Source organism: Lampris incognitus, chromosome 11, assembly GCF_029633865.1.
Source record: "Lampris incognitus isolate fLamInc1 chromosome 11, fLamInc1.hap2, whole genome shotgun sequence".
Taxonomy (NCBI): Eukaryota; Metazoa; Chordata; class Actinopteri; order Lampriformes; family Lampridae; genus Lampris; species Lampris incognitus.
In genome coordinates, this window is record NC_079221.1 from 7,673,394 (window position 1) to 7,734,341 (window position 60,948).

The 60,948-nt window shown below is 44.9% G+C and overlaps 5 protein-coding genes across 6 annotated transcripts; 3 read left to right on the top strand and 2 right to left on the bottom strand.

The window, feature by feature from the left end:
* The first annotated feature begins 12,511 nt into the window (after nt 1-12,511).
* egfl6 (EGF-like-domain, multiple 6) lies at nt 12,512-29,408 on the top strand. The gene is made up of 13 exons (XM_056290090.1): nt 12,512-12,585; nt 14,296-14,402; nt 14,801-14,893; nt 15,105-15,224; nt 15,328-15,447; nt 16,086-16,220; nt 16,308-16,430; nt 16,962-17,024; nt 18,214-18,486; nt 26,403-26,477; nt 26,571-26,666; nt 27,282-27,544; nt 28,663-29,408. The coding sequence occupies exons 1-13, from the start codon at nt 12,512-12,514 to the stop codon at nt 28,768-28,770; spliced, it is 1,650 nt and encodes a 549-aa protein (XP_056146065.1). The 3' UTR covers nt 28,771-29,408.
* A 7,838-nt stretch (nt 29,409-37,246) lies between these two features.
* LOC130120644 (uncharacterized) lies at nt 37,247-39,237 on the bottom strand. The gene is made up of 3 exons (XM_056289301.1): nt 39,127-39,237; nt 37,906-38,456; nt 37,247-37,804 (listed from the first exon to the last, which is right to left on the bottom strand). Exons 1-3 carry the CDS (start codon nt 39,127-39,129, stop codon nt 37,447-37,449), a joined length of 912 nt encoding a protein of 303 aa, XP_056145276.1. The 5' UTR covers nt 39,130-39,237; the 3' UTR covers nt 37,247-37,446.
* Nucleotides 39,238-39,876: 639 nt separating this feature from the next.
* rab9a (RAB9A, member RAS oncogene family) lies at nt 39,877-42,364 on the top strand. Its single transcript, XM_056289302.1, has one exon. It carries the CDS (start codon nt 40,531-40,533, stop codon nt 41,137-41,139), a length of 609 nt encoding a protein of 202 aa, XP_056145277.1. The 5' UTR covers nt 39,877-40,530; the 3' UTR covers nt 41,140-42,364.
* A 185-nt stretch (nt 42,365-42,549) lies between these two features.
* trappc2 (trafficking protein particle complex subunit 2) lies at nt 42,550-44,927 on the bottom strand. Of its 2 annotated transcripts, none has more exons than XM_056289304.1 (5): nt 44,921-44,927; nt 44,327-44,448; nt 43,911-44,059; nt 43,029-43,110; nt 42,550-42,925 (listed from the first exon to the last, which is right to left on the bottom strand). In XM_056289304.1, the coding sequence occupies exons 2-5, from the start codon at nt 44,417-44,419 to the stop codon at nt 42,827-42,829; spliced, it is 423 nt and encodes a 140-aa protein (XP_056145279.1). In that variant the 5' UTR covers nt 44,420-44,448; nt 44,921-44,927; the 3' UTR covers nt 42,550-42,826. The 2 variants fall into 2 exon arrangements, with proteins under 2 accessions (XP_056145279.1, XP_056145278.1); XM_056289303.1 differs by lacking the exon at nt 44,921-44,927 and adding an exon at nt 44,704-44,875 and having other exon boundaries at nt 42,559-42,925.
* Nucleotides 44,928-45,669: 742 nt separating this feature from the next.
* ofd1 (OFD1 centriole and centriolar satellite protein) lies at nt 45,670-60,483 on the top strand. Its single transcript, XM_056289854.1, has 21 exons — nt 45,670-45,765; nt 46,596-46,799; nt 46,909-46,981; nt 47,169-47,300; nt 47,400-47,536; nt 48,368-48,541; nt 48,793-48,899; nt 49,010-49,129; nt 51,445-51,518; nt 52,347-52,438; nt 52,679-52,868; nt 53,861-53,991; nt 54,225-54,336; nt 54,752-55,486; nt 55,638-55,794; nt 55,905-55,996; nt 57,695-57,832; nt 59,000-59,148; nt 59,269-59,457; nt 59,595-59,665; nt 60,341-60,483. The coding sequence occupies exons 1-21, from the start codon at nt 45,670-45,672 to the stop codon at nt 60,384-60,386; spliced, it is 3,219 nt and encodes a 1,072-aa protein (XP_056145829.1). The 3' UTR covers nt 60,387-60,483.
* Nucleotides 60,484-60,948: the final 465 nt, after the last annotated feature.

Consider the following 60,948-nt stretch of genomic DNA (forward strand, 5'->3'; position numbering starts at 1 on the left):
GACCGGTGGGGTCTTGCCAAGACATCAAGAGGACAAATGGTAATCTGAGCATCGTGACTCCAGGCAGCACGGCAAAATACATATCAGTGCTACTGTATAAATACATATATCACTACGACAAAAGGCTTGTTTCTACTCGTTGCTTCTCCCTGTCAATGTAAAATGTCTGCGATATGTTATGAACGGCCATCGTTGGTAATGGTAGGTTATAACTACACAACACCTTCTCATGAGAATTACCATGTGAAAGATTCATTCATTCATTAATTCATTCAGTATTCATAATCAGGAACATTTATTTGTCATTTAATTTCATGCCCTTGTGTACAAAAACACATCCAAACTACAAAAAAACCTGCAACAACACACATTCCCTGTCCAAGACAGCGAACGCCAGGATGACTGTCGGAACTGCTGGTCTGCATGGGCTAGCAGTTAGCTTGGCCTGCCCCCCTTTCACGTCCTGTCAGACTGCCCTCAGTGTTTCCTCCTCGGCGCAGCTCCAGGCAGGGCCGTGGTCCCTGGGCCCACCGGATGCAGCGGACCAGGCTCCCCCAGCCAATCCAACACCAGCTCTCCCAGCCAGACACCTTCGACGCACCTCCCTGCACTCCACACAATGACACCAAAAACACAGTCAACGCTAGGCGAGGCCGCTGCTAGACCGCCCTTGGCATTATCGGAACGGCCAGTCTGCATGGGCTAGCAGTTAGCTTAGCCTGCCCCCCTTTCACGTCCTGTCAGACTGCCCTCAGTGTTTCCTCCTCGGCGCAGCTCCAGGCAGGGCCGTGGTCCCACGGCCCACCGGATGCAGCGGACCAGGCTCCCCCAGCCAATCCAACACCAGCTCTCCCAGCCAGACACCTTCGACGCACCTCCCTGCACTCCACACAATGACACCAAAAACACAGTCAACGCTAGGCGAGGCCGCTGCTAGACCGCCCTCGGCGTTATCGGAACAGCCAGTCTGTATGGGCTAGCAGTTAGCTTAGCCTGCCCCGCTTCCGTGTCCTGTCAGACCGCCCTCGGTGTTTCCTCTTCGGGCGCAGCTCCAAGCAGGGCCATGGTCCCTGGGCCCACAGGACGCAGCAGATCATGCTCCCCCAAGCGATCCAGTGCCAGCTTTCCCAGCCATCAAACGAAGACACAAACTTAGACACAGATGAGGACAAAGACACTGCATGGATGGTACTGGGTGAGGCTGCTGCAAATGTGAATTCGCACCGCCATTTTCCCAGATTCCGAGAGTTATATAGTAATACGTCACATGTCACTATGATGTATCTAGAATGTGTGTCAGCTGCATCTCAAAGCTAACAGCTGAACAGATCACAAGATTAGCTAAAAATATGTCTTTCATCACAGTACTGCATTTGATACACACCGATGTTTTGACAAGAAAGGGAAGTTGCTGTGCAAGAGCCAGAGGTTAGATATAGTATCATGTGGCAAGAAAAGCAGAAGGGAAGTCTCTCACTAACTGACACAAAATTGGAGGGGTGGGGGGTTCATTTCTAAAGCGCTCGGTAAATTCCTCAAAACAGTCGAATGGTTGATAACCGTACGGCTCCAGTGGTATTGCTGGAATGTGACACTGAAATAAATGATGTGCTTTGGTGGTGTGGGGTTTCTGGTAGGAAAATGCATTCACTATGGAATCTTAACTGAAGATGAATCACGAGCAGAATGTAGTGATTCACCATCCGGACTGATTGCAAAGTTGCAAAGCTACTGCAGCAGAGAAAGGGCTTATCTTCCCCATTAATAATGCAACAGGCTTGTTAGCGGGGAAACCCAGACTCCTGATCCAAAGATACAGAAACATCAATAAGAAGGTATCAAATGTCATTGCAGATACAGACAAAGACATCTTCTCTTACTTCGAAGGAGTGCAGACGGCACATATGAGAATGAGAATGCTTTTAAACATTGCGGTTTACGCAACGACATCTTGTCAAAGCAATTCCAAAGTCAAGATTCATGTAAATGAAATACCCCAACCTTTCTGGAGACTTTTCAGAAATAGTATCCTGCTAAAAAGTCCTCACAAAAATAATATTATCTTAATATCAATGTTCATGAAATAGCACTATCTTTCTGCTTCCTTGCAAGAGCCAACAGGCCCCAACAGTCTCTGACAAGCCAAGTACATGCATAAGTAATGGCCAGCTACACATCAACCCTCCGGAGAGACCTGGACCCTTCTTCATCAAGCCATCCTCCAAACATGGCACAACTGTGTATGCTGCTACATTATTAATGGCGATGGAGGGGGTGGCAGGTGTCCAGCTGAGTCGACAGCCTGTGTTTACCCCGTCACACCAGTCATGTGGAGGAGTGAAAGTGGGTGTGTGATCTCCCAGACAGGCAAATCCCCCCTGGGGTCTGGCTCTCTGGTTGAGTGGGCTTCATCCCCTCTTACCATCGGCCAGTCATTATATAATCTGCTGGCAGCAGATGTTTTTGCAATAGCACCTGGAATTACAAGTCCTGCTGTGCTGGAGGTTCAGGGCATTCTCAACTTGTTAAAGTCAGAAGGAAATCAGTGATAAGATTTAACTTTTCATGTCTACAAACTTCGAACAAGGCATAATAAAACATGCAGCTATTATTTTTTGGTTTGTAAAATTAATATTAATATTATTATTGTGTGTTTTTTATACCTTTAGCTATTATCGCTGTTGTCTTAAGCAGTGTGAGGGAGTGGCCAAGTCATCACTGATATTCATGAGTTGACCTTTGAGTGACAGGTATAAGCAAGGGTTGGTGGGAAGGGCGGGTGGGGTTTCATAATTTGATGGCTGGATCTCATTGGCTGTGTGTTGGTGGGAAGGGTGGGCAGGGTTTCATAACTTGATAGCTTGATCTCATTGGCTGTGTGTTGTGGGGAAGGGTGGGCGGGGTTTCATAATTTGATAGCTTGATCTCATTGGCTGTGTGTTGGTGGAGAAGGGTGGGCAGGGTTTCATGATGTCTTGATCTCATTGGCTGTGTGTTGGTGGGGAAGGGTGGGCGGGGTTTCATAATTTGATGACTTGATCTCATTGGCTGTGTGTAAATAAGCGCTGCTGATGACATCATGAGTATGGGGGGGCTGAATTAGAAGAAAAATCGCAAAACTTGAGTTCTGCCTTTTATACTTATAAGTACTTTTTTCCAGTAGGAGATAGAATAAAATACCTGATGATTATCCAAGTGTTTTTATGCTAATTTTGCTGTTTTAAACCAAAGAAAAAGGCTTGATGGGGATGGCATATAGCAAATAAAATGCGCCAAATTGGCACAAAAGCATTTACACTCACTTGAGCTGCCTAAATATTTCATCTGACTAAATGAAATGTTATAAACTGCAATAGAAACACAACTGCCAGAGGAAAAATGAAGACTCACTTGACCAATGGCGGATGGTAACATACAACACAGGACACGTAGGCCTGCGTTCAGGGTTATGTTCACTTAAACAGATCTGACGGAAACCTTCATTTACATTATTTATTTTTTTGTAACATTTAATAACTCAGGTTTGGGCGGCACGGTGGCGCAGTGGTTAGTGCTGTCGCCTCACAGCAAGAAGGTCCTGGGTTCGAGCTCTGGGGTTGTCGAACCTTGGGGGTCATCCCAGGTCATACTCTGTGTGGAGTTTGCACGTTCTCCCCATGTCTGCGTGGGTTTCCTCCGGGTGCTGCGGTTTCCTCCCACGGTCCAGTAGGTCAGGTGAATCACACTTACTAAAATTGTCCCTAGGTGTGAATGAGTGTCGGCCTTGAGATGGACTCGCAACCTGTCCGGAGTGTCTCCCAGCCTTCCGCATCATGACTGCTGGGATAGGCTCCAGCATCCCACAACCCTAATTAGGATAAGCGGCTTGGAAAGTTGATGGATGGGTGGATTAGATGTTTGTTGAAGTTGTCTCAGCATCAGGCCCCTGGCCTCATTTTATTTGAAGAAGGATGTGACGGAGTGCAGTCTACCAATTCCACTTGTGTACTGGGAATTGCTCACTAACTAAGTGAGTAGTTAGGTGACACGGTGGCCCAGTGGTTAGCGCTGTCGCCTCACAGCAAGAAGGCCCTGGGTTCAAACCCGGGGTTGTCCAACCTTTGGGGTCATCCCGGGTCGTCCTCTGTGTGGAGTTTGCATGTTCTCCCCGTGTCTGCGGTGGGTTTTCTCCGGGTGCTCCGGTTTCCCCCACCATCAGAAAGACATGCATGTTGGGGTTAACACTCCTGTCTGTGCCCCTGACCGAGGCCTGGCAAGACGACCTGGAGTTTCCCCTGGGCTAGGAGCAGCTGCCCACTGCTCCAAGCTACACAGCTGGGATGGGTTAAATGCAGAGTGTAATTTCCCCACAGGGATTAATAAAGTATCTCAAAATCAAAATTTTAAAAAAAATATCAAAATAATTCGCTTGATGTTTACTTGAAAGTTGACCGGAAACACGACTACCCAGTGACATAAAACCACAAACAGACAAAAAGGAGAAGCAAGATCCAAAATATGAACATGAGAAGAATTCATGGCTTGATTTGGAGGTTTTTGCTGCATGTAGAAAAAAAATATCGATGAAATACATTAAAAAGTTGCCCCATCTACACTTTCTTTTTTTTTTTTTGAATTCACAAAGCACCTTGAGGTATCACCTCACACCGGGGCTATTTTCTGTTTTAGCCTTTAAGCTTGACATGCATGATGGAAACATTCACCTGAAGTGTTAAAGGATAAAGCAACCTTCAGGGTTCACAAACAGTCAAATGCACGTAGCACTAGACTCTTAAACCCAATGGAAAATGCGGGGAACGTTTCAAACGCTCGGCCAAAACCTTTTGCGGATGTTCTCAAGTTCGCTTCTATTATTTCAGAAGTCGAGCGCGGCTTACCTTCCTGCTGCACTGCTGGCCTCGACTAACTTTCCCTTTCCTAGGACACCATGAATAAATGCACATTAAAAAGCCATTAAGGTTAGCTTCCTGTATGACTGATCGGCTCTGGCGTTTCAGAATGCACACACAGGGATCCAATATAAAAGTTCGTTAGACTGCCATTTCTTGCAGGAAGTCTCTGATGCTAACTGATAAAATGCAGTCTTGAGTGCCATAAAGGGTCAGGCTGAGACAATAACTGTCATATTAACAAGGATGATCTTCACCTTTTCACCCTGAATAACCTCGCATGGGCCTTTGGTGGGAGCCGGGGCAATAGCCAATGTTTCATACACTACGCTTGACCCCCCGACACCCCAGCCATAATGGTCCAACATGAAACGGCCTGTTTGACGGCTGATTTTAAGAGCAGTCACGGCGTTTCGGTGCAGTGCAAACACTGCTCGTGTCTCGTTGTATTCAGGGCAGGATGTGGTTGTGTACACGCATCACTTTCAGAATAACTCCTTAACAGCCTCGTCTCTCCTTTTATAGTCAAAGCTCTGCACAGCCTCTCCAGGGCCTTGTAAAGGTGCTCTGAATGGATGAATCAATTGGCTTGCCCACACATAAAGACAGACTTTGCTAAAAAGGGTGCCGGCGTACTTGGGAGGGGGAGGGGGAGGGGGAGGTGTTGCAGGCTGAAGTTTAGAACAATGTTAGCTTGTGTCGCCTTGTCAAACCATACCAGTGACCATTGACTTTGCAAGACAAGAGTTAATATGAGAAAGAGAACTGCACAAAATAGAAGTGAATTCCAGGAAGTGGGCAGACTCACTTCCTGAGAGAAGTTGGCGGTGAGTCAACTTTCAAAGTACTTGCAGCACTTTACTGCAGCGTTTCTCACAATTCTTACACTGAAATGTGACGACTTGAAAAACAAAGCGCAGGGAAAAAATAGGTTCGTATTAGGTTTAAAAAATATATGTACACGTACGTAATGCATGCCCATCGCAGGTTATCAGTGTCTGTTTAAAACTCCATGTCGTTTCCCCGCACAACATGAAGCAGCAAACTGGGCAAATATGAACCAACTACACCGCTTTTTTTGTTTTGTTTTGTTTTTGTTTTTGTTTTTTTGGTAATGAGTCAATCTGCATTCTACTCGACTTGACTTGACTTGACTTGAAAATATGCAGCTTTCCTCCCAAAACACCTGCAGAGAGAGCCCTCCGCTGGCGGGAGAACAAATTACAGAATTATAATTCACGTCTCCTGGTAAAATTCCACTCACCAAAAAAACAAAAAACAAAAAAAAAGTGAATCATCTCAGATCTAAGCAGCCAACCACTACACCCGAGACAATGTAAAAACATACATTAAAAGGTCTATTAACCGATTTAATGCAGCACTTGATATAAAATCGATACGCCTCCTCCCTTTCTAGAGTTAAAACAAATCGATCCGAGGCGGTAGTCGGCATGTGAACTGGGAGTAGGCTTGTCTTGGCTTCATACAGCAACACAAAGCCCTTTTTGTCTTGTGCTGCTGTCTCTGCAGTGCTTCTTGATGATGTCTCCCTCGTGTGGAACGAAACACAAACTGGACTCAGCAACACTGTTCTCAGAAGAACCGGCCTGCGCTCATGTCCAGTCCTGGAGCAGCCGCAGCAACATTTGCTTTCCTACACAATGCACCGCGGCGTGCTTACTGTCGTGATAACTTTATACAAACACTGACGCAACCACAAATAGTTAGCATTCTAAATGCCACCCTTAAGCCCAGAGAGCAAAACTGCTGTGGCCCGGACCCGTCCCACACCGACACTTTCATCCGGCCCACATACCGCATGGAATGATGGCACTTGGGCGGTCCGCTCCTGTTTGCCATATCTGGGCCAGAACCAAGCCATAGCGATGCCGCATGTGCCACATATTTGCCAAAGGTGGCCCATATTTGTTTTGTGATATTTGGGCCATATTCACCATTTACCACACGGGGCCACTTCAGGGTCACATCCAGATTATGTGTTGCCGAGAGCGCCGCATCTTTGCCAAAAAAAGGCCCACATGTGATTTGGCATATTTGGGCCATATTTGCTATTATACATGTGGACCCCTTCAGGCTCACATCCATTTTTTCAGGGCCAGAAGAAGGCCATCAGTGCCGCCTCATTGCCTGAAGTGGCCCACATCCGGATGCTGTCTGGGAGACATCCGGGTAACGTAGCGGTCTATTCTGTTACCTACCAACACGGGGATCACCAGTTCGAATCCCCGTGTTACCTCCGGCTTGGTCGGGCGTCCTTACAGACACAATTGGCCGTGTCTGCAGGTGGGAAGCCAGAGGTAGGTATATGTCCTGGTCGCTGCGCTAGCGCCTCCTTTGATCGGTCGGGGCGCCTGTTTGGGGGGAGGGGGAAGTGGGGGGAATAGCGTGATCCTCCCACGTGCTACATCCCCCCGGCGAAACTCCTCACAGTCAGGTGAAAAGAAGCGGCTGGTGACTCCACATGTATCGGAGGAGGCATGTGGTGGTCTGCAGCCCTCCCTGGATCAGCAGAGGGGGTGGAGCAGCGACCGGGACGGCTCGGAAGAATGGGGTAATTGGCCGGATACAACTGGGGAGAAAAAATAAAAATAAAATAGAAGCCACCCTTGTGGCATTTGGTGTTTAAGGTCCAAAGGACGATTTTTGTTTCGGCCTCTTTGTGTAGACTCGCTAGCCCTTGGCTAAAGGGTCGGACCCTTTAGCCAAGGGCTAGCGAGTCTACACATCCGTGGTCGTTACACTGTTACGTTTGCAAACGACAGCCACTTTTCACATGGAGGTGCCTTATTTCACTTATATATCACCACATAGACTCGATATTGGGGGAGGGTGAAGGCTGATATAAGACACCTTAAGAATGTTTTTACCAAGGTGCTTGTAGAAGTTCACGCTGGTCCGTAGAGGTCTATGCCATCTGTCCAGAGGGTCTAAAGCCACTCGGGCCTCTCTGGATCCAAGTCATGGTCAGGTATGCACTGGGGGGGGGTCTGCCATTGAAAGCCAGTGCTGTCTGTCAGACAGATGGGGGTGCTGTCATGATGAGAGTCAATTTAAGGCCTCATCAGGGTCAGCTGGTGGCCATGCCGGCTCCATCACCCGTCATCTCCCCCGGGACCGCGTCCACGTAGCTAGCTTAAGAGAGCCCAGGACACAGGGCTACTGTATCTGCCATGTAGTGTTGTCACACTTCAGTGGACTGTAAGCGGAGCCCAGTGGGAAATGCATGTCTGACTCTGTGTGTGTGTGTGTGTGTGTGTGTGTGTGTGTGTGTGTGTGTGTGTGTGTGAGTGTGTGTGTGTGTGTGTGTGGTCTTGTACTTCTATCTTTTTGTGGGCCAATTTCAGTTTTTAATCTTCAGAGTGAGGACATTTTCTGCAAAGTGAAGACATTTTGGCCGACCCTCGCTTCTTTAAGGGTCTATTTTAGGGTTAGGATTTGGGTTTAGGATTAAGGTTAGAATAAAGATTAGGTTAAGGTTAGAATAAGGGTTAAGGCATGTAGTTCTGATTGCTAGGTTAGGGTTAACAGCTAGGGAATGAATGTGTGTGTGCCCATGTGTGTGTGTGTGTGGGTGTGTGTCTGAGCTATTCTAAAGAACATGATCTTTAGGCCAAGTGATTTTTTTTCGCCCTTTTTCTCCCCCATGGTACTTGGCCAACCCCCCCGATGGTACTTGGCCAACCCCCCCACACACACACACACTCTTCCGAGCTGTCCCGGTCTCTGCTCCACCCCCTCTGCTGATCCGGGGAGGGCTGCAGACTACCAACTGCCTCCTCCCATACATGTGGAGTCGCCAGCCGCTTCTTTTCACCCGACAGTGAGGAGTTTCGCCAGGGGGATGTAGCGTGTGGGAGGATCACGCCATTCCCCCCAGTTCCCCCTCCCCCCTGGAACAGGCGCCCTGATCGACCAGAGGAGGCGCTAGTGCAGCGACCAGGACACGTACCCACACCCGGCTTCCCACCCGCAGACAAGGCCAATTGTGTCTGTAGGGATGCCCGACCAAGCCGGAGGCAACATGGGGATTCGAACCAGCGACCCCCGTGTTGGTAGGCGACGGAATAGACCGCCATGCCACCCGGATGTCGAGGCCAAGTGATTTGGCAGAGGTGGCTGAGAGATCCAACATGACATCCATGAAATAAAAGAGAAAATTCCAAATTACAGTCCTTATAATCTCGAATCACCCTGTGGTAAATGACAGTGGGAGACTTGCCCACATATACTATAAATATAAAATGGTGACGCATCGAAAAAGCAGGCCGTCCTGAGCTTGTTTGACTTTCTTGTTTTAATGCTGAAAAGAAAAAAAAACAACAGGTTGAGTCTGGTGCATTTTGCCAACGAAAGCACTGCAAGACATTTTGGTGAGGAGATTTACGAAAGGATCGAGCACTCATTTCATCTCCCGGGATTATCATTACATTATATTCCATATCATGTGTCCCAGAGCTATGGCGAGAGACTAGCGATGGAAAAACACCCGGGTCCAAAAAGGCACCACCTGATGAAAGGTGGCATATTTGCAATCATATTTTCATCAGCGAGCACCTCGGGGATGATAAGAATGTGGGAGCACGTCAGGAAAAAATGTGAAAACTAATCCCAAATTTTCAAATATGAGGCTATAAACATGGCTTCAAGTTTGACAGGAGTATTAGAAGCTTAGACCGCCGCATGGCGGCTTTGCTGCTGGAATGTAGTCGACATTTTTATCCATTTATTCATCACTTTTTATTTGCATGTTCTTTTGCATTATCCGTACAATACTTATAACACAGATGATCGCTACAGGAACATGGACTGGATACCGGAGCACCTACAATAGTTCTCTATCCGACACGGTTTTCATGAATATGTATTTGTACTTTTCCATCATATGGACGTGGTTTAACCACTTTCCTTTCTCGCCACCTTTGTGCAGCACTGCTGCAAGAATAGCCCTGGAGCAAAATATGTCAGTGGAATCAGGAACACTTCATTTGTCATTTCATTTCATGTACTTCCGTAGTGCACGAAATGAAGCGAAGTACCGTTTCCCCTGGCCCACAGCAGTGCAACACAAAAACACATCCAAAAACTGCAAGAACTGCAAGAACACACATAATAACTAACACATATATCTAAACTACGCAAAAAAATCACTGCCCAAGGGAACGAACGCCAGCCAGGATGGCTGTCCGAACTGCTGGGCTGCATGGGCTAGCAGTTAGCTTAGCCTGCCCCACTTCTGCGTCCCGTCAGACCGCCGTCGGTGCTTCCTTCTCGGGCGCAGCTCCAGGCAGGGCCGTGGTCCTTCGGCCCGCCACAGGCAGCAGACCAGGCTCCCTCAGCCGATCCAACACCAGCTCTCCCAGCCAGACACCCTCCACACACCTCCTTGCACTCCACACGACAACATCAAAAACACCACAGTCGACGCCAGGCGAGGCCGCCGCCAGACCACCCTCGGTGTTATCGGAACTGCTGGTCTGTATGGGCTAGCAGTTAGCTTAGCCTGCCCCACTTCCGCATCCTGTCAGACCGCCCTGGTGTTACCTCTTCGGGTGCAGCTCCACGCAGGGCCGTGGTCCTTCGGCCCGCCACAGGCAGCAGACCAGGCTCCCTCAGCCGATCCAACACCAGCTCTCCCAGCCAGACACCCTCCACACACCTCCTCGCACTCCACACAACAACATCAAAAACACCACAGTCGATGCCAGGCGAGGCCGCCGCCAGACCACCCTCGGTGTTATCGGAACTGCTGGTCTGTATGGGCTAGCAGTTAGCTTAGCCTGCCCCGCTTCCGCGTCCTGTCAGACCGCCCTGGTGTTACCTCTTCGGGCGCAGCTCCAGGCAGGGCCGTGGTCCCTGGGCCCACAGGATGCAGCAGACCAAGCTCTCCCAGCTGATCCAGCGCCAGCTCCCCCGGCCATCAAACGAAGACACAAACTTAAACGCAGATGTGGGCAAAGACACTGCATGGACGGCACCAGGTGAGGCTGCTGCAAACGGGAATTCGCGCCGCCATCTTCCCACACCGGAAGCGGAAAATGATTCTTAAAAGTACATATCCATGTGGATGCAGATGTGCACTGCACTACGACTGCATTTAACCGACACTACGCACCTGACAGGCCTGACCAGGGGCCACAGCTATTACAGTTCTGCTGTTTCTTCCTTGTGAAAACAAAAGGAAGAAAGCGGTTCCCAATGTTGCGGTTTAGTGGGTCGTTAACTCTTCCATTCCTACTCACTGATGTGTGTGTGTGTGTGTGTGTGTGTGTGTGTGTGTGTGTGTGTGTGTGTGTGGTGCATTCGAGGGCAATTCTCTGTATCTGGTTAAGTAATCACGGGACTTCACAGGCTCTCTTTATCCTCTGAGGGGCGCCTTTCATTGCAGCGGTCATGTTGGCGCTTCGAGGGTGCCAAACTCTTTTGGACGCGCAGTTCCAGACTTGAGCCCTGGTAGATTTTTATAAATCGCTCGTTTTGAGAGAGCGAGGAGTCCCGGTTTGTAAGGGACACCACACCGGGGCTCCTGTTCAGTCGGCGACAGGACAAGGGACCAAGCGAGGTCACCGGTTCGACGGTGCAGCCACGGCGCAAAGTAAAAGTCTCCATTAACCCAGCAAGTCAAGAAGCGTCTTCCCGTTCAACATCTTAACCAGTCCCCGGTGTTCCCACAGCAACATCACCTGTCCTGTTCCGAGGACACAAAGCTGGACCAGATGTTGAAGCTCACTTTGAAAGTTTGAAGGGAAAAAAAAACCCCATTAAACTCTTTTTATGGCTGAACTTAGGCATTAACATGTGTGAGAGAGCAGGGCTTTATGTGCCTCTGCTGAGCAACACATCAAAGCGCGGAGCAGCTGCTAATGACAGGCCTGCGCAAGTCTGACTTCCACAATTAGCTGATCCAGCTAATTATCCCAAAAAAGGGACGTTTTGAGAGCCGTGCAGAGGGAAGGAACTGCGGAACAACAAATCTGCGACCGTCTCGTGTGACAAACAGCAGCGCTGTCCCGTGCGGGACATCTGCACGCTCAGCGGCACCAGAGCGCCTGTGGTTGGTGGTCTGCAGGACTTCATGCGGCGTCGAGCCTGTGTAGAGTTTCAGCATGAGGATGTGTGGAGCCCCCTTCAACACAGTCCCCACCCCCCTCGCAGAGCCATCCCCACCTCCACCGGTCAAAGCTTAACCCCAGTCACACTCCAGTGTCATTTCACAGGGTTGACAAGCAGCCTCTGGAATTTCAGAGAGAAAGAGGAGGAAGCAAAATCAGGGGACACAAGATACACAGGACAGTGAGAGAGAGAGGGAGCGAGAGAGAGAGAGAGAGCGAGAGAGAGAGACAGAGAGAGAGGGAGCGAGAGAGAATCTTCCCCTGAAGGGGAGTGTGAGTCTGTGTGTGTGTGTGTGTGTGTGTGGGTGTGGGTGTGGGTGGGGGGGAGCACATGAACTCTGGCTTGCCTTGTGTGAAGACTCAATTGAAAGTTGCTCCCGGGATCGCGTTCATTCATGAGCGGAAGCCCTCGGGAGGGATAGTCAGAATTAAACAGCCGCCAACGCTGACCTCCTGAGAAACAAGGCGCTCCGGCTGCACACACTTTGCAACATGCAGCCATTCACCCTGGTCAGCGCTTTTTTTCTCCTCTTCTACATCTCCTCCGGTAGTGCAGATGTCCACAGGTAAGTCACCCATCCAAACCCTCTGTTGCCAGTGTTAACTAGACCTGCAGGATATTTCACTGTACAGCCCATGCTGCATGATGGTGCATTGTCCTACATCATAATCTGCAACGAATGGAAAATGGTGCATTTCATTGTTAGATCATTTGCAAACTCGAGAGTCTAATATATCCTCCGGTGCCATGTCCAGTGCAATATATTACAGTCAGCATCAACAAAATGAAGTTCCCGCATGGTATTACTACTAGCATTAAGCATCAAGTAAAGTTCCTGCATGGTATTACTACTAGCATTAAGCATCAAGTAAAGTTCCTGCATGGTATTACTACTAGCATTAAGCATCAAGTAAAGTTCCCGCATGGTATTACTACTAGCATTAAGCATCAAGTAAAGGTTCAGCATGGTATGATAATTACATACCGCTATGAAAATGAATTCCTATAGTTTTGAACTACCTCTTCCTGACTTTTGCCCACATATTTCTCTTAAGTGCATCCTCGAGTAGCACAAGCCCCATAGTTTGCAGTGAAATATATGTTTTAAGTTTTACAAGGGGACACCCTTGTTTTGACATCACGCAGAAGCCATCCCTCTGCCTCTGCCAGGGAGCGGACTAGACTATGCAAGGTATGGACGGCGCTGTGCGTAGGCCAAATGTGGCGCAGAGATCGTTAATAACCGCGAGACACCTGTCACACTTAGAAGCCCCACTCCTGTGGGCTATTCTGGTGGATTTCTATCAAGTCTCAGATTCCTCCAGTCCCGCTGGAGCCAGGGCTGCTTTTAGGAAGCCGTCCCTGCAAGAGAGCAGAATGCTAAACATCTGGGATATTAGTGTTGGCACCGGGCTGCAGGTTGGGGTGGGAGCGGGGGGACGGGTTCACCCCGAGAGCTGAGATTAGCTGTAGGCTGGCAATCCGATGTCCAGCCCTGCGAAGGATCCCCCAGATATTCACTTTCACAGAGCTACCGTTCCTGCAGCCCTCGAAGGTCCCCGAGGGCCGAGTCGAGGGGAAGTGGCGCATTAATGTTATAATCTAATTTGCACGCTAAAAATACAACCCTGCAATGGAACCACTCTGTGGGTTATTTTGAATGTGCTGCCGACATGCCATCGGCGACTGAGAATAACTTTAAAGTATGGCCGGTAACGGCAGTCAGATGGGGATCGAGGTAAATAAAAAAGGGTGTAGGGTGCAGCTTGAGGTATCACTGTTTAACACAAGAAGTCTTCTCTGATTAGTGTGGTCTTTCCATCTGTTGCCTACATCCTGCCTGCCAGGATCTGTGCCATGGGGAGCCCCACTTTTCTCCTGGAGGGGGGGGGGCAATAAGAGGAAACTTCATTCTAGCTGTTTGTTTTCTAAGCCACTGCCTCTTGAGCCACAGTTGGATAGGTATGCCAGAAGGCCTTGCATTTGGGAGAGCAAATATGAAAATATACAAACGTCGGGATCAATTGTCATCTCCAAACATGACAAACGGGGTGCACTTTGCAACCTAACTTTACTCAAATTCATCTTAATTCAAAGCTACAAGGCCCCATTTGTCTGTGATTCGTCACGGTCAATAACAACATCTGATGTTTGAAATACTTTTGAGACTTTATGGTCTCATGTTTCATGCACTGATTTGTCAAGTGATGAAAGTAAGTCAGTGAGACAGTGGAAAAAGAGGCAGTTCCTTTTATTCCCCCGTTCTTTTGCAAAGGCACCACCGACAAGTCCCTACTGGAAACCAACCAGGTGTGTGCCGCTACGGCAGGAGGCTGGAGTGCTGCTATGGGTGGAAGAAGAATAGTAAAGGACAGTGTGAGGGTAAGAACAGCCACAATACCAAGAGATCGCATGGCTCCACAATGAAATTCACTTTTTCCAAAGACTGCATTATCTTCTTTTTTATTTATTTATTTGCTTATTTTGGTGAACTGAGAATGAAAGGCATTCTTTGTTACACTACACAACCGATGATTATCACAAATGTCAAGCCAAAGAAGTTGTCCACCTCAGCAAAATGTGTCCCTCAAACTTATTTCTCCTTTGGTTCTTTTTTTTGGAATGATAGTTTCCTATTCCATAATATGTGGAAGAAATTATATATTTCAGACAGGAAGACCTGGACTGTATAACAAAAATGTGTGGTTTGACTGTATCCCATTTTTGTCCAACCACCAACGCTGCTGATGGTATTTTCTCCCTGTTAACTACTTTACCAGCTCAGTGTGAGCACGGCTGCAAGCACGGCGAGTGTGTAGGCCCCAACAAATGCAAGTGCTTTCCAGGGTACACCGGAAAGACGTGCAATCAAGGTCAGTAATTGGGGCCAATGAACAGGAACTGGAAAATGTGGGTCAACATGGTGCGATGAGAACCAAAATTCCCTTTTATTACTTAAATACGTGCTTTACTGTCAAGCAAACCCACATTCGCCGTGCATCGTCTTGACCTTTTAAATCATCTGCTCACATATTCGGCATAATTGTTGGTGGACATGAACTTGACGGTGGGTCTCGTTTTCAGATCTGAACGAGTGCGGCCTGAAGCCTCGTCCCTGTGAGCACCGATGCATGAACACCCATGGCAGCTACATGTGTTACTGTCTTAATGGATATACACTGATGCCCGACGGGTCTTGTGCCAGTGAGTCCCTTCCAACAATTATGCATAACTTGACAGGAAACTTTAAAAAGGTATGGTCTTACTTTGTGTGTGTGTGTGTGTGTGTGTGTGTGTGTGCCTACAGACTCCAGGACATGCTCTCTTGCCCACTGTCAGTATGGCTGTGAGGAGGTGGAGGGGGAGATCCGTTGCGTCTGCCCATCTGCAGGTCTACAACTGGGGCCAGATGAGAGGACCTGTGTCGGTGAGTATGCCTGTTGATAATTATAACAATCATGACTGCGTTCAGTCCTCAGTATGGATGTGTTGACTGTCTGGCTGCTATAGCAACAGTGATAAAATGACATACTGCCATGTGAGTGGAACATATTCGAAGACAATAGCAGATTCCTCACAGGCTTGACGCAGACGTAGGATGTGTGCAGAAGAAGACATGGCACGAAAGCCCTACGTGTGTATGTAGAAAATGGAGAGAAACCAGCATTGTAAATTTTCGTTTTCGAGAACCTTCTGTATTTCCTATCATCGTATCCTTCTGTCTCGTAGATTAGCACTTACTCTACTACCAAAACTAGAAGGTCAAGAAGCTTTCATGATGTGATTTTTTTTTTCTTCATTCCTGGTTGGGAAGTGGCTTCAAGATTTTCATGTAAGAGCGCATTCGCCCGCAGTCAAATAGTCTACCATCATATCTCTTACCACAAAACTGCTTGAGCTCAGATGGGGCACAGTTTCCCCACTCGGTGTCACAGGGAAAGTAAAGCATCTGTGATAGTGCGGTAAGGGACAGGACTGCAGCGCGTCCAGCAAGTTAATCCTGTGCTAGCAGAGTGCGAAACCATAGACGGTCACTATTTTGTGTTTGTGTTTGCTTTCCCTCAGATATCGACGAATGCGTAACTGGAAAGAACCTTTGCCCATACAACCGGCAGTGTGTCAACACCTTCGGGAGCTACTACTGCAAGTGTCAGAATGGCTACGATCTCAAATACGTTGGCGGCAAATACGACTGTGTAGGTAAGGTATGCCGTCGGTTTCTTTGACTGAAAAGCGTGTCGTTAATCCTGATCGGAGCGGTACCAAATACGCTTCTTCCAATTCCAGATGTGGATGAGTGTGTGATTGGCACCCAGAAGTGCAGCCACCACGCCGTCTGCCTGAACACTCTGGGATCCTACAAGTGCAGGTGCAAGGCCGGCTTCAGAGGAAACGGCTTCGAATGCTCTGGTGAGACCTGAGATTTAATTCAAGGAAATATCAAAACTGTTTTTTTTTCCAAGAATCCTTTTGATGTGCACTAAACCCATCTAAGTGAGCCCTGTGTTTGCTTGTTTGTCTGTTTTTTTTCAAGCGAATGATAGATTCCAAGGGCTCATAATGCCTGAAACAGTTCATAACCATCTGACATAAGAGCAGAGCGTCTGATATTAGTTGACTGATGGTCACGTACTTCATTTTGGGTTCAACATCGGCTGACAACGATCCTGCCAAAGCCAGTTTCCTGTTTTCAGACCCCTCTGCTCTTTACAGATGTTAGCAGGGAGACAGCCGCAGATGGAAAGCACACCTGTGTAAATATCTGTCATTGTACTCTAGTCAGCCATCTGACGGACAGCAAGAAGACAGGTCTTCAGTGTACTCACTGAACCAGACCTCGGACGTTATAACGGCGATAACCTTGCTGAAGTGACGCGATGATGGTGCGCGTAGGGCCGGGGCCGGTTCGCTGTAAATGAAGACTGCCTTTATGTTTTGTAGTCAAGCCGTTTTATCAAAGCTCGTGGGACGGAGACAAGGGCAGTGCGGACGATTTCCTCAACGGTGAGACTGTGTGGAATGCAAGAATCCCCTCCGCTGTTTGCGCCTTATCCCCGCCGTGCAACCCCCCCCCTGCAACTCCCCTGCCCCCCCATTATGAACCCCTGCCCCTATTCTCTCCCTTGCTCAAGGCTGCCACTGCTTCACGAGAGAAAATGAACTCTCAGCATGAAATAACTGCAGACCCTTTACGTATGTCGTATAAATGCTTGCACACTTGAGGCACCAACACAGAGATTCTTCACAGAATCTCCGATTGCATGGAGTATAACTGGGCTGAACAATATTGGAAAAAAAGTGATACCGGGGTTATATATGTATATTTTTTGCAATATTAACGGATAAGAGCTATATAATTGCACCAGATTTATGCAGCTTTTGACTTCAATAGCTCCATTTGCAAACAACAGATTACTCTAAAAATCCTTTGGGCGACATTTTAGAGGAGGAAATGAGGCTGATGTTCAATACTCTGGTGGACTCGACATGACACCCCGGTACTCAGTGTTCAGAATCTATTATGAACACTGCTTATGCTCCCCCTTAAAGAAGGGGCTCGTCGTCTGCGAATGGGTCAAATATGAGGCTTCGTATCACCGTCTTCCGGTTTACATCATCACATTACACTTAAAGCTGCAAAATCACATATGGGAATTACCACGACTAAACAGATAATTCAACATTTTCCTGCAAGATTACAAACCCCCTTAATTACGAATTTCTTTTAAATGACCAAAATTAGAGAAAGAAAACAACTTCGATGCATCTGTTTGCTGGGTGGTTAAATAAAAAGAACCACAAACCTCTTTTAGATGACCTCCCTGTCATTTCCTATCAAGCTGTGAAAGAGTTTTAGTGTAGCGTGACTTAAGTTTGCCTGACACTGCATCCTCTGCAATGGGACTACTGTGCATGTGTACATTGCCATTTCGATGACGAAATGATATATTGTTCAGCCCTGGAGTATTATATATTCCTCTGTGTCCTCCTGCCCTCTCTGTTTATTTGTAAATCACTGCTCCTGTGGAAGAATGATTTATTTAATCCACAGTCCGGTGAGTAACTACAAGGAAATCCCTTCCCATAAATGATGTCTCGGGAAGCGTTTGCACAGGTCGAAATCCTCGCCACGTGGTTCCGACTTGTGATCGCACTTCCAGAGAGCTGACCTGACTGCTCTTCCTGCCCGCAGCCATCCCAGACTCCCCGGCGAGGCCCAGGCTCCTGGGCGGAAGGACGGACAGCGAGCACATCAAAAATGTCATCCCCGAACCGGAAGTGACGCCCCATCCCCGGCCCCGCCAGCAGCCTTTCGACTATGACGGAGAGGTCTACATCGGTGACCCCACCCAGGAGGTGCAGGTAGAGTTCCCCGAGGAAGACGAGTTTCCGGAGGAAGAGGACGGAGAAGAAGAGGAGGCGGGAGAGACAGACAACCGGCTGAATCAGAGAGGAGATGTTTTCAGTAAGTCTCCTTCCTCTTCGCTCGCAAACTGACATCTTGGGTGGTCCACTGCACACACAAAAAAGGGACAAGTTTATCAAGGTGCTTTATCTTGTTTTAAGTCTCATATGCCTATTTCAAGGTAATGTTGGTAAATTTTCCAGACTGCACGTGCAGATAATATTGCTTGTTTCAAGAAACCACACTTGTTTCGTGATAACAGGACTGGTTTAAAGACATCGTCTGTTAAAAAAAAGAAAAATCAAGTTCTGGCTTTTAGCTGTCTCCCTGTGTAGTGAAAATTCCTTGCAGCAAACCTCATAATCACGAAACAAGTACACTTTTTTGAAAAAAAAGCAATAATACTTGCAGTAGAGAACGAAAAGTGTAATAGCGATATGTTGATACAGACGTGTGAGACTTAAAACGAGATAAAACCTTGATAAGCTTGTCTTTGTTGCTGTGTCTCAGTTTATTTAAACAAACATTTTTGTTTAGATTGTGGAGTTAGGAAACAACGAGTGCGAGTAGACGTAGTCGAGGTAGTTTACTAGCTCCAACTTAGCATGTCATACGTTCGACAACGACGCTGAGCTGTGAACCGGAAGCGGAAGTGCATTATCTGACCCCTCGCCTCTTCCTTTAAAGGTACACCGTCCTCTTAGGTGAACGTCTCCCGTTATATAGATAAACATTAATGCTTCATCTGGCCTGTTTGTATGCAGGATATAAGTTTAAACATTTCTCTATCTATAGATGCATTTTGGAGGTAATGCTTTGAATAACTTTTTATTATACATTTACTTTTTCCAAGTATGTGACGGAAAAACCGAAGCCTGTGCAGACACATACGCCGAGCAAGGTTAGGCGTCTAGATGGAGTCTGTTCACATACTGACCTCATGACCCAGCCGTCATCTGTTTACTCTCTCTCCCCTGGCCTCTTCGCCTTTGTAACGAAGTCACATCCTCTCCGGCGACCTCTCGCAGATGTCTCAAGTCAAAGAGAATTTATGGCAGCCGAGCCCGTCTCTAATTACAGTCACAAAAGCCGCACATTTCTCAAGCCGCCGCTTTCATGGCCACGCTGAAAGGGGGACCAGTCCAAATGTCTCCCGTGCAAAATCTCTCATTCGGCTGAATGAGCGGGAGTATAAATATCACAAATGTGTCGTAACATTAAGACAGAAAACAGGGACTTAGTCAAATTTGGGACTGGGAAATGTTTCTTAGCGCCCAGTTGAGATTAGGGGTGTAAAAAAAAAATCGTGATACTGTATCACTTTTCAAAACCACTGTATCGATTTTCAATTGTTTACATGTAAAGGCTTCGTGACAAACATTTTGTGTTGTGTGTAAATCCCCCCACGACCGCTAGATGGCAGTGTTGTGATCTGTCTTCAGCCATTTGACTCTTCCACTCCAACGCAGCAACGTAAAACTGAGACAGGAAGTAGCATAAGCGCAAAGAACGCAGGCCTATGAAACCGCAACATATCGCCTTTCTTACAGTATCGCGATATATATTCAAGCTCGACGAGTTTTATTTGTCACGTACACCAGTGTTTCTCAACCGGGGGTCCGCGGACCCCTAGTGGTCCGTGGTGTAATTGCAAGGGGTCCGTGAAAATGAAATATCTTTAAAAAAAGATCCTATGACATTTATAGAAATAGGATTATTTTACTCAAATGTGACTGAGACCTTTATCTACCTAAACTATAAACGGTAACAGGACTTTTTTCTCTAATTACATCTGTTTCACAAGTGTAATTTATTGTATTTTAATAAGAGATCTCGCTCCCGTTTGCATTGTTAAAAGTTACTGCATAAGAATTCTGTTGTTACATATATCTGAAAGTTACTGAATACATATTCTGTTTTGTTACATACACTACCGTTCAAAAGTTTGGGATCACCCAAACAATTTTGTGTTTTCCATGAAAAGTCACACTTATTCACCACCATATGTTGTGAAATGAATAGAAAATAGAGTCAAGACATTGACAAGGTTAGAAATAATGATTTTTATTTGAAATAAGATTTTTTTTACATCAAACTTTGCTTTCGTTAAAGAATCCTCCATTTGCAGCAATTACAGCATTGCAGACCTTTGGCATTCTAGCTGTTAATTTGTTGAGGTAATCTGGAGAAATTGCACCCCACGCTTCCAGAAGCAGCTCCCACAAGTTGGATTGGTTGGATGGGCACTTCTTTGAGCAGATTGAGTTTCTGGAGCATCACATTTGTGGGGTCAATTAAACGCTCAAAATGGCCAGAAAAAGAGAACTTTCATCTGAAACTCGACAGTCTATTCTTGTTCTTAGAAATGAAGGCTATTCCATGCGAGAAATTGCTAAGAAATTGAAGATTTCCTACACCGGTGTGTACTACTCCCTTCAGAGGACAGCACAAACAGGCTCTAACAGGTACTATTTAATGAAGATGCCAGTTGGGGACCTGTGAGGCGTCTGTTTCTCAAACTAGAGACTCTAATGTACTTATCTTCTTGCTCAGTTGTGCAACGCGGCCTCCCACTTCTTTTTCTACTCTGGTTAGAGCCTGTTTGTGCTGTCCTCTGAAGGGAGTAGTACACACCGGTGTAGGAAATCTTCAATTTCTTAGCAATTTCTCGCATGGAATAGCCTTCATTTCTAAGAACAAGAATAGACTGTCGAGTTTCAGATGAAAGTTCTCTTTTTCTGGCCATTTTGAGCGTTTAATTGACCCCACAAATGTGATGCTCCAGAAACTCAATCTGCTCAAAGAAGTGCCCATCCAACCAATCCAACTTGTGGGAGCTGCTTCTGGAAGCGTGGGGTGCAATTTCTCCAGATTACCTCAACAAATTAACAGCTAGAATGCCAAAGGTCTGCAATGCTGTAATTGCTGCAAATGGAGGATTCTTTGACGAAAGCAAAGTTTGATGTAAAAAAAATCTTATTTCAAATACAAATCATTATTTCTAACCTTGTCAATGTCTTGACTCTATTTTCTATTCATTTCACAACATATGGTGGTGAATAAGTGTGACTTTTCATGGAAAACACAAAATTGTTTGGGTGATCCCAAACTTTTGAACGGTAGTGTACATCTGAAAGTTACTGAATACATATTCTGTTTTGTTACATACATCTGAAAGTTACTGCATAAGAATTCTGTTGTTACATATTTCTGAAAGTTACTGCATAAGAATTCTGTTTTGTTAACTATATCTAAGTTACAACTGAAAGCTCTTATTTTTGCCCCAAAGAGTGAATAAATGCTATAACGCAATTTAAAATGCAGTTTCTACTGTTTCTATCAAATTGCAACCCCCCTCCCCCAAGATCAGATGGAGGGGTCCTCAGGGTAGATCAAAAATACGCAGGGGGTCCAGGACCCCAAAAAGGTTGAGAACCGCTGACGTACACACAAGCACAAGTCCCGAGTGCGGCGAAATTAACAAAGGTACGAACTCAGAGATGTGCAAACAACAAAGTGCAACAGGTACACACGCATTCCAATTTACAATCAATTTACACTGCTGAATCATAACCCCTGTATCGTGATACGTATCGTATCGCCAGATTCTCACCAATACACACAGCCCTAGTTGAGGTACTAACCTAAGGCCACCAGCGGCGCGTTCAGCCCCCGCAAAACGTTTACTAAAACGGAAACGGTGGTGCGCTGAACACACTGTTGTTTTGCGCATGCGTCAAAACTACGGCAGCAACGAAGGCCATTCTTTGCGTTCTCTTCGAAGAATTTGCTGAGCCTGATGTTTAATACTGCACAACACTTAACGACAAACACGTCTTCTAATGTCTTCAATTGCTGCAGTGGATGTATTTGTAAAGGACTTTAGTTGGATCCATTGTGCGTGCTGCCTTTTTAATACGGCGGGGTTTGTATACACGTCACTTCTGATTGGGTAACGCCTCTGACACACCTACTGTAAACTACTAATAAGACACGTTAGCCCCTAGCTAACGGGTCTGACCCTTTAGCCGAGCGGTTAGTGACGTCGCCTTGTGGTGCAGTACACCCCGTATCGAATCCCGCACCGGGCAACAAAATAACCGGCTACACTGCCATAGTCCGCTGCACATCGTTTCGACGAGACATGCCGTTCAACCCAGAAACCGAAGCAAAACTGTGCACACAATTTTCAGATTGAATGTGCCCAAGATTTCGGGGAGCAATTAGGTACCCCCAGTAACCCCCCACCCCAAATCTATATTACATACATTCCGTCATCCTCTCTGAAGTTTTGTCTTTGGTTACAGGTTTGATGAATGGGAATTCTGCCTGCAGTTCGTCATCGAACTCACTTTTTTGTGTGATAAAGCCATTGCTAATCCTGGCTGCAGTGACTTTATGAGATTGTAACCTAAAACAGTGCGTGCCAGCGTTTAAAGGGGAATTTGAGTCAAGCTTTGAGCGGCTTCCTCGTAAACCTTAACAATCTTTTTGAACGAGAATAAATAAATTGGACTGTTTATTTGGGTTTATGACAGTTAAAACAACAAAATTCAGTGCCAGTCAGGGACAAGGGACCCAATCCAGAGACTGTTCCCGGAAAGCAGGTCTGGTTATCCTATGCTAACCCTGCACAAAAGTGCTGGTCTGTCAAACAGCATTAGTTTGAGGATTACCTTTTCAACAGGACATGTCAAGCTCTTAGTCCTGCACCAAAGTGGCATGGGCCTGTGGTTTCATGTTTTCCATGAACTCCTTGTGCTTTCATCAGTGCAGAGTTGGACTCTAATAAGTCTGATGCAAATAATACTGCAAATGTTTCACTTGCGAAAAGGGTGAAACATTTACAACATTTACACACTACAAATAAAAATGCTTAATTTTGGCTGGGCCAGCCCTACAACCGCAAATGTCTGTCAGTGATCGTGTCAGTGACTGAGTGAACAAGTTACACAATTGGGCCGCTGAATCAGGTGACCAACAACATCACTGAAGTTACAAGACTGGTCGGCTGACCAACAACGTCACTGGTAAACATTGAAGTGGGAGTTTCCCTATTGACCGTCCATCCATCCATTATCCGAACCCCTCATCCTACTCAGGGTAGCGGGATGCTGGAACCTATCTCAGTAATCGTTGGGCGGCAGGCAGGGAGACACCCTGGACAGGCTGCCAGTCCATCATAGGGCCGACCCATTCACACCTAGGGACAATTTAGTATGTCCGATTCACCTGACCTACATGTCTTTGGACTGTGGGAAGAAACTGGAGCACCCGGAGGAAACCCACGCAGACACCATACAAACTCCACAGAGGATGGCCTGGAATGACCCCCAAAGTTGGACAACTTCGGGGTTCGAACCTAGGACCTTCTTGCTGTGAGGCAGCCGCACGAACCACTGCGCCACCCCTATTGACCGTTGCTCTTTTAAAAGCGGTTCCAGCTGTAGTGATGGGCAAAGTGGTTATTTTCAGTGTACTGAATAATTAGAAGTTCATTACAAAGATTTGTTCAAAAGATTCGTTCACTGAATCGTTCAGTGCTTGACCGGAGCTCTGACTGCGCAGTCCCACTCATTAAACTGTAATATGGTATTCAGTTGGATAAAGATACCGTTTGCAAACTGAGAGTTGCTATAACGTCGAACCCTATTGTGTACAGCACGTATTTTTGCGTGACACACCTAATTATTAAAAAAAAATATATTTGGTACCACTTCGAGACTTTAAGACATGAGATGGAGCTACAGGGGCGGACCTGAGCGACTATCACTCAGGGCTAACGTTCACCGTGTACGTTCAGTGAACAAATCACTGAACCTGCACGTTCGCTTGCAACTGACCGAGATCCACTGAACTGGATGAGAAATGAACGGCTCGTTTCAGGGAGTGATTCAGTTCGTTCACCCAAAAGAGTCGTCGCGAATGCAGCTCATGCCACATTTATCGTACGCTAACAAACAGAATATATTGCTGCACGTGGATACTACTGAAATGCTAAGAGTGATATTTAACACCAATTATTACTGGGACCACCACAGAAAATTGCAGGTGAACATTCGATATCCAGGAATTCACATTATAGACACTATCACTGACTATCCCTGTAACTCCTCTCCTGGATCATCACCTTGCCATGGCGGAGAAGCTTGCGTGTACCAATGATCCCAAGAGCTGTACCATCCAGAGCTTGGCTCCTGGTAGGGTCACCCAAGGCCTCAATGGCAGAACTGGCAGGAGATGTCTCCAGGTCACAATGGCAGTGAAGGCGGATGAAGGCTGCAACAGAGGGTGGTCCCAAATCGTCTTGGTCCTACATGCCATTGGACTCTGGCCACCCCCTGCCAAGGACTGTGTGGTGGCTGTGGGCGCATCAGCCATTCCACGTAAAAAGCTGTCACTCGCAGGCGTCCTCCCATTTGCGGCTCCAGGATCGGTCTCTACACCCACCTGAAGACCCAGAGGGGCCCAGAGGGAGGACCGTTATACTCGACCCCGAGTGACCACCAATGATGATCCCTGTAACAAATTGACCATTCACGGTCCAGCCATATACTAGGCTCTGACTTAGTCTTGTTCAAAAAATGACAACATTTCTAGTCGCAACCATTCTGATAAGTCAAATTTATTAATCTGAGTTTTTGTGATCTAAATAAGTCACATGGAAAGCGACCTCTGTGAATTCACAAAATGGCCAGTTTATCCCCGGGTATATCTGCGTCTCCCTCTTTTGAGTTTTACTCGGACCTTCACGTTGCTGCAGTATTTTGTCCCTGGTCAAAATGCTGTTTTGCTCCATTACTTTAACTGTGGCTTGAGTTAGGCTGAGGGCAAAAAGATGTGAAAGGGTTTTAATGAACATTAAAACCATTGCATGGCCAGCTAACTATCCCTGATCGTCTGGGCATAGTTGAAGGAAAAGAGAAGGCAAAAAGGATGTTTTACAAAACTCTTTTTTTAACCTTTAAGTTTTGGTTTATTCAGACATGCACAATTCAAACATTAACTATGGAACAGACTGCTGCGGTAATTGCCTTAGCTCGTCCATTGGTTTAGAAGATATATTGTGGCATCAAATACAACATGTCTTGTGGCAAATAATTATGTGTATACGGACATATTTTGGCAGCTGAATTTCTGTCATCAAATGAAACCCAATATCAGAGCGGGCAATGCAGTCATACAATGGTATGCCTCTCACTGAGACAAATCATAAATGAGACAGCCTTTCACCACTGCTCTCGATCTTTATGGAAACAACTGACAGCCAACTGAGTCTCAGTGAGAACTGACACAGCAAGAGGAGACAGGCCCCACGACATCCATCACCTCCAGGGAGGAATTTTAGCCTGTCGGCATGTGAGAGCCCAGGGACACGACTTATCCAGAGCTTGCTCCCCGTCCCCTGGGAAGACGGCAAGAAGGGGAGGGAGGATACTGAGACTCCAAGCCTTTTATTATGTCTCCCCCAAAACAGCTGTTGTGCAAACAGACTTGACTCCCAGTAGGAAAGTCTGTCATCAGCCCTCTGGCCCTCTCTGACACCAGACCACTCTGGCTGAGCCGGTTCAATAACCCCAGCCATTGTACATTTGGCTGTCTGAGGCTAATCTCCATTGGGGGGGGATTGTTGCAAGAGCTTTAAAATGCTTGAGTTGCTACATCCCGAGGTTGAAATGTGCCATCTCAAGACATGAGTGACAGTGGGGCAGGTCTGCACCTGTACGGTGAAAACCCCAACTCGACTCTGGCTTTGGTTTTACAAGCAGAACTATCTTGGTTGCATAATTTTGGAGTGATTGTTTAAGATCCCATTTTTTCCATAGAGTTCATAGGTGAATTAAGTTAATGTTACTACAACATTACTGTTATTGTATTATTTTATAGTTTAAGTGCCAATGTGGGACATTATTCAACAGTTTTAAGTTGATTTTCTATGCCTGGACATTGAGTTGTCTTCCTCTTGTTCAATTCAGCACCAGAGGACTTTGAATCAGTGTTTGGTCCTACAGCAGAGGTTCAAGAGATCCATATATCACCGGGTCAGGAGGGTAATGAGAATCATCAATTTATCTGCCAGTCTATTCCAATCCCTGTCTATGCTATTATACTCATTCAGTAACTATAAACTCTATTTCCTATAGAGTTCATCATGGACTGCAACTTTGATCAGGGAGCATGCGAGTGGGTGCAAGACAAGGCTGACGACATGGACTGGAGTGTGGCGTACCATGAAAATGGTAAATATATCATGTCAAAATTACACAAAATGTAAATTTCCCTGGGCGTCCGGGTAGCATAGCGGTCTATTCCGTTGCCTACCAACACAGGGGTCACCAGTTCAAATCCCCATGTTACCTCCGGCTTGATCGGGCGTCCCTACAGACACAATTGGCCATGTCTGCGGGTGGGAAGCTGGATGTGGGTATGTGTCCTGGTCACTGCACTAGCACCTCCTCTGGTCAATCGGGGTGCCTGTTTGGGGGGGGGTAGTAGCGTGATTCTCCTACATGCTACGTCCCCCTGGAGAAACTCCCACTATCAGATGAAAAGAAGCGGCTGGCGACTCCACATGTATCGGAGAAGGCATGTGGTAGTCTGCAGCCCTCCCCGGATTGGCAGAGGGGGTGGAGCGGAGATCGGGACAGCTGGGAACAGTGGGGTAATTGGCCAGATACAATTGGGGAGAAAAAAGGGGGGGGGGGAAATCCCCAAATAAAAATGTATAAATTTCCCACATTTTACACCACCCACGATTTGTTCAAGGGCTCGCAGAGAGTCGAACTATTCTTATCTTAAAATTTCTGACCGTTAAGTTGATTCGAACTCCCATTAACGCCTGTGAACACTTCCAGGTGCGGAGTATTACATGGCCATGAGTGGACTCCTGGGGAACCGGGGAGAAGCAGCCAAGCTCAGATTGCTTCTCAGTGACCGAACCCGTCAGGGAAGCTTCTGCCTGACCTTTGACTACCGTGTGGTAGGGAAGAGTGTGGGCACACTGCGGGTGCTGCTCAACAACAATGCCTATCCAGTGTGGGAGCAGAGCCACAGCAGAGGCCAGAGCTGGCAGACTGAACTCCTCACCGTGGCGTGGAAGGAGCACGCCCCAGAGTCGGTAAGTCATTCACTCATTTCATCACATGTACACATTAATGGGGGCGCAACCTTACACTAAAGCTGCTACGAGGAGTTTTTCGCCGATTATTTATCAGTCTCCGTTTAATTCTGATGCCTCTATATGACCGTCATAAGCAAATGAGACCATCAGCTAGAAGATTAGATATTGCTTATGTATAGTATAAGGATTCTAAATACTTGTCTGTGGGTCAGAGTCCCTGCAAAATCTGACAAAAGGATTAATGGCACACAAGTGGGATTACTTGGCCAAAATTACAGAAACATTACCTCATCAAACAAACAAACAGCTATTTTTCCAAAACAGCACCACATTTCTCACTCTTCTCTTCAAAACAAATACAATGGGTCCCAGAGAGTGAATGTGGATCTCTGGCACATCTTATGCAAAATGAAGTCGTTCTTTCACAAGAAACAACTGTTTTTTCCACAGAGTGGTACAGAGTCAACAAAAATCCAAAACGCCTGATGGCAGCTTTAAAACGATACCTAAGGGGCGTCCAGGTGGCATGGCGGTCTATTCCGTTGCCTATCAACACGGGATCACCGGTTCGAATCCCCGTGTTACCTCCGGCTTGGTCGGGCGTCCCTACAGACGCAATTGACCGTGTCTGCAGGTGGGAAGCCAGATGTGATGTGAATATCTGTCCTGGTCACAGCACTAGCCCCTCCTCTGGTCGGTCAGGGCGCCTGTTCGGGTGGGGGGACCGGGGGAAATAGCGTGATCCTCCCACGTGCTACGTCCCCCCTGGTGAAACTCCTCACCGTCAGGGGAAAAGAAGCGGCTGGCGACTCCACGTGTATCGCAGGAGGCATGTGGTAGTCTGCAGCCCTCCCTGGATCGGCAGAGGGGGTGGAGCAGCGACCGGGACAGCTCGGAAGAGTGGGGTATTTGGCCAAGTACAATTGGGAGGGGAAAAAAGGGGGGTGGGGAATCCAAAAGAAAAAAAGATACCAAAAAATGTTACACTCACAAACTCTGACCACCAACCATCACTGGTTTCAGTCTAAACCGTCAGCTTCACTTTTCCTCACGGCATGTTGGAAATACGAAGTTTATCACACCAACATATGACGATAACATCTAACACCCTGCAGATAATCTTTGAGGCCGAGCGTGGCGGAGGCGTCGGAGGAGAGATCGGTTTGGACAACGTTGTGCTGACCTCAGGCAGCTGTCAAGAGGAGGACAGGCCTGTCTTCTAAAAATCCACACCCCAGAGCGACCCGCTGAAACTCACCTCCACCTCCGACACAAACGTCTGAGTTTCCCATTTCCTACCCCTACAGTGGTCTGTCAGACCAGATGCACAAGCCCTTCTCTGGTGCCGTTTCATGATTTTACCAGAACTGGTATTTTGTAAAGCATGCTTAATTTTTCTCTAGTGACTCGGCCTCGGCCTTGGCATAGAACGAGAAAGGATATTAAGTACAAGACGTTGAGGGAATACTAATGGCAATTGGTGCATGGAGGTTTTGCCATACAAGTTTATGCCATGCTGCTACATCACTACCCTCTACCTAGGTTTGAAAACGCCATAACAGTTTCAAATAGTATATTCAGTATTCTGATGATAAAGAGAACTCAAGTCTCAGGTTCGGGTGAAAATACCATTTCTTGCTGTCACGTATGTGTAAAGATATGGTACTGTGCCTAATCCTCTGTTGTGTTTGTGATGAAATTATCGGAGAATTATCTACAATATGTAATGTGAATTTTACCCTAGGGAACTTTACCTTGAATTTAATCTTAGATCAATAAATCCTTTTTGAAGGTTAGTTATTTTGAATGATCAAAGGTGTCACTGCATTACTGCTGTAAATTATGCTTCCACATTGTGTTATTAAATGTCTTTTTTTTTCTACGCCGGTCTACCTTGCTCATGTGCCTTACTTACACTGGTTAGTTTCAGACCCGAACTCATCTCGGCGCACAACAACTCAACATAAATCTATTATTATCAAAAGGTGGTTGGACAGAATAACATTATACGGCTATGCATTGTCACCATCCTAACACAGTCTGTCAGTGATGGCTCAAGAGCATCCAGCAGACTAAGACCTCTTATCAGTGGGATAAAAGATGGAGATGATTTGGAATCCAGTACAACCACGTGGTCTGAGAGTATTCCCAAAATGTCAGCATCCCCACCAAATGTAACTGGAATTTTGGTAAATTCATTTATCATCAAAGAAAGATACAAATCTCATATGATGTAAGCCAGCCATCCATCCATCCATTATCCGAACCGGTTATCCTGCTCTCAGGGTTGCGGGGATGCTGGAGCCTATCTCAGGAGTCACTGGGTGGCAGGCAGGGAGACACCCTGGACAGGCTGCCAGGCCATCACACGGGGCCGACACACACACACACACACACATTCATACCTACGGGCAATTTAGTACGGCCGATTCACCTGACCTACATGTCTTTGGACTGTGGGAGGAAACCAGAGCACTCGGAGGAAACCCGCACAGACACGGGGAGAACATGCAAACTCCACACAGAGGACGACCCCCAAGGTTGGACTACCCTGGGGCTCAAACCCAGAACCTTCTTGCCGTGAGGCGACCGCGCTAACCACTGCACCGCTGTGCCGCCCTAATGTAAGCCATATTGCACTTTTTTTTCTGTTTTTCTTTTTTTTTTTTTTGGTGAATCAGAATTTTTGGAGTCACTGGAGTTTATGGACCTTCCCCGGATTTCCCAAATGTTTTAGACTAGTTCCTCTTTTTACACCACCGAATCCATAAACACAAATTTGCCATAATAAGATTCCTTAAAGACCTCCAGGCACATGAAGGACACACATTCTAGTGAGTTTTGATGATGATTTAAGTGTGTTCATGTAAATATTAAAACTTATAGAGTAAAAATTCCTGCTCCAAGGTATTTTAGTGATTTGTGCATTAAAAGCCTACTTGTGAACTAGACCAGGGGGTTGTCCAAAATATTTCCACCAACCGGGTTTTAATGTAATGATCACTTTGGGGGAATATGCATGAGATATTCTCAGGCACTTGTATTCTATGAAACACTCCAGAGAGAAAAAGAGAAAATGTAATTCCCTATCTCAGAAAGGGGTCAGCCATTTTCCAAGAGGCAGTACGGACATCAAACCAAGCACAGACAAGTGCTTTACAGACAGAGGCAGTCGACTACTGACAGGTAAACGCCGTCCTCCCGTGGCAGTGTATCCACAGTGCAGGACGATGCCTTCCTTCCAGTAAAGCATCATGGCACACAGATGTTATGAGAACACTTCTGTTCTCAACTACATATTGGGGCCAAGCAGTGACAGCTGGCACCCTAAAGGTGTCTACCTTTTCTTATCATTATGCACCATTTTCTTATTATTATTATTCTGGCGAGGGTGTCTATGGCAGCCCCTCAAACTGTATGGTGAAAAGTTGTGAAATTTAGCAATTTGGTTTTCAACAAATAACATCAGCGTGCCTCTCTCCCAGTTGTGCTTCCTGTGAGCCCCAGGTAGTCTGTTCACCAGCACCCTGGACATTTGAGGGACTATGTATTGGGTGATGGGGTCATCGAGGACAACTGACCCCTCAGGTGGGGGTTATGTAGTGACCGGATAGGGCGGTCACTCTGACTGTCAGCAGTTCTGTGCTGGGGGAGCGCAAGGGATTCTGGGACTGCTAACATTAATGTTCAAGTTGCTGTTGTAGTGATGTTCTGTTCATGTTTTGGTTATTTTGGTCGTGTTGTTTGTTTGGGGGTTCGACTCGGGACTAAGTAGACGACCATTTTACTGACCGACTGGCTGTAGGACCATGACTATGATTAATGTTTCCAGAGGTAACTTGGGGGGGGGGGGACCATTGTTCAGCAGTCATTTTGGTGTGTAAATAAAAGAGCAGCGTATGGTATATGGCAAAGGCTGGTTTAGTACCCCAGGGGCCCCTGGGCACTGAAATTCATAGCCCCTCCCCCCGCCTACCACACACAAACCACGCCCACCCATGCCACCCACCACAGCCATTAAACGCCACCTTAATTAGTTTGAGCTTCCAGTCAAACTGGTATGTGAAATCTACCACACCGTAATCACACACCTATTGGACAAAGGCTGAACCAGTCCGGCTGAGCAGGTATGTCTATACAATATCATCAATATCAATAAAACAAGTACTGCCATTTCATTCACAAATCACAAGACAAGGAAACAACGGATTAAATCATCCCAAGGCAGTGTGTGACTCAAGACTATGGCAACATTTGTGTTCACTGAAAACCATCGGAGCAGACAGCACACCAGTTATTACTGATACACAATAATGTGACTGACCAGGAATATGTTTACAGCAATGCCTTCCTAAGGTCACCACACAGCACAGCTGAATGCAGGTTTCAAAACAAGGCTCACTAAGGGAGCTGGGCAACTTCACACATAACTGCAAAAGCCAACGTAGAACGAACTTAACAAACCGACTCCCAACACAATATTGTAGCGAATTCGGGGGACAACGCAACCACAGAAACTGCCGCGGCCGGGACGCGAACTCGGATCGCCCGTACCGTAGGAGGCATCGCTGACCGCTCGACTAGTGTCCCGGCACGTTACACTACATTAGCAGCGTCACACCACAGTGACGCAATACACGTTACGCAAACAGCCCATCAAATGAACTCATCCCCCAAATATACAGCAACACACAACCACGACAGATACTGCTCAACGCACAGCCAGCGTAATAAAACCGGTTCTTACCGTCAGAAGTTCGTCTTTCTTGACTTTTCCTTTGCAAACTCGGTGATCAAGTCCTCAAAATTCAGCTGGGCGTCATAGCAACCGCCGGTAGACGCTTCCAGGCTAGCGCTATGCTAGCTAGCTAGCTAGCTCCACATCCGCCGTCGGAATGCCCTCTTCTTCGCTTTGTTTACTAATAAAACCCGTTAGCTCCGACCCTTTAGCCGAGCGGTTAGTGGCGTCGCCTTGTGGTGCACTACACTCGTCTCGAATCCCGCACCGGGCAAGAAAATAGCCGGTTACATTGGTGGCAGCGGCGGGATCCGGAAGTGGGCAGATCCTCGGAAGTCTCTTCGGAGCGCGGGAAGAACAAAGCGCGAGGGCGCGCTTCCGGGGAGAGTGGCGACTGTAAACTGCTAATAAGACGCGTTAGCCCCTAGCTAACGGGTTTGACCCTTTAGCCGAGCGGTTAGTGATGTCGCCTTGTGGTGCAGTACACACCGTATCGAATCCCGCACCGGGCAAGAAAATAACCGGTTACACAATCAATCAGGGGCGCCCGGGTCTATTCCGTTGCCTACCAACACGAGGGTCGAATCCCCGTGTTACTTCCGGCTTGGTCGGACGTCTCTACAGACACAGTTGGCCGTATCTGCGGGTGGGAAGCCGGATGTGAAGAGCAGGGTAATTGGCCAAGTACAATTGGGGATTATAAAACAATCAATCATGAGCCTTAATTTTCTTGGAAACATTTTATTTTATTTTATTCCGATTGAATAATTATCAAGACCAAGAGAATGGGTCAAGTTTTGTGACGTTTCTGTGGATCTCGACATAACAAATGTTCCTCCCATCGCGGAGGGCCCTTTTGCTCTCAGGAGCCCCTGGGCACATAGGTTGCCCACGTGGTAGATCCGGCGGCGCGTGCAGGACACGGGGGCTGCCATTAAAAACGAGATCTCCGCCTCTCGACTAATTTTTGCAATTTCATTTCGCAGACGCTCTTGACACATTCTTCCTTCCACGCCAGCTCGCCACGGCGTGTTTCACAACCACTCCTGTGTCAGCCACTGCCTGTTGCAAGCCAATGTAGCCGGTTATTTTCTTGCTCGGTGCGAGATTCGATACCGGGTGTACTGCACCACAAGGCGACATCACTAACCGCTCGGCTAAAGGGTCAGACCCGTTATAGCTAGGGGGCTAACGTGTCTTATTAGTAGTTTACAGTACACTTGCCATTCTGATACTGCTAGTCTGCTAGTCACCGATGTTGGTGCACAACCGGGTCTTGAGTCTGGGTCTGACTGAGGCCCAAACATGCACGGCTGAATCTTTCCAACGTTTGCTCCAACGCTAGCCATGTCTCTCACCTGTCAACCTGGCAAGCAACGATGATGGGCGGAGCTTGAGGCCTTTGATATTTGCATATTCATAAACCTGGATTTCTCCATGAGTAAGAAAGAGTAGATGTGCTTCCAGCCTCCTTTCAGTTTTTTGTTTTGTTTTGTTGTTTTGTTTTTTTTACTTTTTACATGGGAAACCCATGTTAAACAATATATTAATCATGTTAGGGTATTTTTAAACTTTAAAACGTGTCTGGAGGGTACTTTAAAAATTTCACAGGCCACAGAGTTTTCCCCATTTTCACCAAACTTGGCACGGATGAGCTTCATACCAAGCCTCACAGAAGCTTCCAGATGGATTTTTGATTTTTCAGAACCGTTCGTCTGTAACCGCCAAGTTAAATGGGCGGCGGTGAAGTGAAGGGCATATCTCAGCCACGTTTTGATGTGTTGACGCCAAACCTGGTGTAGCCGGTTATTTTCTTGCCCGGTGCGGGATTCGATACGAGGGGTACTGCACCACAAGGCGACATCACTAACCGCTCGGCTAAAGGGTCAGACCCGTTAGCTAGGGGCTAACGTGTCTTATTACTAGTTTACACTGGTATATGGACTCATGATGCCTTCCTGAAGATGTGCTTGGACTGCTTGGTCCCCCCATCACTGCTTGCAGCTATATTTGAGTCCTCCTTTGCTATTTTATGGATACAGTTTTTCCGCTCAACGCGTAAACACAGTTTAGAGAGGGAAATTGGAGGTAAGACTAGACTTAGACTGCTTTTATTTGTCATTACCTTATATGCATGTCTCATACATACTACAAGGGAACGAAATTACGTTTCACAAGGAGCTCGGTGCCACATAAAAACAAATAGCACAATAAACATAAAGAACAAAAAGTGCATTAAAAACAAGAATGACTTCACAGACCTAAACATCACAAGCACACCTGACACGGACAGTGAGTAAGATGGTCAGAAAGTCATTTTATGGAAGGTGTAAGAGTTCAGGCTGTTGAGGAACCTCGCAGCCGGAGGAATGAAACGGTTGCATAGTCTGGTCGAGGCAGCACGGATGCTCCGGTACCTCCTGCCAGAGGGTAGGAGGGCGAAGTGGATGTTGGAAGGGTGGGTAAGGGTCCTTCACGATGCTAAGAGCCTTCCGGGTGCACCGTGCGTCATAGATGGCCTGGATGGATGGGAGAGCAGTTATTTTATTCAAATACACATTACTGCCGATCCTTCCTTTACCTTTGGAAAATGCACTTGTTGGCTTCTTTGATTTTAAGAAGGAGAAAGCTGACCAATTTTTTTTATTGTAAATCTTATATTTTTACTTGCCAAATTTCATATTCATAACTTTAAATTTAGAAATTCTAAACCTTTTTTCACCGCACTCAACAACGAACTTGAACATTATTTGGATACTGTAGCGAATTCGGGGGACAACGCAACCACAGGAACTGCCGCGGCCGGGACGCGAACCTGTATCGCCCGCACCGCAGGAGGCATCGCTAATCGCTAGACTAAAGAGTTAGAACTGCGAGCCAGCGGCCAGCGTGTCTTCTTATCCGTGCACGTTACAATACTATTAGGTCACCTATCAATGTGATAGGAGTGAGAACTATACATCTGTACTCATCTGTGGTCTCATGCTGCTGAGTTGGTATCTGTGGCTTCTTCCTCCCCCTGGCAAGTGTTTTAATTGTATCTGTTTATGTGTGTACCTTTGTGTATAACTGCATATTGTAATGTTTTGTAATTGCAAAATAAAAAAAGCAGTTGTTATGAGCTTTCCAGCTGATTGGATGATTTGCTCTTTGGAAGAAATGCGTACATCGTTAGCCTCATAGGATAAATGCCTAAGTCATTTTTTTGGCCAAATTGAGATTTCTGCCTACATGTGTTCTCCTCAAGCTGCTGCATCACCCGGATTAGTGCCTATGTCCTAAGCCAGTGGTTCTCAACCTTTTTGGGGTCCTGGACCCCCTGCGTATTTTTGATCTACCCTGAGGACCCCTCCACCTGATCTTGGGGGAGGGGGGTTGCAATTTGATAGAAACAGTAGAAACTGCATTTTAAATTGCATTATAGCATTTATTCACTCTTTGGGGCAAAAATAAGAGCTTTCAGTTGTAACTTAGATATAGTTAACAAAACAGAATTCTTATGCAGTAACTTTCAGATATATGTAACAAAACAGAATATGTATTCAGTAACTTTCAGATATATGTAACAAAAAAGAATATGTATTCAGTAACTTTCAGATATATGTAACAAAACAGAATATGTATTCAGTAACTTTCAGATATATGTAACAACAGAATTTTTATGCAGTAACTTTTAACAATGCAAACGGGAGCGAGATCTCTTATTAAAATACAATAAATTGCACTTGTGAAACAGATGTAATTAGAGAAAAAAGTCCTGTTACCCTTTATAGTTTAGGTAGATAAAGGTATCAGTCACATTTGAGTAAAATAATCCTATTTCTATAAATGTCATAGGATCTTTTTTTTTAAAGATATTTTATTTTCACGGACCCCTTGCAATTACACCACGGACCACTAGGGGTCCGCGGACCCCCGGTTGAGAAACACTGTCCTAAGCCAATCAGAACACTTTTTACATTAAAAAATGGCAACCTGCCCAAGTCACTCGTGTGACTTGAGCATTTTTACGTTGAAAAAAAAAATAAAGAAAAAAGTTGCATACAAGAAAGGCTCCTGGTGCTCGGCTTTCTCTCTTTCCTTATCTGGTAAGATAATTAATATTTCTTTGATTTACTGTAGGCCTGGTGTAAATGTACTCGGTGGATATGAAAACGCGTTTTCTCTTATTATCCGGAAATCGTAAAAAAATGACTTAGGCGTTTATCCTACGAGGCTGACGACACTGTAACCTGTGTAGACGTGATAGTCTGGTCAGTTAAGGGCAAATATGGGGTCAAGGCTGCAAAAAGTCATTCACATTTGAGCCAATGTTTTTCTGTTAATTTAGGGTCCAATAAAGAAAAAAATGCAAGGAGCCCAAAATTTTAGGTGGGGGAAGTCTCTGAAATGGCCACGCCCACTTTTTAGGCCTGGAAATCAGTATCTCGGCTCCTGAATGTCGCAGAGAGCTGATCATGGGCTCAAAAGAAGCAGAAGCACCACATTTATATAAGCATTATGAACAAACATATACCCCAAAACCTTTACTTTTTCAGGTATTTACAAAAAACTAATTTTCACTGGTCACATACATGGCCACGCCCACTTTTTAGCCCTGGGACTATATCTCAGGCTCAGCTCTCGGAGGTTGCCCCGAGTTGATATTGGGCTCAAAAGATGTGGAAATAACTATTTATATTAGTGCTCTGAACAAATATACTGTATGCCCTAAAACCTTCACGTTTTGAGCTATTCATGAACATGTTCTTTTTTCCATTGAATTGACCACAGCATGCAATCAACTTTAGCCAAATCTGTGCAAGAAGGCTATACAGTTTGTTTGAGTAAAAGTGTTACATCTACTCATGGAGTGCTAGTATTCAAGTTGACTCTTTGTTATAAGAGGAGGAACCCAGTAACCACCAAAGAAACAAAGCAAACCATGTGAGGTCCAAAAAAATCTTTATTTTAACCTCACACATCCCATCAGACTGGATTCAAACACTTGCTGAGGCACTTGCAATAAATGAGACATTTCATCCCTCTGCCAGCACAAGAACATGAGGTACACTTATTAGATCTGCAACTACACACCCCTGTTACTTGAGACAATGTATCTCTTGTGGAAACTGTGCTCCACTTGACGAAGAGTTCCTCTCCTTCGGTAGTCCAACCCCATTCAATGACAGGGGGACAAGGGAGTTGTAGCAGGCTGTTTTACATTGTCCAAACTACCCTTCTTAATAACCCTGTAATGTGCCCCTGTCTCTTTCTGCACTACATTTATGTCCAGACAGCTGTTCGAGAGTTTCTCAGCAAATCGTGTAGAGTGAGATTTGGGCCGGTCGAAGCCCAAATCTTCAACTTTCTGCAGATAAATATTCTCGAGTTTGTGAAGATCAAAAACATTTTCTGAGCTGTCATCAATGAAGTTCCCTACTTCCTCCATGGCGATATATTCAGCATACTGGATCATGTCTGGGGAGTTCTGTGATGAAGTTCTTTCTTGCTTTATCCTGCAGCTCGCTGAACTGTATCTAGTAAGAAGAAATAATCAAATTATTAAAATATATATATATGGCCCGACTATAGCTCAACTTAAGAATTGAACATAAAAGGGTATGTTGTGCTGGCTCACCTGTTACGGTATCTTGAGTGGCACTTCCTGTGATAGAATAACTCCCGTGATCTAACATCAGTTTCAAGTAATCTGAGTATTTTGCCATCATTCAGGACTTTGGCCATCATCTCTAGATTGTCTGTGAAATCCTTCACATGTTTTGCTGACTTTTCTTTTCCCGCAGCAGCTAACAATGGTTCTGATTTGTCCTTCTTCCGAGGGTTCTCAATGGCTGGCTCTTCACAATAGAAGCAAAGTTCGGCTCCAAACGCAAGACTAGGCCCAGCCTTTGCTCGTGTGTTTGCCCCAATAGTCTGGTGATCTGCAAGGTCCAGTTCTCTTTTCCGTTTACGATCCTTCGCACAATTGAAATGGCTGTTATTATAGCGATCATAGCAACTCTTGTGGATTTTATATCCATCCTGTAAAGTTTCTGCATTGACAGCTGACAGTCTCTGTGAAAGATTGATATCCGCATCATTGGTGATCAGTCCGGATTCCTCAAACAGTTTTACTTGGTGAAGCAGCTTAGGAGCTGTGACAGCAGTTATGTCCCTTCCACCAGATTCCTGTCATGAATTTAGAAATGAAATGTTGGACTCATTGCTGTCATAAACATTACATTACTGAAGGAATACGCATGAAAACTAACACTGTTGGACTCATTGATGTCATAAACATTATACTACTGAAGCACACACGTGAAAACTAACCTTGCAGACAATGCACAGGGTCTTGTTCCCTAGTTCCATAGTTAGGATGGGGGATCGTCTGATCATGGAAAATCAGAACTAATTTAAACTTGATTTTTCTGTACACAAGTTTGTAACAGAGTGATGTTTCACTGGTATGGCACAATACATCCACCCTCCCACAAAAATAGCATGCAATAAACAATGTTATTTATTCTTCTGCATAGATACAAAATATAGTCCAATAAAAGTGTGTCCAAATATAGCATAATAAAAGTGTTGTTACTACAAATACTTTCACCCTTTCACACCAGCCAACTAAAAATGCCCAAAATTAACCAACATGTGTAGAGCAAGCAGACACACAAACACCAACTGTCCAAAAGTAGGTAATGCCTTAGCCAAATACTACAACTGTGCAACTGTGCTGTCGAGTGTATCGAGCAAGTCATGCTTGCAAGGCTAGTTAGGCCTACACATATGAGCTAAGGTGAAAATAATGTTTTACAAGGTAAACATACAAAAATAAAACAACACTGTTCCTTACCATCCATCCACGAGGTCAGGAACAAATTAACTCACTGATATGAAGGCCAGATGAGGCATGCATGTCATATTTTGGCAAATGTTTACAGTAAACTAGCTTTACTGAAACATGTGCACTTCTGCTTCCTTTCCTGTAGAATCAACCACTTGATAAACAAACAGCGCCAATTTGTAATTGTGGTCAGAGGCGGCATTACATCCCAAGTGATAAGAAGAACCACAGACAACTAAGATATTTTCTAAACTCATGATTCGTGTGTGTATTGTGCTTCATGCTTTATAACATAGGCAGCGAATGAGATTCATGTCAAATATAGCTTTTTACAACCTTCAGGAGCTGATACGTGAAACGTGACCAGTAAAAATTAGTTTTCTTAAAATATCTGAAAAAGTAAAGGTTTTGGGGTATATGTTTGTTCATAATGCTTATATAAATGTGGTGCTTCTGCTTCTTTTGAGCCCATGTTCAGCTCTCTGCGACATTCAGGAGCCGAGATACTGATTTCCAGGCCTAAAAAGTGGGCGTGGCCATTTCAGAGACTTCCCCCACCTAAAATTTTGGGCTCCTTGCATTTTTTTCTTTATTGGACTCTAAATTAACAGAAAAACATAGGCTCAAATGTGAATGACTTTTTGCAGCCATTTTGCCTTAACTGACTAGACTATGAAGCTGCGGAGGGGGGGCGGTAGCGCGCCTTTAACCTAACACGCCGACCGTCGTTAAAACGACACGAAGAAGAAGAAGAAGAAGAAGAAGAAGAAGAAGAAGAAGAAGAAGAAGAAGAAGAAACCGTGGTCCGCTCGGCGTCTCGTCCAATCAAATCACGTGACGGACTGTCTGCGGGGCTAAAGCTGGCGGCTGTTGAGTTTAGCCAGCCGTTCCGCATTGTTTCGCTTATACTAAGCTAACACCGCTAGCTACATTGATAACTAATTGCGTCGCATTTTTTGTGAGCTTGAACGCTCGCAGTCCCTTTTAAGCCACGGTAACTTGGCTCTTTTGGGGGAACAGTTTTCTCATCATCTCACGTTGGCTGGCGAACGCTGCCCTGTTCTCCATCGTCGGCTGGCTCCGGGGCCTCGTCGCTGCGCGTGCTGTGCCAGCTGTTTGTCAATCACCCAAGTGAGTTCTACTCCGTCGCAGCCGGTGGCAAGACGGTTCAAAGACGCATGTGACTGGCACCGGTGTTGGCAGCACATGACTCGGGCCAGAGAAGGAGGCCGGAAAGGAGCACGGCTTTAGTGAAAGCCTCGCTCAGAGAAGCCCCCCCGTTTAGCCGCCAACAGGGGTTTCTCTGCAGCAAAGCGGTGTTTGAAAGACGGGTCTGCTTCCTCTCGCCTCAGCGTCATCTTGCATCTTTATAGGTCGCTCGCTTGAGCGGTCGTGACGCGGAGGTGAATAGCCATGGCGGCGAAAACATCCCTGTTGAAAGTCATCTTGCTGGGTGACGGCGGTGTGGGGAAGAGCTCGCTCATGAACCGCTACGTCACCAACAAGTTCGACACGCACCTTTTCCACACCATTGGCGTGGAGTTTCTCAATAAGGACCTGGAGGTAGATGGCCACCAGGTCACACTACAAATCTGGGATACGGCTGGCCAAGAGCGCTTCCGCAGCTTGAGGACTCCCTTCTACCGAGGCTCGGACTGCTGTCTGCTCACCTTCAGTGTTGACGACAGCCAGAGCTTTCTCAACTTGGGCAACTGGAAGAAGGAGTTCATTTACTATGCGGATGTTAAGGAGCCCGAGAAGTTCCCATTTGTAGTCTTGGGGAACAAGCTGGATGTGACAGAAAGGCAGGTGTCCTTTGAGGATGCTCAGCAGTGGTGCCAGGAGAATTGCAACTTCCCATACTTTGAGACCAGCGCCAAGGATGCCACCAATGTAGCGGTGGCGTTTGAGGAAGCAGTACGGAGAGTGTTGGCAATGGAGGAGAGGACGGAGCACCTCATACCCACAGACACAGTCAGCCTCCACAGAAAGCCACGACCCACTGCAACCTGCTGTTCCTAACTTCTCATGGTTGTCTTTCACGCCACGTTGCTCTTAGGCTTGATCGATGAGGCTGTAGGCCTGCATACTATTGTAACATTTTTTATTTAACCTAACTGCGCTACTGGCTTTCATATTTGGTGTACTGTTGAGCAGTTTGATAATGCTAGTAGTTTAACTTGTTTCCACTGAAGTAAAGAGAAGACACTAAATCCATCCAGATCTATTACAATAAATACGATAATAAGTCGACAAAAAAAATAAAATAAATTTATTCAGTGCCATCATGGTTCAGAAGTTTGGACTGTGAAGGAGTGGCAGAAGAAGGGACCGCATTTTTTGTCAACTCTGAGATCAGGTGTGGGGAACTAAGTGTTTGTGATGGTCATTTGTGTGACAGGTTTCAGTTCCCTATCAAATTAAAATCTGTTCCTCTTTGTGGAAGACAATGTAAGACACGAAACAATGTTTAGAGCTACAACCTTGACATTAGTGTCACAGGATTTGTAAACCTTTACCAAATGTGAGATCATCCGATGTCCTACATGTTAATATATTGCTATTTATAACATAATGACATAACTGAGAATAATTTATACAGTCTACTAACTTTATTTCTGCAATTCTGAAAGTGATTGAGTTACTACTTTGTGTAATACTAAGATTTGGGTTCTCTGTGTGATTATAACACCTTTTGGCCTTGTAAGTGTATCGTTACTGTTTAGCGTATGGATTATGGTCGTGCTACATGCACAGGAGGATGAGATCCCAAATGATCGGAATTAAAGTTAACATGCATGGCACATTGTGTATTTAAATTTCTGAAAAGTGACAAAGTATTCTAGTTTTACCTTTTATCAGAATTTCAAATCCTTGATTGCAACTTTATAAGAGGAATAATACTTCTTTGAGGGGCTCTGATAAAAGGGTTATAATGTAGAACATTTTGGTCTGTTTTATAAATAAGAATAGATTTTAATATTGAAGCACTGGCAATATTTTGATACTAAATATAGCTGTTATTTTTTTCTATTGATTTGACATTGTAAACATTTACTTTTCACCTTGTCTCGTCCAGTCCTCACTTATATTTAATTTTGGTATGCAAAGTGAAAAACTCAGAGCATTTTCTGTTTTAAAACTATTAATAAAATCATAAAGCACAGTTAACTGCATGCATAAGTAAGAGCCTTTCTGTCCCAAATTTTGAATCCAGTTTTGAGTCTAGGAACCTGATCCTTTCTGTAGCCATTGCAGACATAGTAAGGTGTGTCTGCAATGGCTTCGAGCTATGTCAGCGCACACAACTGCAGTTGAACGGTTCAACAAAATTTATTTTTGGTCATTTATGAGGGACACTGAATAATTGGCGTTTGTCGCCAAGAAATGCTTTCTATTAAACACTTAATCAAGACACCTTCAGACATATAGGCAGACCCCCCCCCCAAAAAAAACATTCAAGAGCTAAAGATGGGCATATTTAAATAAGAATGTTAGTTTTAATATAAGACAAAAATGAGATCTAATAGACAATCCACTTCGAAATTGTTGAAAAGAACTTTATATGATTACAAGTACCACGTCATGCAATGCAGGAAGAAAAAGTATTGACAAATGCACATACACCACACAGTGTTTGAGACATAAAACAGAAGAGAATATATTTACAAAAACAGGACATGTACGGACTATTCTCCGTATTTAGTAATCAACTCAAGAGATGTTTCTTGCCAAGAAACTGGACTTTTCTGTCAAATGCTGTGGAACGAATTGGAGCATTGATTTCATAGAATGGATTCATTGCAAACTGGAAAAGAGAATAGAGTGTTATTAATAAATGATGCATAAAACTACCAAATTATAACTCATGTTTATAGAAGTCATTGTAACAATATGAAGGGGACTCTTACCTTGATGTATAAATCATAAACATCATTAAAGAAGTTTTTGATTCCATCCTCTTGTCGCACATCATGCAGCATGATGAATCTCATATGTATACTAGATCGCTAAGGAAAATAAGACCGACCACAAAATTCTTGAACAACTGATCAACAGTTACTTCTTTGCTTTTATGTACCTTAATGGCACACAAGACACCTCTTGTAAACAGAAATTGTTTTCCAAACAAGCCTTTAAAAACTGAAATTACGAGTGAATGGTTGTCAACTTGAATTGTCATGTCTGACTACATATTTATGATTACCATTGCAGAGATTCTGCCTTGATGCCATGTACTCTGTCTATATGACAAAGTATTACAAATTCAACATTTTGAGAATGTGTTTATCAGTTTAATGGAACAACATCAAATAAATACAGTATTAAAATATACGATGCCTTAAAGAGGAGCAAACTGAACTTGAAACTCACAGAAAGGCCAGGAAATCAGAGGTGGGGTAAAGCATGTGTTGATGAAGAATTAAACAGATAGTTACTTGTCTCGCACAAAACCATGGGGAAATTAATACTAGCACGAGATCCTCATTTCCAATCAACCTATATGTTTTATGTCAAATGTATATATACAGTACTTTGTTAGTTCATCATTATGTTAGTTATGTCATGTTTTCTTTATCTTTCTTAACTATCAAGACATAACCATCAAGACTGTTATAACAGTAATTCTGCTTCGCTAAAAGGAGATGCAGAGAAGGATGAGTGAGATTATTGGGGCGGCAGCCTCCCTAGAAAGTTAACTCCACAATTACATAGACGCCCTGGAAACAATATAGAACATATCATTAGTGGCTCTGTAAATAAATATTTAGAAGGGAAATGGTCATGAAAGGATATGCCCTGCAGTGACAAAGGCAGACACAAACCACTCGTTGAATTTGTCCACAGTTTTCAAGTACATGTTGTTGGAAAGCCACATGTTTTCATCCACCAAATCCAGGGCTGCGTGTGCAATGAACTGGTTCAGGTGACGGTGGTCATCCTGTTAAAGGACAAACACAGAGAACCGAAGAAGCCAGTGATTTCAAAATACCTGACGACATTTTCTGATAAATACATCGAACTCACGCCTTGAAACTGATTTTGTATTTAGAACTAATGTCCATTCAAGGATGCTGCTATCCACTACTTATCTTGTCTTAATGGCTTCGCAATTAAGGTCAGAACGAGCAACGCGTGCCTAATTGTTAGATCTAGTGAACGTCTGCTGGGTTATTTTACAAACGGGCTACGTTACAAAACCGGTCACCTTTGATTCAGCCTTCCCAGTTGGCAAGAACTCCATTTCAAACACAGGGTTGTCATGATGACCAACCATGACAAAATAAAAACTTCCAGACATTTTTTCTCGGCCAGCAAAGACGAGCCGCCCTGAAATGAATGCAAATAAAACATAGACATGGTGGTGTTAAATGGAGCAATCTTCCAAAACTGTCAGAACTGAGTAACGCTAACGTGTAGCACTCGGCAGTAGCACACAGCAAAAACTGTTACGATGTGTTCACGCACTTATTTTGAGCGAGACAAACACATTTTCTCAAATGTTTTATAAATATACCTTACAAGAACGTCACAAATGATCATTATTATTTGGGTTTTTGTTTGATAAAGTAGCCATCTGTTTACCCGTCAAATTGTGTTAGGGGAGCGCTGTCGCACGTCGATGACGTAGAGGTCCCGTATCCCCGCTGTATTTTAATTATTCATGTCCGATGTGTTCATGCACTTATTTTGAGCGAGACAAACACATTTTCTCAAATGTTTTATAAATATACCTTACAAGAACGTCACAAATAATCACTATTATTTGGGTTTTTGTTTGATAAAGTAGCCATCCGTTTACCTGTCAAATTGTGTTCCGGGAGCGCTGTCGCACGTCGATGACGTAGAGGTCCCGTATCCCCGCCGTATTTTAATTATTTATGTCCGATGTGTTCATGCACTTATTTTGAGCGAGACAAACACATTTTCTCAAATGTTTTATAAATATACCTTACAAGAACGTCACAAATAATCACTATCATTTGGGTTTTTGTTTGATAAAGTAGCCATCTGTTTACCTGTCAAATTGTGTTCCGGGAGCGATGTCGCACGTCGATGACGTAGAGGTCCCGTATCGCCGCTGTATTTTAATTATTTATGTCCTTAACGTAAGAAAAACAATATTGAATACATACTTTTTAAACAGACATGAAATAATATGTGGAATTTGGTTTATGTGATTTTCTTTTCATCAAAAATAAAAAAACAGACAGCTACGTCATCATTGTGGGTCAGTCCAGACAACGTTTCAGTTGGCCGAATTTAAAAACCTGCGGGGGTTTGGAAAGACGCTTGGTGGTTACTAGGCGTGAGTCGTCTAATAGTTTAAAGCCTTATAACGCTAAAACGCGTATGTGCCTGGTGTATATCTGGTAGAGTTATACTATTTTAAGATCAGAAGAACATGCACGTTGATACCCAAATACATAGTTTAGCTCGCAAACCGAGTTCTCTTGTAATCCAGTCCTGCGCCGTTACCCCCCCCCCGCCCTTTCTTTTCGCCACATTGAAACAACGACAATCTGAACTGGCCAGTGATCAAATGTGATGATGTCTGCGGCCAAGGAGGAGGCGTTATCCCCAGACGAGCTCAGGAAGAAGCTCTACCAAACTTTCAAAAGTAGAGGAGTACTTAACACTCTCAAAGTAAGTAACTTAGCTCAGTGTTTCTCAACCGGGTGTCCGCGGACCCCTAGTGGTCCGTGGTGTCATTGCAAGGGGTCCGTGAAAATAAAATATCTTTAAAAAAAAGGTCCTATGACATTTATAGAAATAGGATTATTGCACTCAAATGTGACTGAGACCTTTATCTACCTAAACTATAAAGGGTAACATGACTTTTTTCTCTAATTACGTCTGTTTCACAAGTGTAATTTATTGTATTTTAATAAAAGTTACTGCATAAAAATTCTGTTGTTACATATATCTGAAAGTTACTGAATACATATTCTGTTTTGTTACATATATCTGAAAGTTACTGAATACATATTCTGTTTTGTTACATATATCTGAAAGTTACTGAATACATATTGTGTTTTGTTACATATATCTGAAAGTTACTGAATACATATTCTGTTTTGTTACATATATCTGAAAGTTACTGCATAAGAATTCTGTTTTGTTACATATATCTGAAAGTTACTGCATAAGAATTCTGTTTTGTTAACTATATCTAAGTTACAACTGAAAGCTCTTATTTTTGCCCCAAAGAGTGAATAAATGCTATAATGCAATTTAAAATGCAGTTTCTACTGTTTCTACAAATTGCAACCCACTCCCCCAAGATCAGGTGGAGGGGTCCTCAGGGTAGATCCAAAATACGCAGGGGGTCCAGGACCCCAAAAAGGTTTAGAACCACTGACTTAGCTTACCCCATTCACCATTTTACAATCCCAGGTGTAATTGGCTCACACTGTCACAAGACCCTTTTGAGTTTTTTTTGTTCTTCTTGATTTTTTTTTGTTGCTTTGACGCAGACACAGCTGCGAAATCAGCTGATCCAAGAATTAAAACACCCAGTCTTGCACGGTGGCGATGCGGTTCCGAGGCCAGTCGCTGTCAAACCGGACTCTCTAGTGGTCTCGGCCTCCAACAGTATCGTGGCTGATTATCTACAGTCGTCTGGATACGAGTACACCCTGTCTGTGTTCTACCCTGAAAGCGGGCAAAGTAAAGATAAGGTGAACAAAACTATATGGTTCAGCTAATATAGCTTTAACCCTGACAAGCTGCAGATGAAAACAGATATTTCTCACTTCTAACAGTTTTGCTGTAACCAAATCTTGCCAGATTTTCACAACAGAAGACGTTCTTCAGCTTCTTAAAATCAGCCCCGAATCAGCACTCTACAGATCTGTGGTAATGTGTCATATTATGATCTAGAATGTAAAACACTTTTTGTATTGAAATCGATATCATAATAACATTGAGTTGTATTTACTTCGCTTTTCACAGTCTGCAAGTAAACTGAAAGATGAAAGAGGTATGGTCGATATCGATTTTTAGACTGCGTACTACTGCTGTCATCGAATTCTCTGTGCCTGATTTATTGCATATGCTTTCCCATCAACCAGGTTTCCTGATAAGCCTTCTGACACAACTAGCAGACCATCACACACAAAGTCTGCGCTGTGACGCTGACACTCAAACCACCACCATTTCAAGTTTTAGAGAATCTCTTGGTATGTTGAGCAGACGTCTCAAATTGAGCCCTTGTAACTCCTGAGCCTCTTAACATGGAAGGTCTGATACAGAGTATGGAGCATTTTTTCCTTTCACAGTTGACAAGATGAAAATGATTGACCAGGAATATGAGAGCCTCCACTACAGGGGTGACAAATGGGTCTCGTATGAATCGAAACTCGCTGCCTGTAGAAGAGAAATTGAAGCACAGGCGCAAGCAGAAATGAACACAAAGGTAAGCCTCTTTTTGACAAGTTGGTGTGTTTAGTTGTTTTTACACATTTTTTCCCCCAAAGGCAATTCAAAGTGCTAAGGCATAAAAGGCACTGAATAAGTATTAAAGAATAAAACAAATTTTGATAAGAAATTGAAAAATGAAAACCCGAGAAATAGAACAGCATAAAACAAAGTGAACAAGGGTCAGTACAATCTCATGAAAATTATTTCTGAGAGGGATTTATTTGATGATGATGTTTTAACCAGGCAGGTCAGTTAAGAACAAATTTGTATTTACCATGGTAGGTGTGGTGGTGACATGCCTAGGTGTAATGTGCAGTCAAATAAATCTTTGTCTCAGAAAGAGTTCTGTCATAGTTTTTTTTTACTTATGTTTATTGGATTTTGCATTTTACAAATCACAGAATCAACATATGAAATAAATCCAGCATTTTCCCCATCCCTCCCCTGCTCCCTAACATGTCTCCAAACCCGCTCGTCCCCCCCAACATCCTCCAAAATGACATCAAGTACGAATAAATATACGACAGATATACGGTGACCTCATTTTCATAAACACAGACAAGGGAGAAAATACACTCATTTTTATCTTTTTAAACTAATTCTTAATTGGACTGCTACAGTTCTGCTCCAACCAAGAAATAATTAGGTTATGAACTATCCCAATGCATATGTGCCTAAGAAGTTTGCTCCAAAGTTATACATCTATAATATCCATGATTACCCATTACTTATTATAGCAACAGGTTGTATATGACGTGATGTGTAAAGTGTTGTTATTATAAGTAGTTTTGGAAGTTTATGGAAAGTTGTGCATTTGTTTCTTCAGATGCAACATTTCAAAGATGTGGAAATAGCCAAGGTGAAGATGGAAGAAAAAGCCAAATTCCATAAAGAGTTTGAGAAGCTGAGACAAGACATGGAGAGAACTTACGAGTTGAAGACAAAAGAATTGATCAACAGGGAGAAAAATGCCATTGATCGGTTACAAAAACAACAAGAGGTAATATTACTACCAGTCTAAGGCAATGCTCTGTCCAGAAAGAGATTTCTGCAGCAGTAAAGCAATAACAGCTCTTGTTATATTTTCATGTGGTGTTTTTATAAAGCAACATTTAAGAATCTTCTCACCAGACAGCTAATGCCACAATGTGTGTGCTCGGCAAAATTCCAAGTATCATTCCCACAAACAAAAAAATACAATCCAGACTGTAATGACTCATCGAGTAATCTGCAGTTCTTCCTTTTTCTTAGATAGAAGAAAAGAATGTCTATATGCAGAGACAAGCAGTTTTGAAGGAAATTGAAGCAGTGCGGAATAGGGAAAATGAGCTGAAGCTGAGGATGGAGGCGTTTGAGAGGTGGAGTCATCTCACTCAACGCACCATAATAAACAAAGAAGTTAACATTTTCTCCATTAATATATGGAGGTCGTGGGTGTAGTCATTCACGTAATGCACAATAATTACAGGACTTGTGAAATCCACGAGAAGAAGGTGAAGAGCATAGAAGAGCTGCTGAGGAGGAGAGAACTGGCTGTGAAGACTATCGAGGACACCTATGACCAGAAGCTAAAGAATGAACTCTCCAGGTATTGTAACTAAGTAATATCATGTCATCATTGTCATTCAGAAATGCACCAACAAATATTTCAACTAAATGACAACAACATTTATTTGTACTGCACTGTTAACTTGCACCGTAGCTCAAAGTGCCTCACATAATAAAAAGAAACAGAATAAAAACAAAGTTAATAGACACATGAAATGCCAAGATGAGCAATTTTCACACTACTAAGATAGCCAAGTCAAGTCAATTTTATTTGTATAGCCCAATATCACAAATTACAAATTTGCCTCAGTGGGCTTTACAGCAACACAACACAATGACAAAATAAAGAAATAAGCAGGTAAAGGAAAACGAAATGACACAGATAAAAGAGGAAGAAATAAGAATTAGAATATGAAAAACCATGAACATAAAATCAACTTGATTAAAAGACAGGTTAAAAAGATGGGTCTGTAAATTTTTTAAAACTTTTGTAAAAATGTATTTTAAATTTTACTTGTGGGAGGCAATTCCCACCTATGTATAATAAGTAGGCTTGCTTCTTCGGCTCACTTTTTTTAGGGAGTTGTTTCATATCCGATGCGAGGGTCTAAGGACAGGATGTTGTGTTGCTGTAAAGCCCCTTGAGGCAAATCTGTAATTTGTGATATCGGGCTACAAATAAAATTGACTTGACTTGACTTCTCGATGGGTTCGTTTTTCTCATTTTGACCAGAAGATGTCGCTGTAGGTTCAAGTCAAATGAGAGCTTTGCAATATCGTTAATGTACACACAGATCTGATCTGACGTCTACCTTCACTCACTTGGGATGAATATTTGATGAAGGATAATGAGCTGGTGGTTTCATGGGTTTGACAGACAAGCTTCTCTTGGTGAAAGCAGTTCAGAATATACGTAGGCCCTACATAAATTATGTTTCCCAGAGTCTTTTGAGCCCATTGGAGACATGCACCTTAGTTTGGAACGATGGAAAACATGTCATACTCGCTTTCTCATTCAAAGAAAGAATGAAAGCTGAATCACTTCATCTGGACACAGCGTTTATTAAGAGAAATGTTTCATCATCATCTAAGTGACCTCTTCAATCTCAACTGACTGTAGGTACCCCCACCCTTATAAACAATACAGTGACTGCAGGTACCCCACTCTTATAAACAATACAGTCACATAACGACCGAAACCAATGACCAGTTTCATATGCAAGTTGACGTGACCATTAACTAGCGTTACAATGGCTATGTGTACTATTCGCAGAGGACTGGGGAATGGTTGCAATCACAGCATAGTAAGATGGTGACAGATGTACTCTTAAGACCCCCCCCCCCCCCCCCGGGTCAGGGATGGTCGTTCCCTCTTCACATAGATGGCCTCTTTGACTCCCCATTAGACAGATGTATAGACAGATAGATAAATAGACAGACAGATATAGATAGATCACCAGACAGATAGATAGATAGATAGATAGATAGATAGATAGATAGATAGATAGATAGATAGATAGATAGATAGATAGATAGATAGATAGATAGATAGATAGATAACCCAACCCAATTTCCCCTTGGGGATGAATAAAGTATTCTGATCAAGGATGTGCACATCCTCGTCCTTGAAAGCGTGGCCACCGGCCTGTAGACTGTGGAGTCCAGGTCTGACGTGTTAGCTCTCCTGTGTTGTGCCATCCTCTTGGCCAGCGCCTGTTTGGTTTCCCCGATGTACAAGTCATGGCAATCCTCCTGGCACTTAACTGCATACACTATATTTCTCTGTTTGGGCCAGGGGACCCGATCCTTGGGGTGGACCAGTTCTGGTGCAGTGTGTTTTGGGGTTTAAAAGCAACTCAGACACGGTGTTTGGAAATACACGTCTCAACTGTTCCAACACTCCGCCACATACAGAATCACCACTGCTTTACGCTTAGGCAGCTGTTATCCTTCTCCTCTCTACAATTGGCTGGTGTACTGTTTGAGCGTCTTCCTGGCTTTGACAAACACCCAGTTAGGATTAAAAAAAGAAAAGAAGATAGCTTTCTTGTTGTTTCCATAGACAATTACCTATCATAACAGTTACCTAGACTGCCAGCTTTTCAGTTATGTTATTCTGTTTACTTTCAGATCAGCCGTGGTCAACAGTGAGCATCACCCAGATTGTTCAGTGTGCACCTTTGAGTTGCCCTCAGACAAAATGATGCACTGCTGTTGCAGCACTTAAGATGATACTTGGATCTGTGATTTAAAAAAAAAAAATTATGTAGCCTATAGTAATTGAAAGAGTCATGATTTTTTCTTGTCCTCCTTCCTGTTAAATTTTCAGACCTGTTTTATTTTTGTATTCCCAAGATATGAGCTTGAACTGAAGGAGGAATTCATCAAGAGGACGGAAAAGCTGACGGAAAACGAGACCAGAAACAAAGGTTTGTTGTTGAGTTTTATCTGCAGAGCCACAGCTTGCAGTTTTGAGGAAAGAGAAAATAATTTGGGCTCCTTCTTTGGATTTTCTAAAGATGCAAGTGGTCAGAATGTCAAAACAAAAATATCTTGTTATTATTAGGATATTCTCCAAGCTTTTGTTGCTCTCCAGTATACTCCGACCAGAGTATTTTCTTTTCAAATTTACCAATATATCAGTGTGTGAAAGAGGTATTAATGACATGCTTGGGTCAATATCACCGTAGCGGGCCATTCAGCCCTCATAATACTCCCATTCCCCTTATGTCCTGTCATAAATGGTAGACACTCAAGTTGTAGAAATATATATTAGCTGAGCTCCCACACATATATTCAGATAATTATGGGCCAATATTCGGAGAATAAACCATACGATATGTCCACCCTCTGATGGACATATACGTATACTGTTAAATATGTTTTCATTGCAATATTGAGATGAAAATTACATTTTCTGAAAGGGATGAAGTCCCTTTAATAACAAGGTTATTTATTTGCTTTCGAATTATAGATAAATAAAATATTTTATGTATGCCCTGTGATGGCCTGGCGGCCTGTCCAGGGTGTCTCCCTGCCTGCCGCCCAATGACTGCTGGGATAGGCTCCAGCATCCCCGCGACCCTGAGAGCAGGATAAGCGGTTTGGATAATGGATGGATGTTTCTGCATAACTTCCTAGTAACCTGTGATTGAATAACCTTCACATATCTATATATATCTATATATATATCTATATATATATATAGATAGATAGATAGATATATAGATATATATATATATACATTTTTTTTTCAGTTGAATCTGCTCGCATACAAAAGGAGATGGCTGTAATTGATGCCAAAACAGAAGCGCACAACAAAGTCTGTGCTGAGCTGCGAAGGTTGCAGGTGAATCAATCAATGCCTCAAAATATTTGTTGCCGTCCAGGGTGTTGTACATAGTGAGAAATATTCTCTCTGTAGAGCATTTGACACAATAGTTCAATCTTATTTTGTTACGTTTTAATTAAGATCCTTTCTTCATTTTGTACTGTATGAATCTGTTGCAGTTTTGTATTGAATATCAATTTAGCCACCATGCCCACCTCATCTCCTCCTTCTCACGCTGCTCTTTGTTGTTCTGTTTAGACTGAGCTGGACACTTCACAGCAGCAGGTTTCTCTGCTGAATCAACAGAAGGAGCTGCTGAGAGAGAGGCTGGAGACCATGAGCGACTACTCCACCCTTAAGAGAGATAAGGTGGAGCTCCAGGGGCAGCTGCGGCTGCTGAAGAAACAGCTAGAGGAGGCCCAGGAGGAAAATGGGCTCCTCCGTGCAGGTGAGGAAGGGACACTTTTTGGGACGTCCCAGATGTCAAGCTTACTGTCTCCTTCTTCCACATCCCGCTATCGATATCAGCTTTATTTTGTCTGGGAAGACTATACCACAACTTCCTTTCGTGTCAGGAGCGATTTAATTGCTGCGAGCTATTTCTTTGGATTTGTAGCCTGTGCATTTGTAGCCTTTCAAAAGCGAGAGAAGTCAGGTTCCTCCGATGCTTTCAGAGGGCTGGCACTGTGAGTCAGCGTGAGCTGTCAAAGGATTCACTCTAGTGTGAAGCGTTTGGTCTTGTTATCTGTCCAGCTGCTTCTGGCTCGGTGGTTGAGTCATGTTTGGATGTGTCTCGCCTGTCAATGTGGGGCCTCTGGTGCTGTTTGTAGCTTCACAGACAACCTTCTGCAGAGAAAATGGGGAAGGGAGGTGAGGTGATTATTTGAGTGGAGAGGAGAAATAAGTGCAGCGAGGAGGGACAGGGGAGCTCTCTCTCTCTCTCTCTCTCTCTCTCTCTCTCTCTCTCTCTCTCTCTCTCTCTCTCTCTCTCTCTCTCTCTCTCTCTCTCTCTCTCTCTCTCTCTCTCTCCCCGTGGTGGAGAACCAATGTTTTACCTCTATCCGAGGGACACAATGTTCTCGCTGTTAGAGGACAGAGACGGAGGATTAGCACTCCTCTGTCCTCATCGCTAACAGTCGACTTCATTAACCGTGCCACACCATGTGGTCCGCTCGCAGCACAATACATCCAATTCAGAGTGCCAAGTCAGCCAAATGCATACAGGCAAGGACATGAACCAGAGCCCGTTGGACTGACCCGATAAGTCAGACCTCACCTCCTACTTATTACTTGATGCTTTTGGCACAAGTGTTAATCGGAATTTTTTTCCGCAAATACATATAAGATGAAATTTTCCCCTACTCGGCCGTGGAAGAGAAACTTCCCAGTTTATGCTGTGCTGTCACAGATTATGTTCTGACGGATAACACCCTCTCTCAGATTCAGGCAAGCCGTCGAAAGAACAGCTGGTCCTGCAGATGGAGCTGAGGAGGCTTCAGAGCGCTCGCAGGCTGGACGAGGAGGAGTTTGACAACCAGAAGCAGGTGCTGCAGGCGCAGCTCCAGAGCGAGGTCAGTCACACTGCGGCCTTCTCACAAAGTGTGAGAAACAAAGCGGTCCGCTCTTCTCTCGAGCAAATCCGCCTCGCCTCTGAGGGTTGCGTTTTGAATCGCAGCTCCGTTGCGCATCTGGGTTTTCACCGAGCCAGACTCGGTGTGTGTAAAAAGGGTGGCAGGTTGTTGTTTTTTTTTGTGTGCGAGTGCGTTATGTGCCGTTTGTAGACTTTGTCTGCTGTTTTTAACAGGTGGAGCATTGCGCCCAGCTCAGAGCCCAGCTGACCGAGTGTGAGGAGAAGGTGCGGTGGATGACCGCCCACGCCGAGGAAATCAAGATGCAGCTCCGCCAGACTCAGCAAGGTAGCTCCTGAATGGGCGTTTGTGCACGGCTGAACCCTTTCCGCACACAACTGTGTATGCTACGAACGCAGTGACACACAACTAATTCAGCATATCTCATCTTAAATGTCGCTACTTTCCCTTCATCTTGCTTTTCCGGTAAATGTTAATAGAAAATCTGGAACTTATCACCTTAAAGTTTTCTTTTTAGTTGGCATAATAGAAAGTTGATCTTGAAAAAGAAAGGAAAAGAAGCCACTACATTTTTTTGGCTGTAGATGGACACATGGAGTTCTTAGACAGTAGTTTTTACATCACTCTTTTTCCAGTCTGTGCTCTTTTATGGTGGTTTATATCTATTTTAAAACTCCAACTCTATTCTCCTTTTTACTTTTTTTCTCTCTTATGGTGTGTGTGATCCACGCTATGATGGCAGCGCTTGAAAACGAAGTGCTGCGTAACCCAAAGCCCTCTCTAGTGGACCGCTCGGTTCTGGAGCTAACCATTGACAAGATGGTTCCACCTGACATCTATGTGGACAGGGCTCTGATAAGGGGCAGGATGGGTTATGATGATGTGGGTGAAGCAGGTGGGCCATTACGAGGGCACAGGAGCCAGTTGGTTCGGAGCAGCTCTCCGGACTCAGAAACGGAGCTGGTAGCCGGAGCCAAAGCCCGCATCAGGGAGCTGGAGAAGGAAGCTGAGGCCTTGGAGGAGGCTTACAGGAACTACCAGCAGAGGGCAGTGCACACCGCCATCTCACACGTGTTTACCCCGAGACCACGCTCCCCTCAGCGAGCACATCCGTCACGTCTCCCTGACTCACCACAGAGGAGACAAATCCCTCACCGTTCTCGCCCTCAGTCACCCCAGAAACCCCATGTCTCCCCGAGACCACTGTCTCCCCAACGCCAACATGCAACCCACCGTACCGTAGCCACCTCCCCATCCACCTACCACACTAGAACCACCTCACCCACTCCCCAGTCGAGAGCGACCTTCTCGGAGGTCCAGACCCTTCACCGAGAGCAAAGTTTACAGTCTATAGCCGAGCCCCCATTTATGGGAGATGGAGACCCTCAGGACGGCAGCTCTTCTCCCTCAAGACGCCCGTCTTCCACCCCCCACTCCCCCTCCAGAAAGACGAAGCTTCAAACAAAGCTTGCAGAAGGTACTGCAGAGGCTATTTTATCCTGTCAAATCCCTTCAAAGGAATTCGACACTGCAATCCCTTTTATACCTGTCAGGATGTAAACAGTCGGAAGTGTTTCTGTCTTCCCTTTTCATAATGTGTATTCTCCTCCCTCTTGCCCACCATTCAGAGGCCGTTGTGGCTCCAGCTTCATTCCCTGAGCTGTCATCTCAGAGCCGGCTCTCTCCTGTCCCCCATGGCGAGGTGGTGCCCTCGGGGGACTTCCCGCCCAGCTTCACCCCACCTCGCAGCCCTCAGCTCCAGAGCACGGCACGGGACCAGCGCAGGTAGCATCTGGCGTCGCTTTGCCAAGGGCAGAACGGTGTGTTATTTTTAACAGGGGGGACAGTGAATGCTAATGTCTTGTTTTTTCTTCCTATGTCCTCGTTGCCCGCAGTCCACCAAAGGTAGAGAAAGTCTTCTCTAGCTCAGAGTCCTCCCCCCAGCCCGAGAAGATCAGTCTCGAAGACCTCGCCGAGACTCTGTCAGGTACTCTTACACTACACTGGGGTTGTGTTTACTTTGGTTTGTTCACAGCTTTCTTTGTGAAGTATAATGTAATGAAATACTACACCAGTGTGTTCTCACAACGGGTTTCTCGATACACAAATTCTTTCTTATACTAACTGAGGAAAATTGCTGCCACAACTGGGATATTAAAATACAAATTTAACCTCCGTGCATATCTACATACAGACATATTTACGTCCATAAACTCACACGTGACATGACAACACAGGTACAGCTACATATTACATACGTGCATGACAGTCAGTGGGACATGGATAGAGACAAAGACTGTCATTTTCTGTTTAGAGCTGCTATGACACCTGTGATTTGATTTTTTTTCATTGTTTTTTTGTGTAATACACTTCCATTGTACATGACTTGCACACGATAATATCCTGTTTACCTGATAGGACAGAGCTTGGGTCTCCTCAACTGAGATGCAGCAGATATAATATGGACTGTTGTGTTTACCAGGCAGTCTACCGTGACCCTGTTTTTAGATTATACACTCTGCTGACCAGAGTCTCATGTCTCCGTTAAGTACTTTAATGGTTTGTGTGCGTGGGGGAGGACAGAAGCCCTCTCCGTAGGACATGGAGCAGAGATGACAGGTCCCATGTGTCATCTGCACACGCTGCGCCTCCTTTAATGCCACCTGCAGCTTTTCATTTTTTGAACAGAAGACACAGCGCTTTGACTGCAGCCCGGGATAAACAAAACCATAGCAGGACCACATTCAGGACCACATTCCCACTAATGGGACTGTTACAGGAAAAAAAAAATTTTTTTTTGATTTTGAGACACTTAGTAATCCCCGTGGGGAAATTCATGCTCTGCATTTAACCCATCCCAGCTGTGTAGCTAGGACCCGCGGGCAGCCACCATGCAGCGTCCGGGGACCAACTCTAGTTGGTCTTGCCATGCCTTGCTCAGGGGCACAGACAGGAGTATTAACCCTAACATGCACGTCTTATTGATGATGGGGGAAACCGCAGCACCCGGAGGAAACCACCACAGCCACACAGAGGACGGTCCTGGGGTGACCCCCCCCGGGGTTCGAACCCAGGACCTTCTTGCTGTGAGGCGACAGCGCTAACCACTGGACTACCGTGTCACCCAATTAAATTATATCCCATTTAAATCCTCAATAACTTAAAGTCATTTGTTTTTACTGTGGATATATTATGCATAAAGTCATGAAGTGCCTTTTCCCCCATTAATGTAACTGACCCAAAGCATCTCAGGCTCTCACAGGTCCAAAAGTGCTGAAAAAAGTTTCACAAACCAAAGTGGAAGATGTCTTTATAAAATTTAAGCACATTCCATCTCAATTATTCTTTCCTGTAGTTTTGACGTGTGTTGTTAAATGTCTAAAATATGTCATTTAAACAAGTTTGTTGGAGTGACTTGTGCATCCCTGGTTATTTTCCAGCAAATTAACAGTTAAAAAAAAAAATCACAGTAACAGAATGAAGGAAATGCTGTAATGCAGGTTCTGGATTTTAGAACGGCTGTTTTTTAATGAATGTGTGACTGGCCTCCAAAGTGTCCTTTCACTTGCCCCGCACAATGGCGAAGATGAAGGGCAGCTGATTATGTATTCTGTGCTGGTCCTCTTGCTCTGCTGCATTATGGTGGGGCATGAAAAGCTCTCTTTGTGTGTGTGTCTCCCTTCAGAGCCCAGCCACATTCCAGAGCTGCTCCTGGACACGGCCATCCCTCTCTCCGAGGAGGCCCCTCGGGGCCCCTCTGTCCCCCCACCGCAGGCTCCGCGGGACCTCCCAGACACCCAGATACCCACACGGGCCCAGGGGGGTGAGTAGTTGGTCATCCTTGTTCACAGGAGCCAAATCTTAGTTGACCCTTCCAGGCAAGAATGACCCTCTTGTCTTAAAGGGACATACCGGTGTTTTTATGTTTTAGCCCATATACTACAAATATCATCTACTTTACATTTCTCCTGACCATTTTCCAAAGCATACCGTGATGTTTTTCAAACCTTCCAGGGAGCAATTGGTTTGTATTGATTTCAGCACGGTCTGAAAATCAACTTGCAGAGACTTGAAACTTGGTTGAGATGGGTAACCCAATACAGAGGACATTAGTCGACTCTGTTTTGTTTGAGTTACGGTCTCGTCGTGGGACAATGCAGCTGAAAACACAGATTGTTGTGTCTCCCGGGTCTTCTGGGTGGTGTGTTGTTGTGCTGGTGGGAAGCTCGGACAGTCGAGGTTTGAGAGTCAGCTGCCGAAACGGCAACCTTCTTAATGCAAGAAGCCACCACATTTACATTATCCTTCCTCACGACGGCCACGTGTGATCCTTGTTTATCTCCCGGATCTGATTTTATAACAACACGGCTTGTGAACGCAATGCCGTTCAGCAACCGACTCAAATTTCAGACATCTAAGCTTCCAACCAGATTTGGATCACACCCCCCTGGTGAACTCTTCGCATAAGTCCTTGCTTTCAGCGGCATTGTCCTGCACTAACATCCATCCATCCATTATCCAAACCGCTTATCCTGCTCGCAGGGTCGCGGGGATGCTGGAGCCTGTCCCAGCAGTCACTGGGCGGCAGGCGGGGAAACACCCGGGACAGGCCGCCAGGCCATCACAGGGCCCCTGCAATAACATGAGTAGAATGTTCACTGTGATGGATCACCTACCAAACAAGTTTCAAGTCTCTGCTAGTTCATACTGTACTGAAGTTAATGGAAACCTATGGCTGACTGGAAAGTAGGAAACCTGCATCTAAAAAAAACAACAGCATGTGTCGGAAAGTGGTCAGGAGTAATGTCAAGTATGCACCATTTGTAGGAAGTGGACTAAAATGTGCAAAAACACTGATATGTCCCCGTTAAATCTATTGTATGGGTTTTTTTCCTACTAGATCTGCTGTCACGAACACAGTTGTGCGAGCCTTACCAATGCTTGCACCACAATGGAGAGGATGTCTTAGGTCAACCTGTGTGTTTCACAGATGTCCCACAAACCCCGGCAGAGTTGGCCCGACAAACAGATGAAGAGCTGAGATTGGAGAGGAAGGAGCGGGAGGAACGGCGGCAGAGGGAGCTAGAGGAGGCCAAGGAGAGGGAGCAGAAAGAACTGGAGAGATTGGAGAGAGAGATGGTAATGATTACCCCCCCCCCCCCTTCGGCTCGTGGTCCTTCTTAAGGTCTGTTTATATTGGTCTCTTTAACCAAGACGTGACTGAACGATCAATGATTCACGCCGTCCATATCTGACCAGACTCAAGAGGTTGAGCAAGCTGGACATGATGAAGAAGAAGAAGCAGTGAAGGAGAAAATAGCAGGGCAAGGAGAAGAAGAAGAACTGACGATGGAGGAGAAGAGGACTGAGGAGAAATCCCATGGTGGAAACCCCCTGGATCAGTACATGAAGATGGTCCTGGAGGCAAGAGAGAGGGAACAGGCACAGGCGAGTTGCTCATACACACACACACTTTTACCGGAGTGTTTGCTAAATTGGTTTGTTGATCAGAAGCTCAGTTTTTAATGCAGATTGTGTATTAAATGGCATGTTGGATTTGTTTTGTTGTTTTTGTTGTTTTTCAGAACCCTGAAAGAGAGGAACCAGCGTACACAAGCCCCGAGGCCAAGAGTTTGTCTGAAGAGAAGAGTGACAGGTAATTCAAACCATCTCACTGAACTAGACAAAAACAGATGTATCATCCAAATGCGTACGGTATGACCTGATTTAATCACCCGAATGCCAATTCACTGATGTCGCACAATTCTCTGGGTATTTATACGCACCGATTTTCCCCAAGGAAAGTTTTACAGGCAACATCATTCCAATTCTGAAAGTGCTCTTTCTGAAACTGGCGATACGAGTGACAGTGTATGCAGTCATACTTTGTTTTAGCTTTTCAACCCAAGAAAAGCTTATTTCAGAAGCGATAACTGATCTGAATCAGAAAACGTGGCCGTGTCCTAACGCTATTTCATTGGGTTTTCAGGCGCCTTAATTTCTTTCCCCCACAAAATGTGTCCTCAGGGGGGTTTTACATCAGGCTGGTGGGTGTGGGACAAACCCTAACAAAAATAATGGAAAATTAATTTTTCTAAGCTATGGGAAAGACATGTTTGAGGAGTAGAATTAATGAAGCGGGGTTCTGGACACAGCAGAAAACCTTTTAGAAATTCGGAACTTGTTTCACAACAAAGAGCCTCCTGATCTCCATCTTTCGTAGGATTCAATATGCAAGGCAACAATTTAATCTTCTTGCCAGTTGATTTGAGATATACTTTTATTTTTTGTCTCTGTGGGCTTCTGCTAATGAACTTTTGTGTCTTCCCAGCATTGCCGCGTATTCACACGAGGCTCTGGATGATGACTTCTGGTGAACGGCTTCTCTGAAGTGCTAATGAAGACTTGCAATGAACTGAAGAAGCCCCTCGATTCATGTAACCCATTTATCATTTATACCGATGTGAACTTGTAGTAGTAAAGTTATTTATTTTTCCAATATGTTTAGTTGACACTACATTTCTTTTGTCAAACCCACTGCATACATACTAATAAGATGAGATATGGAAAATTGCTCGCACACGGATATCAAACAAAAGGAATGTCCACACTGAGATTTAAGGATGCAGAAATCCATCCATTATCCAGGCCACTTATCCTAACTAGGGTCGCGGGATGCTGGAGCCTATCCCAGCAGTCATCGGGCGGCAGGCGTGGAGACACCCTGGACAGGCCGCCAGTCCATCACAGGGCCGACACATTCACACCTAGGGACAATTTAGTATGGCCGATTCACCTGACCTACATGTCTTTGGACTGTGGGAGGAAACCAGAGCACCCGGAGGAAACCCACGCAGACACGGGGAGAACATGCAAACTCCACACAGAGGACGACCCAGGATGACCCCCAAGGTTTGACAACTCCGGGGCTCGAACCCA

Bases quoted from the DNA above. Each gene is read 5' to 3' on its own strand.
- egfl6 (XM_056290090.1), top strand. From the start codon at position 12,512: ATGCAGCCATTCACCCTGGTCAGCGCTTTTTTTCTCCTCTTCTACATC. The intron at 14,894-15,104 runs GTCAGTAATTGG...TCTCGTTTTCAG, and splicing joins CGGAAAGACGTGCAATCAAG to ATCTGAACGAGTGCGGCCTG. The intron at 16,221-16,307 runs GTAAGGTATGCC...TTCCAATTCCAG, and splicing joins CGGCAAATACGACTGTGTAG to ATGTGGATGAGTGTGTGATT.
- ofd1 (XM_056289854.1), top strand. From the start codon at position 45,670: ATGTCTGCGGCCAAGGAGGAGGCGTTATCCCCAGACGAGCTCAGGAAG. The intron at 52,439-52,678 runs GTGAATCAATCA...TGTTCTGTTTAG, and splicing joins CTGAGCTGCGAAGGTTGCAG to ACTGAGCTGGACACTTCACA. The intron at 54,337-54,751 runs GTAGCTCCTGAA...CTATGATGGCAG, and splicing joins GCTCCGCCAGACTCAGCAAG to CGCTTGAAAACGAAGTGCTG.
- LOC130120644 (XM_056289301.1), bottom strand. The intron at 37,805-37,905 runs GTGAGCCAGCAC...TCTTCTTACTAG, and splicing joins CACTCAAGATACCGTAACAG to ATACAGTTCAGCGAGCTGCA.
- rab9a (XM_056289302.1), top strand. From the start codon at position 40,531: ATGGCGGCGAAAACATCCCTGTTGAAAGTCATCTTGCTGGGTGACGGC.
- trappc2 (XM_056289304.1), bottom strand. From the start codon at position 44,419: ATGTCTGGAAGTTTTTATTTTGTCATGGTTGGTCATCATGACAACCCT. The intron at 43,111-43,910 runs CCTTTCATGACC...TAGTATACATAT, and splicing joins TTTGTCACTGCAGGGCATAT to GAGATTCATCATGCTGCATG. The intron at 42,926-43,028 runs GTAAGAGTCCCC...TCTCTTTTCCAG, and splicing joins TTTATGATTTATACATCAAG to TTTGCAATGAATCCATTCTA.